General features: G+C 37.8%; 1 protein-coding gene across 1 annotated transcript; it reads left to right on the forward strand.

The window, feature by feature from the left end:
* Positions 1 to 14,178: 14,178 nt before the first annotated feature.
* Positions 14,179 to 55,292, forward strand: LOC119538821 (zinc finger protein 596-like). The gene is made up of 8 exons (XM_037842018.1): positions 14,179 to 14,274; positions 20,202 to 20,266; positions 39,634 to 39,727; positions 42,660 to 42,745; positions 44,374 to 44,500; positions 52,846 to 52,941; positions 53,459 to 53,541; positions 53,984 to 55,292. The coding sequence occupies exons 4-8, from the start codon at positions 42,734 to 42,736 to the stop codon at positions 55,175 to 55,177; spliced, it is 1,512 nt and encodes a 503-aa protein (XP_037697946.1). The 5' UTR covers positions 14,179 to 14,274; positions 20,202 to 20,266; positions 39,634 to 39,727; positions 42,660 to 42,733; the 3' UTR covers positions 55,178 to 55,292.
* Positions 55,293 to 72,089: the final 16,797 nt, after the last annotated feature.

Below are 72,089 nucleotides of genomic sequence, written 5' to 3' on the forward strand. Positions count from 1 at the left end.
TCATGCTGAGATATGTGTTTAAAGATCTACAGAGTGGAAAATAAATTGCAAGGGGACCCAAGTGGAAGCTATTGAAGTAGAGCAGAGGAGAGATGGTGTGCCTGTCACTGGGGTGGTGGCTGTGGAAATATAGAGAAAGAGAAGTGGACAGATGCACAATACATTTTGGGGGAAGAATCAGTTGGGCTTGGTGAAGGTTTGGTGCAGGAGATGTGGAAGTTATCAGCCAACTTCTCATTGTCTATAGCAGAAATCAGGTTTCTGACAAAAGTGACTGGGGAGGATGAGGGTGGTATTTACAGAGAAGGGGAAAATTGCGAAAGGATCAGGTTTTGTTGTCAAAAAGTCAGTGTTATGGGTTGAACTGTGTCCCCTAAAATGACATGTTGATAGCTAACTCCCCATACTTGTGAATGTGACCTTATTGGGAATATAAAGTCTTTGAAGATGGAATCAAGTTAAGATGAGGGTGGGCCTTCATCCACTATGACTTGTGTCCTTATAAGAAGAAATGAAGGGACACAGAAAAGAACACCATGTGGAGAGGGAGGCAGAGAATGGAGTGATGCAGCCTCAAGTTGAGAAGTGCCTGGGGCCACCAGAAACTGGAAGAAGGAAGGAAGGAATCTCCCCAACAGCTTTCAAATGGAGCATCATCCTGCCAATACCTTTTTTTCAGACTCCTGGCTTCTAAAATTGTGAGGGAATAAATTCTTGTTTCTCCAAGTCACCCAATTTGTGATAACTTGTTATGGCAGTCAAAGGAAATGAATACAGTCAGTATGAGCTAAATTGAGTATGAGACCTCAAAGTTTACCCAGTTATGCCATCACAATGACAAGAGAGGCATGAGCTAAGGGGCCTCTCCCTTATTAGGTGTTCCTTTGAGTGTTTACATCCACCAAAAATGGCAATAAAATAAATATGTATTCGGCAATGTGAAAGGTACAGAGAATATAGCAGAAAACAAGATGGAAAGCAGTAGGAAAGAGTGATGGGTGTTTGACCCCAGGAATCTGTCTGCCTGGGGTAAGATTTTTTGCTTGATCTGGGGCTGCACTTCTCCATCTGTAAAATGGGAATCGTCATGAGGATTACAGAACAGTGTCAATAATGCACCTCATTGTAGCACCTGGCACATAAGTGTTAAATAGATGTTAATTTTTGAACAAATATTTCATAAAAATTGTTGCCATCTAATGGGGAGGATAGACATAGAACTGGAAATGTAAGGAGTGTTGAGTTTTATCCCTCAGTCTTTTCAGAGTTTCTCTTACAATCATAATGGGACTCCTCCACAGACATTCTGCACTCTGGTTACTGACAGTCTGTTGAGCACTGATCAGGCATAATGGCTGTCACTTGCAGAGGACACGACTGATTTCTCCATTCTGCTCCAAGGTCACTTTAATGCAAAACCCAATAGTCTGAAAAACAAGAAGTTACTCTAACTGGGGCCAGGCACTCATATCCATGGCTTAAAAGCTCAAAGTGTTCCATCAGATTTGGCACCAACCTCTCCCTGCAGCAAACATTTGGTGTTCTGTGGCAGTGGTTTTCAAGTCTGTCAGCTGAATCTTTTAGTTTATATTGCTACTTCATGATTTTTTTTTTTGCCATTTTAGACATTAGCTGTTGGATTCCCACTGTAGAAGTGGAGGACTTAGCTCACTCCCAGCTCTGATTTCCACACATACACAATTTTCTACAATTTCATCATCCCAATATATTTATATCATAATTTTGTTGGTTCTACATTCAGTGCTTATATTAGTATGGCTGTGTAGACACTGCTAAGCTGGGTAGTTTACTATAATAACCTTTCCATGGAATTTACAGTTGTCATATTTTTTCTACTTTGCTTTCTATGTCCTTTTTGCTTATTCATCTTCAAACTCTTTCCTAGTTGTGTGAAATTCTTATAAATACAATCAAACACATAGGATATTCCACCAAATTTTGCCTTGAAAAAATTCTATCCTTGAGATTTTTTTTACCAGCTCAAACCTTGACTTCTGGCCCTTGGGCCTGCTGTGCAGCTCTGATCCTGGGATCTTTCTTCACTGTCAAACTGGGAATTTCCTGAGGTTTGCTGGATCACCTGAATTCCTTTTGCCCACTGTACTCTCCTGTTTTGGATGATTTTAGGGTCTTTACTTTGCCCCCAGTGTTCTGAAGTTTCACCATCATGGGTCTTGGTGTGGTCAATTTCCATCCATTACATTGGGTTTCCCAAATGCTTTTTCAATCTGGACTCTCATGCTTTCCAGTTCTAAGATATTTTCTGGTAGTATTTCTTTGTTGATGTTTCTTCACTCTGTTTTCTTTTCCAGAACATGACATGTTCGTATATTAGATTTCTTGATGTATTAGTTCTATTTTTATACCTTTCTCCTTCAATTTACCTTTTCTTTTTTATTTTTCCTCTACTTTCAGGAAGATATTCTTAACTTCATGATTAAACTATTCTATAGTTTTTTTTACTTTATTCTCATTTTTTTTTTTTTTCCTAAGAGTTCTTTGCCTATTTTCTTTTTTCATAGGATCCTGTTGTTGTTTCATGTGTGCAGTATGTTCTTGTATTTCTTGGGGGCTATTCATGTCACATGAAATTTTATTCTCCCTTATCTTCTCTTTCTTCCAAGATGCTTTTTTTCTCTGTCATAACTGTGGCATTTTTCAAAGGCAGTGAATCTTTGCTCTCTGTTTCTATTTAAGTGGGGTAACAAAAGGAGGCAATAAACTCTGGGTAAGTTGAGGATGGGAGGAAGTTATTGGCTTTAAGTTTTATTATACAGTGATCTGGTAAATCCCTGTTAGTATCTTCATGTATTTTTTCTGGGACTGGTAAAAGCCCAGGGAAGGCTTTTCCCTTTTGTTGCCTTCAGTTATAAGTTGGTTGTTGGATCGGAGAGCTTCAATCCCACTTTTAGAAGTACCCGATATGGTTTCTTGGCTTTCCTCACTTCTGCCTTAAGTTTTTACCTTTTATTTTTTTTTTGAGTCCTCTAAATTATTAGCCCTTGTTCATCTTTCTCCCAGCTTCCAAACATTTGTTGCTATTTTTGCTTCTCCTGTTCTCTTCATCCTTGTGGATATATGGGTTTTGGAGGCTAGAAGTACAAAATCAAGGTACAGAGCAAGGCCACGCTTTCTGCATGGAGTCTGTAGCATTCTGGTGCTGGCTTGCTGCAATTGGGGTTCCTTGCTGGTATCTCTGGCTTCCATCACATGACCATCATCCTTCTCCTTTATCCTAGGACTTTTAAACTTTTAATTTTATTTTAAAATTGTTGAAACATCATGTTTATAGTCAAATAAATAATGAAACTGGATAATTCATTCCTTTGAATGCCTAATATATGAACTTGTAGGAATTTAGTCTTTAATAAATCATGTAAGTCTGAATTGAAGAGAGCTGTGTTTTTCTTACTAGGTAGTAAAATATGTGCATAGCTGATGCATAAAAAATAGCTTTCCATTAAATATGTATTGGCAGTCTATTGTACTTGTACACAGCAACATTGGTGCCCCCAACCTGAGAGAATGTTAGTCATTTTATAGGTTTTCAGCAGGACTGATCCTCTTTCTGAAAGTTCTTTACAGTACTGCCCCCCAAAACCAGAACCACAAAACAGTGAGTCCTCTGGGCAAAGGCGAAGTTTGCTTTTGGATATTTTACAAGAATTACAAAATGAAAAGATATCTATTTTCATTGTCTGTATGTATAGAATTAACATAATTAGTGTGAAAAACTTTCTTTAGTCATACTTTGATTAGAGTTTTCTTCATTGGCTTTCAAGGTAAACAGGGTTTATCCTTTCACACATGGCTGATGAAGTTATTAACAACATAAACAGGCATATCAAAACTGATTTTTCTAGAACAATAAAGAAGCATTGAACTCTGGAATGTGGTGGTAGTGTCCTCAGTAATGACCAGTGTCACCTGAATTTTCCATCTCTTTGAGTTCAGGTTCATAACGGAGAGAATTTCCCCAGGAGAGATGGATCTCATTTATTTGTACCTTGGACACTTTATGGCCTTAAGACTGTAACTGTGTAACCAAATAAACCCCCTTTTATAAAAGCTAATCCATCTCTGGTGTTTTGCATTCCGGCAGCACTAGCAAACTAGAACACCTAGGGTGTGCAATGATTGTAATAAAATGTACAAATATGTTTTTACATGAGGTAGAACAAATGAATGGCGACATTGCAGGGTGTTAAAAATAGGGTAGGGTTGGGGGAAAATACAGTCAATGTAAACCAGAGACTGTAATTAACAGAAACATTTTATTATGCTTCCTTTAATATAACAAAGGTAATATACCAAAGCTAAATGCATATGTGGGGTGGGGAATAGGAGATGGGTATGGGACTCCTGACATTGTGATGTTGTCTGACTATTCTACTTTAGGTTAATGCTATCTTTACATTTGTTGCTTTCTAGCTGTCATGTTTTTTTCTCTCTGTCTTTCTTTTTTCTTTTCTTTTTTCCCTCTACCTCCTTTGACTTTTCCTCCTTCTTTGTGGAAAAAATGGAGATGTCCTTATATAGTTAGTGGTGATAATGCTGAATACATAAATATGTGACTATACAGGGAGCCAATGATTGTTTACTTAGGATGGAATGTACGGTGTGTGAACAAAATTCTCTTTAAAAAATGGGTTGAGGAAGAAACCTTGAGGGCACTATATTGAGTGAAATAAAACAGACTTAGAGGGCCAAATATTGCAGAATCTCACTGATAGGAACTAATTATAATATGTAAACTCATAGACTTGTAATATAAGTTACTGGGATATAGAATGAGGCGAAAGAATGGGGAGCTGTTGCTTTTTATGAGTGGAATATTCAACTAGGGTGAACTAAATATTTGGAAATGGACAGAGGTGATGGTAGCACATTGTGAAAATAACTAACAGTGTGTACAGGTGGTTGAAAGGGGAAGCTTAGAGTCACATATGTGACCAGAAGGAAAGTTGGAGGTTAAAAGATAGGAATGAATAAAACAGTGAATATGTGGTGGACAATGTCCATGATTAACTGTACAAATACTAGAAATCTCTCTCATGAACTAGAACAAAATGTATGACACTATAACTAGAAGTTTTAATAATAAAGGGGCATATAGGAAAAAATATATACCTATTCAAAACTACATACTACAGTTAGTAGTACTTTTAACATTCTTTCATCAACAGTAACAAATGTACTATACCAAAACTATGACTCAATAATGGAGGGGGGTGGTTAGGGGTATGGGAGGATTTGAGTTTCCTTTTTTTGTTTTTATTTCTTTTCTGGAGTAATGAAAATGTTCCAAAAATTGAAGAAAAATTTAATCATGGTGATGGATGCACAGCTATATGATGGCACCATGGGCAACTGATTGTACACTTTGGATTTTTGGATAATTGTATGGTTTGTGAACAATCTCAGTTTAAAAAAATAGGCAGTGAGACAACAATGGTAAGGGCAATAATTGGTCCCTTAGTAGTAAGGATTGTTCTCAATGGGAAGGGAGTGAGGGGCTCACAGGAGATGGGTACTTCATTTATTTGTAAAGTTGTGAACTATGATCTTCTGTCAAGATTGCTTTGAGAATTAACGATCATAGTAACAGTATAACATTTAAATGGAATGTTCCAGGACCTTTTCTAGGCATTTTACAATATTAATCTTCTTATGATCTCTCTGATTTGGACACTGTTACTCTCAATTCCACTTTCTAAAGAGCGAATGGAGGGACAGAGATGAGAAACAAATTGCTCAAAGTGGCTCATCTAGGAAGGGACAGATCTGGCTTTCTCCAGGAGGACCCTTCAGAGAACACTCCAGGCATGACTTGGGTGGTCCAGCTATCTTCAGTTCCATTTAGAGGCTGAAAATTTCAAATTCCTCCTTTACATCCATAGAAATGGTTTTTTATATACTCCTCATCTTAAAGAGGTAAACACTCCTGTTATAAAAATTATTCACTCCCTTTGGTTCCAAAATACATAAATATATCATTATTTATATACATTTCTACAAATAAATACACATATTCATTCACTCATTCACTCATTGGTTTGATTGATTTATATACAGATTATGCACATTCATATATGCAAATACATACATATAATATATAGCAATTTTTTTGACTTCCCACACAGTTGTTCAGTGGCAGCTCTACCCAATGCTTTGTTAAATGAGCTATGAAGTTTAACAATCATATCCTGTTATGAGACTTCATAACAAGAGGAAGAGCACAAAGCTGGTCTTTGAGTTAGAGTGCACAGTGCTTCACCTCATGGTTAGCCAGCTCCCAAGTCACTCAGCTCTGAGAGCAGCAGTGGCATCTTGAAAATGCATTCATGTTGTACATTTAATGTATTCTCTACATTATGGTGCATGCAGCTGCTCCTGTTTTGGAAAATGGAAATATCTTCAGAATAATCTGTCCTTCTTTCTTTTTCTTCTGTTCTTAAAAATGTGACATTTGTATAAGTGAAATCATAGCTGGCATCCTATTTTCTCTTACCTCTTACTCAGGGACCTGCAGAGACCATAGTTTTGTAGCCCCCTCTCTGGCTTCTCTCTAGAGCCTTGCAGGGTCCCAGGTTCCAGATCATGGTTTCTCCACATTTTCCTTATCCTTTCAACTCCCCAACTCCCACCTCAGCCTCCCCAACACTTCTCTCAGAGTCAGTGTAAAGATCCATAATAGAAGTATACAGGAAGGCTTTCCCAGAATAAGTTGTTAAAAACAGAAAGGGATATGAAAACATTCAACAGTCAGGGAAATCCATCCTTGCATGCCTGGAATGAACCCCACTTGGTAATGGTGTGTGATTTTTTTAATGTGTCTTTGGATTTGATTTGCAAGTATTTTGTTGAGAATTTTTGCATCCATCTTCATTAGGGAGATTGGCCTGTAGTTTTCCTTTCTTATAGCGTCTTTACGTTGTTTTGGTATTAGAGTGATGTTAGCTTCATAAAATGAGTTAGGTAGTGTTCCATTTTCCTCAGTGTTTTGAAAGAGTTTAAGTAACACTGACCTCAGTTCTTTTTGGAAAGTTTGGCAGAATTCCCCTGTGAAGACATCTGGCCCTGGGCATTTATTTGTGGGAAGTTTTTTTGATAACTGATTGGATCTCCTTGCTAGTGATTGGTTGGTTGAGGTCTTCTATTTCTTCTCTGGTCAGTCTGGGTTGTTCATGTGTTTCCAGGAAATTGTCCATTTTCTCTACATTATCTAGTTTGTTGGCATACAGCTGTTCATAGTATCCTCATAAGTTTTATTAATTTCTTTGGGATCTCCAGTAATGTCACCTCTCTCATTCATTATTTTGTTTATTTGGATCTTCTCTCTTTGATTTTGTCAGTCTAGCTAGGGGCTTGTCAATCTTGTTGATCTTCTCAAAGAACCAACTTTTGGTGTTATTTCTTCTTCTTTTTTGTTTTTTTGCTCTCCATGACATTTATTTCTGCTTTAACCCTTGTTTCTTTTCTTCTACTTCATTTAGGATTAGTTTGCTATTCATTTTCTAGCTTCTTCAGTTGATCCATTAGTTCTTCAATTTTAGTTGTTTCTTCCTTTTTAATGTATGCGTTTAGAGCTATAAAAGTCCCCCTCAGTACTGCTTTTGCTACGTCCCATAGGTTTTGATATGCTGCATTCTCATTTTCATTCTCTATATACTTAGCAATTTCTCTTCTATTTCTTCTTTAACCCACTGATTGTTTAGGAGTATGTTGTTTAACCTCTGGGTATTTTTGAATTTTCTAAGTAGCTGATGGTTATTGACTTCTAATTGTGTTCCATTGTGATCAGAGAATGTTCTTTGAATAAATTCATTCTTTTAAAATTTGTTGAGGCTTGTTTTATGGCCTAGAATATAATCTATTCTGGGGAAAGTTCCATGAGCACTAGAGAAGAATGTGTATCCTGGTGATTTGGGATGTAATGTTCTACATATATTTGTTAATTCAAATTCATTTATCAGATTGGTTAGGGTTTCAGTTCCTTATTGGTCTTCTGTCTGGTTTATTTATCTATAGGAGAGAGTGATGTGTTGAAGTCCCCCAGAATTATTGTGGAAACATCTATTGCTTCCTTTAGTTTTGCCAATGTTTGTCTCATGTATTTTGGGGCACCTTGAATGGGTGCATAAACATTCATGATTGATATTTATTCTTGTTGAATTGCCACTTCTATTAGTACGTAGTGGCCTTCTTTGTCTCTCATAACATCCTTGCATTAGAGGTCTATTTTATCTGAGATTAATATTGCTACTCCTGTTTTCTTTTGGCTGTAGCTTGCATGAAATATTTTTTTATCCTTTCACTTTCAATTTCCTTGTGTCCCTGTGACAAAAGTGAGTCTCTTGTGTACAACATATTGATGGTTCATATTTTTTAAATCCACTCTGCCAATCTGTATTTTTTAATTGGGGAGTTTAATCAATTTACATTCAATGTTATTACTGTGAAGGCATTTCTTGAATCAGCCATCCTATCCTTTGGCTTATGTTTGTCAGATATATTTTCCCCCTCTCTCCTAATGTCCTTTAATGTATCCATACTGAATGTCTTTAATGCTGAACCTTTCTCCATATCTCTCTCTCTCCTTTCTTTGATTCTCTGTCAGAAGGGCTCCCTTTAGTATCTCAAGTAGGGCAGGTCTCTTGTTAGCAAATTCTCTCAGCATTTGTTTGTCTGTGAAAAATTAAACTCTCCCTCAAATTTGAAGTTGAGCTTTGCTGGACAAATAATTCTTGGTGGCAGTTTTTCTCTTTCAGAATTTTAAATATGTCATGCCACTGCTGTCTCACCTCCATGGTGGCCATTGAGTAGTCACTGCTTAGTCTTATGCTTTTTCCCTTGTAAGCGGTGGATTGCTTCTCTCTTGCTGCTTTTATAAGTTGCTCCTTCTCTTCAGCATTTGAGAATCTGATCAGAATATGTCTCAGAGTGGGTTGATTTGGATTTATTCTGTTTGGAGTTCACTGGGCATCCATGATTAGTGTATTTATGTTGTTTAGAAGGTTTGGGAAGTTTTCCCCAACAATTTCTTTGAATACTCTTTCTAGACCTTTACTCTTCTCTTCCCCTTCTGGAACACCAGTGATTCTTATATTTGCATGTTTTACATTGTCCATCATATCCCTAGATCCATTTTGATTTTTTTTTTATTTTTCCCCATTCTTTTTTTGTTCTTTCTCTCTCTGTTTTGTTTTCCTCAAGCTTGCTGATTTGCTGTTCAGCTGACTCCAATCTAGTACTGTAAGTATCCAGGATCTTTTTTAATTTGATCGACAGTTTATTTTATTTCCATAAGATCATCTATTTTTTTATTTACTCTTGTAAATTCTTCTTTATGCCCTTCTAGGCTTTCCTTCATGTCCTTCATATCCTGTGCCATGATCTGGTTGTCTGCCATTAGTTCTTTGATTAATTGCTCTAAGTACTGTGTGTCCTCTGATCTTTTGATTTGGGTGTTTGTGTTTGGGTTTTCTGTATCTTCTGGTTTCTTCATATGCTTTAAAATTTTCTGTTTTTGGCCTCTTGGCGTTTGCTTATCTTGATAGGGTTCTTTTAGGATATGTACGCTTCTTTGAACAAATATCTCTAATTTGTCAGAGCAACAGCTTGGTTAGTGACTTTCTCTGACTAACCAGCAGGTAGCATCTGCAAATCACCTATTCCCATCACCCAGTTCTCCCCAAATTTGCCTTTGTGGTGGGTGGAGGTCTGTATCATGTGGGACTCCAATTTTCCACAGGTGCTGCTCACCATGAATGTGGGGCTGTGTCTGAGTGGCTAGGAAGGGAGGGCAGCTTTAATAATCAAATCTCCCAGGTGTTCCTTGGGACTTTGATCTGTTGTAGGAGTCCAAACTTTCAGTTCAATCTCCCCAGTCTCTCTCTTCCATGGACCCACAAGTCTCTGGTATTAGTGTATGGTCCCTGTAACTGCCATGCAGTCCTGCCTCCAAGGGCCTCTGGGGGGGGGGGGAACAGCACAACATCACAGGTGAGCACAGTCTGAAAGGGAAGTGCTGGGCCACTCCATTGCTCTGGGATGTTACCAGACCACTGAAAAAATGGCTTTATGGGGCATGGTTATTTTCCCTTTTTCGCAGACCTCCACCTTCCTAGCTCTGGGACAATTAGCTGCAGATGTGCAAAAGTCTGTCATCCACACCAGCTACTGAGGCATGTGCACATTTTTTTGGAAGGACTGGGTTGTGCAGCTCTCACTGCTGGCTCTGCAGTCTCTTTTGTGTTTTCAAACTAATTCCTCTCCAAATGCCAACCCCCAGTTTCTCCAGATAGTGGTATGGCTTCTGGTTCCCCAGCAGGTTCACTCATTCATTTCAGAATGCAGATTCTTGGATTTACCAAGTGCACAGTCTCTGTGAATTTAACACTTTGACCAGCCAGCCAGTGCGTTGCTGGAACTTGTATTCTGGAGCACTTTCTGTCCTTTTATCTAGTATTTTTCACGGAGACTTTTTTTTTTTTTTGCCCTGTCTCTCCTAGTCTGCCATATTCCTCCTCCTGTCCCTCATATTTGAAGGACATTTTTGCTGGATATAAAATTATTGGTTGGTGTATTTTCTCTTTCAGTATGTTAAATACATCACACCACTTCCTTCTTGCCCTCATGGTTTCTACTGATCAACCCACACATAGTCTTATCAATCTTCCCTTGTATGTGACAGATCACTTTTCTCTTGCTGCTTTCATGATTCTCTCTTTGTCTTTGATGTTTGATAATCTGATTAGTCAGTGTCATGGTGTAGATCTATTCAGATCTATTCTGCTTGGGGTATGCTGTGCTTCTTGGATCTGTAATTTTATGTCTTTCATAAGAGATAGGAAATTTTCTGTGATTATTTCCTCCATTATTGCTTCTGCACCTTTTCCCTTCTCTTTCTGGGTCACTAATGACACATACATTCATGTGCTTCATGTGGTCATTAAATTCCCTAAGACATTGCTCATATATTCCCATTCTTTTCCCTATCTGTTCTTTTGTGTGTAGGATTTCAGGTGTCTTGTTCTCCAGTTCCTGAATATTTTCTTCTGCTTCTTGAAATCTGCTTTTGTATGTCTCCATTGTGTTTTTCATCTCTTGTGTTGTGCCTTCCTTTCCATAGGTTTTGCCAGTTATTTTTTCAAAATTTTGAGTTCTTCCTTATGTTTGCCCAATGTTTTTATATCCTTCATATCTTTTGCCATATATTCCCTCAACTCATTGAATTGGTTCTTGAATTAATTTGGTATATTTATTTGAAGTCCTTTAATTAGTTTTTTCAATTCCTATATCTCAGGTAAAGTGTAAGTTTGTTCCTTTGACTGGGCTATATCTTTGTTTTTCCGAGTGTGATTTGTAGTTTTCTGTTGTGTAGGCATCTGGTTTCCATTACCCCAATCCGATTTTCCCAGACCAGAATGGGCTCAGGTCTCAGGAGAGGACTATGTTCAGTATCAGGTTTCCCTGAGGGTGTGTCCTAGAAGGTTGACAGACTTTCCTGTGAGGCCTCTAGATGCTGTGCTTTTCCTAACCTGCCCAGCAGGTGGTACCTCTCAGCCTGTCACTCCCCTCTGGTGTAAAAAGGTGTGGTCCCTTTAATTCTCAGCTTAAGTTGTTTTGGTTTGATTGCTATTTCTCCTCAGGCCCTGGGGTATGAGTTCTGGAGGAAGGGCAGCCATTTGAGCTGGGCCACACTTCCTGCCTCTTAGGGAAGATACACCCCCTAGTGAGTTAACTTCTGCACTTGAATTACTTCCTTGTCTCCCTGACTCTGTTATCTTCACCCCTGCCTGGGTCAGCACTGAGAACTGAAAATGCCTGAGGCTTTCTCCATTGAGCTACTCAGACTGAGAGAGAAAAAAAGGGGAAAGAAAGCCCTTTTCATAGCCAGTCCCCAGCTCCCCTGTTTTGCCTGTCAGCCATATAGTACCTGGTCCTCTGTTTTCCTTTTCTTGGGACATAGCCATTTTCCAGTATTCTAAGCTCAGCCATCTCCAAAAGCCTCTACATTTTTTTTCCATCAGTCCCACCTCCCTTCCACTGGGAGCGACCTCGGGGTACTTTGCTGCTTGTTAGGGGTTTTACTGTGTTTGCAGCTTATTTTCAGCAGTCCATATTTGTTAATTAAAACCCAGTTGGAGCTTGGTTGAGCTATATTCACTTGCTCCTTGCAGGGACTCTTCTTTCTTCCACAGCAAAGTTTTGTAGCTTAACCAGCTGTGGTAGAGGGGGCTCCCAGTGCAGTTCCACAGCTTTTACTTACAGCTTTTAGGCTGTGTTCTCCCATTCCACCCATTGTAGGCTGGTGTATGATGTGTGGACAGTTATGGTCATCCCCCAGCAGTTGTTCCAGACTATTTACTAGTTGTTCCTGGCTATTTACTAGTTGCTCTAGAAGACTAACTAAATTTTACACCTCTCTATGCCACCATCTTGCTCTGCCTCCCACTCACAGGGTTTTTACAATTCAGAATAGACCATAAAACCTTAAAGGCGAGTGTTTCAGTTTGTTAATGCTGCTGTTTTGCAAAACACCAGAAATGGATTGGCTTTTATAAAAGGAGTTTATTGGGTTATGCAGTTACAGTCTTAAGGCCATAAAGTGCCCAAGGTAAGACATAAACAATCAGGTACCTTCACTGGAGGATGGCCAATGGCATCCTAAAAACTTCTGTTAGCTGGGAAGGCATGTGGCTGGCATCCGCTTGTTCCCAGGTTGTGCTTCAAAATTGCATTCTCCAAATGTTGCTCTTGGGACATTTTGTCCTCTCTTAGCTGCATCTCTTCTGAAATGTCACTCTCAGTTTCTCTGAGGTCCCTCTGTTTGTGAGCTCTTTTTATAGGTCTCCAGTGAACTAATCAAGACCCATCATGAATGGGTGTGGCCACATTTCCATGGAAACATTCAATCAAGAGGTCACACCCCAATCAAAGTTGTCACTCATAGTTGGGTGGATCACATCTCCATGGAAACACTCAATCAGAAGGCTCCTACCTAACCAACACTAATATGTCTGCCCCCTTGCATTAAAGAATATGGCTTTTTCTGGGGACATAATATATACAAGCCAGCACAGGGAGTAGGTACTGTTCTGAGCTCTTTAATTTGTTCCCACAGAAACTTCCCTGTAGCCCTCTGAGTCAGGTTCTGTTTTCCTTCTCTCTATATATGGATGGTGGCAGAGATGCAGAGAGAGCTCAAGACACACTCCAGACACAGTGACAGGAAACCAATATTCAGGAACTGCAGCAACTACGACACTTGATTTCACCTTGTAGGGTGTGGACATTATGGACTCCAAGGAGCTTGGGTTGGATCATTTACTATGATATAAAGTCTTTCAGGAACATCATTTATTTTCTCAGTGTAAAATAAGCTTTGCAATTCTAATTAGCTTAATTGTTTACTTCCTGGGGACAATGTTTACATGCCATAAGAGCAGCAAACTAAGAAATTCACAAGAATGAAAAACAAGATGGGTTTCTATACTTATACCATGGAACCCCTCCAACTTCCAGGCCAGTCAGCACCTGGCAGGGATTCATTCCTTGGTGCAAGTTTCAAGGAGCAGGCAGTGGAGTAGGGGCATCAACCACCTATGTGATTAAGCATATGCCTACTTGGCTTCTTTGACCCATGCAGCTCTGTGCACCCTGGGCTGGGAACACTGGTTTGGGCATGCCATACTTCCAGGTGGCAAAGAGATCAAGGACAGGCCATCTTCTTTGAGTCCCAATGAATTCACCAACAAATTGTATACTTCCCAATCAGACAGGGTAGAGGGTTTGTGCAATGGAGGCAGGGAGGACTCTGGCTAAGCAGACCTCCATTGATAGGGGAGTCTGGATGGGGTGGAGGCTCCCCAGCTCCTTCTGCATGTCTTTCTTTCTGAGATTGCAGTAGTGACAGTGCCGAGGAGTCCACTTCACCCAGGCTTAGCCTACTGGCATTGAACTTTCTGAACGCAATCTCGGAGACTGGGCTGCATTTTCACCTCCAAGTAGAGACGGAAACTTCCTGCGATATGGACCTCCTACCGGCAGAGGGCACGCAAAACCACCTTCTCTGACTAAACCGCGCCGGAAACGCCTTTCTGTTCATCCCCTAACCCGGCACCGCCTCTGCCGGAAGGATAAGCACCTCATCCCCGGAGGAGGGAACCACGGCGGAGGCACCCAAGGAGAAGGCACCCACGGAGGAGGCGCCCACAGCTCTGAGAGTATTCGGGCAGCATCCATGTGGTAAATAGCTTCCTGTTCCCGCCTGAGGCTGAGCAGGGACCTTTGTCGCGGTTCGCAGAGGTGTTTTTATTCCTGAATAGCCAGTACAGAACTGTCATTTTCTGCACTGTTACCATGTAGTAGATTATCTGCATTCTCAGGTGATACTTTAGCAAGAGGTAATGACCTACATATCCGCTCTTTGAGGGCTTTGCCAGCTCGAAATCTGGCATGCTGTGGAACTTTTTACGGAATCAGTACTTTGTTGGAGACAGTCCTGATAGAGAGTCTGAGAGAGGGGGAAATTATCTGCAGTACTTAAAGGGATTTGCAAAATATTTCAGCCTTTCAGTGAGTCATTTGGGGGAGCAGGCAGGTCCTGGTTGAGCTATATCAGAGCCCGAGGTGAAAGGGAAAATGGTGCTCCTAGGTAAACGCCTTTATTATTTATTTTATTGGTTAATTTTTCCTGGACCGCTTACATAGTTGAAAACAGTGTTGAAAAGTTTCAACTACGGGTAATACAACTCCCAACATTAATTTTAAATATCATTTACCCAAAATACCAACATTTATGATAATTTTACCTTCCTGGCTTTAATAAAAGCAAACTTGAGTGAAGTTTTTGACATATACTTTTTAATTTTTTCTGGTTTTCAAATGAAAAAATCGCCACATTGTACAATTTCTCCTGACCAAGTGATGATCTTAAATTACATTTAAGTTTAGCTTGCTGAAATATCTTTTGTTTTAGTGTGACTGTTACTGTACTATTTATATAGATAGTTCGATAGATAGAGGTGATAGTTGCCTAGCCTGAGAATATCCTAAATGCTCCTGAATTGTACATTTTAAATTGGCTTTTTGTTTGTTACGTGAACTCTACAATATAGGCAACCTCCAAATTTGTATGTTTGCACCAAGTAAAATTCATGCAGGAACAGAAATCAATTTTTTTTTTTTACAACCAATTTGGAAAGTTTTATTGAAAATTCAGTCATACCACTACCAAGAGAAATAACTTAAAATCACAAAAAGGGAGGTTATAGCAGATTTAGTAGTAATAACCCCAAACTGACAATGGCCAACATGTCAGTCAAAAAATAATGTATGACTATACAAAAATATATCTATAGAATGGCACAGAATCAAGTAATAAAAATGAGCAAATTTATGCATATAGTATATAGGGATAAAGTTGAGTGAAAGAAGCAAGAAAAGCAAAATTAACTTTCTGTTCCAGTGAAATTTTAGGATCACCTGGATTAAAGCATGTTGATAAAAATTATACCAGTAGTTGCACATGACCTTGGATGTTTCACTGGAGTAGAGCATGAAGATTATATCTGGGGGAACAGACATTTTGTCTTTTGATGGTAGATGTGTGTTACATGAATGAATGTACTTCTCAAGACTCGTTAACAGTATGTTTCTGATGTGAGCATTTTAATAAGGGTAAATTATTAATCATATAAAATAAGTCACAGTCCTCAAAATTGCTTGATTACTTAGTTAATTTTTTGAAGAAATATTTACTGGGATATATGTTGTTGAACATTTTACAAAGTGAGTGTGAGATACAGATGTGAATTCTTCCACAATTTGATTTGATGATGACATTTTAGCAAATGAGACTAAAGAATAGAGATTGCTACACATTTCCAAAAAGATAGATAAGTGATATATAGATATAAATATGTACAAGATTATACATTCACTCTGGGAAATCACACACAATCAATTTGGATAGCCTTGGAAATTTGGACAAATCCATCTTACTCTTGAGTTAAGGCAATACACTGATGCATACACTTCCATCGGTCTTCCTTGAACTCTGTTCCTCAGGCTAGATAAGGGGTTCAAAGCTTGAGTGATGATAGTATAAAAAGCTTACACAATCTTATCATGGTTAGCTGGCCTGGAGGATTTGGGTCTCATGTAAATAAAAATAGTAGCTCCATAAAAGAGTTCCACCACAGCCAAATGTGATGAGCAGGTGGCAAAAGCCTTCTTGCAGGCATCTGTGGCTTACATGTGGAGAACAGCACCTAGGATGAGACTATAGGAAGGAGATTGGGACCAGAAATAATAACACATAGCAGATGTACATGACACACTCAAAGACATGTCAGCACAAGCCAAGTGCCATAGTGTGGGTGGTTCACAGAAGAAATGCTCAATCTCATGTGATTTGCAAATTGGGAAGCTTAGGGTAGTGGTAGACTGCATAAGTCAATCAGCTGCAAATGACCCTGTGGTCATTTGCAGGCATAATTGCCAGCTTATGAGGATGGAATATTGCAGAGGGTGACATATGACCACATAGTAGTCATCGGACATGGCTGCCAGAAGGAAGGACTCTCCACCATCCAGCATGAGGAAGAGGATGATCTGTAACCCACAGCCAACAGCAGAGATGAACTTATTTCCAGTCAAGTAGTCAGCAGACATTTTTGCACAGTGGTGAAAACCAGCATCATGTCCATGAGGGAGAGTTGGCTCAGTAATAAGTACATAGGCATATGCAGGCAGTGGTTCTGATGGATCAGAATTGTGGGGGCATTCCCTGGCAGGGAGTTGAAGACAATTGTCAGCGTCATTGCAAAGAGGACAAGGTGGGTTCTTGTGTTGTTAAAGAGTCCTAGAAGAATGAAATCTGATGTGTGGTTTCCGTTTTCCATGATTTAACAGGAGTGACACTTCACTGGAGAAAGGCCATTGGCATCCGGAAAACCTCTGTTAGCTGGGAAGGCACATGGTTGGCATCTGCTTGCTCCCAGGTTGGGTTTCAAAATGGCGTTCTCCAAAATGTCAGTGTCAGCTTCCAACAGCTGTCTTCAAAAGGTGCCTCTCAGCTGTAGCAGTGAGCTCCTTATGTCTGAGCTTATATAAGTCTCTGGTAAACTAATGAAGGCCAATGCTGAATGGGCATGACACCTCCATGGAAATTATCTTATCAGACCTATCACCTACAGTTGGGTGGGTCACGTCTCCATGGAAACACTGAACCGCTAGGTTCCAACCTAATCCACACTAATATATCTGCCCACCCAAGATTGGATCAAAGAATGTGGAGTTTTGGGGGACATAATACATCCAAACCAGCACGATCCTGCAAGGACATTTTTCTTTCCAAAGAGAGGACTTTCTCAGATTTAAGACCTGGGTGTACCATGCATGCATATGGAAATAAAACTTAGTTTGGAAATATTTGTAAGTTTAGTTTGATTTCAGTTATACACCAAGAAAAAAGTGACTTTCTTAGATTCCTTTTCCCCTTTTCCCCCAAACAATGAGTGCAATATTAATCGCACACTTTCATTAAGTGTAAAAATGTACTTTGCTGTGAGACTGTTTCCCCTCACAGTCACACAAATATACATATGTGTGTGTGTGTGTATACACATATATATATATATTTCAGTAGGTAAAGTTGAAGGAAAAAACACAAATATATTAACTCTTTATTGAAATGCATGCCATTTCTTTGCACATAAACATGTTGAGATAATGAATCAGGAATAAGAATAGTTCACTCAATCCCCAAAACTAAAAAAAAAAAAAAAAAAAAAAAATTAAAGCTATTAAAATAGCTAAAAACTCTCTATATGTGATAGATGGTAGAGAAAGTATATGAAAAGTGCAGTTTTAGTGCTTAAAATTACTCATTTCATCTTCGTCTTCTGTTTCCTCATGTCTCCTGGCTTTGCCATATTGTGTTGTTTTCTCTTCTCACAACTGATGACAGTCTACTCCCCACATTCTATCACATAAGTCATTTCTGAGAAATAAGTTCTTGATGTTCAAAACAGGATTGTGATTTTCAGTATCTAGTATTGCAGACTGCTTAAATCTATTTAAGATGAAATTTGTGCAAGACTGAAATTATCAGTTTATTGAAGAGCTGTTTTAGAGGCTTTTTTTTGGTAAATCAGGTGTATTTATTGAAAGTAAATTTCTCCTCTGGAAAATTCAAACTCTAACTGCACTTAATTTAATTTTGTTTATGTCTACAATCTCATCATTGCATATAAGCATGTTTCCTGTAATAATCAGTATTTCAAATGGTGATGAACCGTTTTCAATTTCTTTACTTTTCTCTTTCTCTACATTCAAATTTGAAAATGTATTCCTATGTCTAGTAAAATTTTATACTAATGAAATATGGTGAAGCAGGGGAGAGGCCTAATAACCATCCACTTTTATATATTGTGAGGATTTTTTGTTGAGAGTTATTAACTAATGCTCTTGGTTCAATATATCATCTCACATTCATAAGTCACATAAATATTTGCAATCTATTTTCAATAAGAAGTTGAATTCAACATAGTATATTTCTTCTTTATACTATCTATACATTAGATATATCTAATATATAAACATTCAATAAATGTTAAGTTGTGCATGTAGTGCCCTTTTTACATTTGCTCCCTTCATAGCTTGTACATAAAGATAAGTTCTAGAATTTCGTAACCCCCTGCAGTTCTTCACTTTGCAAATCCCTGCTGTGATCAAGTCATTACCTCATTCCCCCATTGTCACTAATATTTCCCAAAAGACTCCTGAAGGGGAATGAGAAAAAGAAATGATCCCCTGAAACACACATGCACAGACAAGAAAGCCAAGTAGAGAAAATCTGAACTAAGGTCTGAGCCACCTCTTGAAGCCATAGTGAGCACAAGAAATTCTGGAATAGTATGCCACTGGCTTAGAGAAGCGAGTTATATAATACAGGTCCTTCTCCATGGGTTTCAACCTGGGGGTAAAGGGTAGTCAGTCTCCCGAAATGACACATTTTCTCCTTAACAACATCCAGTCTCTTAAAAGGTCAATTGCTTTCAAAATTTTGAATTGCATTTAGGTAGATTTGGCCTCTGAATACTTCAGTGGCATGATAGTGACATGGGCATTTTTTTAAAATTCAGTTTTATTGAGAAATAATCACATACCATACAGTCATCCGTGGTGTACAACTGTTCACAGTACCATCTTATAGTTGTGCATTCATCACCCTAATCTATTTTTGAACATTTTCCTTATACCAGAAAGAATCAGAATCAAAATAAAAAATAAAAATAAAAAAATAAAAAATAAAAAAATACCCATTTTTAAAAGTAATTTATTTTGAAGTAATGTGAAACATATAAAAAATTGCAAGAGGGGGTACAAAGAACTGATGCCTTCACTAAGATTCTCCAGTTGTATATTTTTACCACATTTGACCACTAACAAAATTTTCATTAAAGTACTCCAGTGTATTTAGCTACAAAAAAAGAACACTCCTGGAAAACTCCAAATCAGCAAATCAACTTTGTTTCAATGTTGTAATCCCACTCACAGACCCCTTCAACTTTTACCAACTGTTCCACTTCCCAAACTGTTTCAACAATATCTGTTTTTCCAGTCAACTTCAATATGGAGCTCCTCCTAAGAGGTTCTTTCATTTTCACATCTTTGACAAATTTAAGGAGCATGAATGACCCCAACCTTGGCTTGCCCAGTGTTTACTTTTGAGATTTAGGCCCTACATTCCCAGTAGAAACCCAGCTTGGCTATGCTTTCCTCAGATGCAGCCCATCAGGAGAGGTAGGAGATCCACTTGCTTCACTGGTAATGTGAACTTGATAACCTGATGAAATTTCTTTCAGGTTCCTCCAAATGCAAAAACATGCTTTCACTTTGTAATGAATGGCATTTTATGGGGACATATTCTGAGATTATATCAATAATGTTGTCCCCATCCAGCCTCCACCCTCTAGCCCCTCAACCCAATAAACCACCACTCTAATGGTTCTCATTTTTTTTCCATTTCCAGCACTGCTTCTATATTTTGTTTGGTTTTCTGCCTTACAAAGGGCTTGCTTGCTCCCTATTTATTTGTTACAGCACTAAAGATTATTGTATTTTGTTTTGTTCAGTGTGTTCTCATCTGTTATTTTTTATTTTAGTGTTCAACATTGTTCCAGATGGCATTAGTGGGATCCCCTGCAAGAAGATTGAAGTGAAGCTCCAAGTAAGTCACCTGTACTTGATCTAAGTGGGATTCAAGGCAAGAGGATTAAATTATTCTTGACTTCATTTTCCAAATTACATGCTAAGTCACAGCTCTCATTTTGTTCATCATGTCTTGTGGGCAACCATCTTTGAATATTTAAAATTCACCAATACCCTTCTAAATTTCTCTTGTACCTCTCTCATCCTTACGTCAAAGCATCCTAAATCTAAAAGGTTCTCTTGGACCCAGATATCTTATCATGTCATTCTCCTTTAACTTTGTTGATGGGCTCCCACTGTCCTTGGAACACAGACCATAGTGCTTACAATGACCTTCCAATCCTGAATGCTTCTTTCTGCTGCCCTGTGGAGTCCAGTTGAACCCAATTGCCTGCTGCCCATTCCACTCTCAATTTCTGCAAAGAGTACTCTGTTGTTGCTGGAATTTTGTACTTTTTCCCATTAAACCAGTATGTATCCCAAGCAAATTTTCTAAGACTGAATCCTTAAAGTTTCAGCAAACACACCTGTTCTTTCCAAGAGGATTGTCTAACCTCAACAGTTGAAGCCCTTCAATACTATGTACACAAGTTAAAATTGTCATTTTTACCTTAAATTATATCTTGTAAACTAAAACACTACCAGCAGATGAATGTTTGTTTTATTTACCTGTATATTTCCATTGACTGACACAGCCTTGACTCAAAGAGATTATAACTTCCCTTAAGAATGTTGCATAATGGCCAGGATAGAAAGACAAGGGGTAACATAAAAATGTGAGTAACATAAAAAAATAGAATACATGATTACCTAAAATACCTGCTTTTAAAAAAGCACTAATTTTTTTTTCAAAAGAGTGAATAGCATAAAAAAATAGAATACATGATTACCTAAAATACCTGCTTTTAAAAAAGCACTAATTTTTTTTTCAAAACAGTGAATTTTTGAGAGTAAATATAAGGAAAACAAGGTGTTTTTCTAGGAATTGGTCCATGTTGCCAAAGATATCTAGTTTGTTGGGGCACAATTGCTTATCATGTTCTCTTAAAACCCATTTTATTTCTGTAAGGTTGTTAGAAATGTCACCACTTTCATTATTAATATTAGTAAATTGATTCTTCTCTCCTTTATTCTTAGGCAGTCTAGCTATAGGATTTTCAATTTTGTTGAGCTTTTCAGCCAGCTTTTAGTTGTGTTGATTCTATTTTTTTTCTGTTCTCTAATTCGTCTCTGTTCTAATCTTCATTTCCATCCTTCTACCAGCATTTGATTTAGTTTGTTCTTCTTTCTATATTTTGTTAAGATGTAAAATTCTGTTATTGATTTGATTGTTATTCTTTTTTAATATAGTTGTTTATGGCTATAAATTTCTCTGTTAGCAATGTTTCCAGTGCATCCTATAAGTTATGTTATGTGTTCATTTCTGTATATATCAGTGTTTTCTAATTTCCCTCATCATTTAATCTGTGACCCATTGGTTGATTGAGTGTAGTTCAATTTCCACGTTTGTGAAACTTTCCAATTTCCCTTCTATTACTGATTTCTAGTTTCATTTCACTTTGGACAAAAAAGATACTTATGAGTTCAGCGTTTTTATGTATGTTGTGGGATAACATATGGTCTATTCTGGGAATGTTCTACATGCACTTTGGAAGAATATATATTCTGCTGGAACTAGTTTGTCTATAGTGTTGTTCAAGTCCTCTGTTTCCTTATTGATCATGTGTTTAGTTTTTCTATTCATTTGTGAAAGTGGGAAATTGAACTCTTCATCTGTTATGGTAGAAATATCTATTTCTTCCTTCAAATCTGTCATTTTTTTTCCTCCGTATATTTTGTTGCTTTGTTTTTCCATGCATGTAAATTTATAATTTTTATATGTTCTTGACTGACACTTTTAATAGCTATATAATATAGTTCTTTGGCTTTTGTAACTATGTTTGTTTTAATTTTGTCTATTACTCTAGCAATCCTAACTTATATTTTGGTTATTTGCATGCAGTATCTCAGTATTGTTTTCCATTGTTTCACTTTCAGCCTCTCAGGGCCTTTGGATTTAATGTGGGTATGCTACAGGCAATAAATGGTTGCATCATCTTTTGTCCATTATGTGACGCTCTGCACTAATTAAGTAATTACTTTAAATGAAAAGTATTAATGTAAATAATTAGACCAGAGCTTGGCATAATGGAAAAAATTACTTACAGTGAAAGACTTAAAACTTCCATTTTATTTGTTTTCTGTATGTATTTTTGGTTATTTAATTCCTCCATTAATGCTTTGATATTTTGTAGTATACCCTTTTAATTCCCTTCTCATTTCTCTTTTTTCTTTAACAGTATTGAAATAATTGCTAAAATGCAGGACAATTGCAGAAATAAAAACTACCAACATACACCCCTGCCTCTCATATCCTGATCCATTTTTTACATTTTTCCACATTTGCCATTACTTCTTTCTTACTTTAATTCTTCCTCTTTCCCTGCCTCCTAAACTTTTGAGAGTAGGTTGGATACAGCATGCTCCTTGAACACAATACTTCCATGTATATGTCCAAAGAACTAGAATATTCACTAATGTAACTGTCTTATGTATAGCTAACAAGTTAAACACATTTAATATTGTGTATTCCAATGTTTTCACATGTCCCAACAAGGTCAGTATTTATTTTGTTTTGTTTTGTTTTTTTAATAGTAACTGTTCTGATGAGTGTGAGGTGCTATATATCTTTGTGTTTTTTAAAACTCATTCTTGTGGTACCATGTATACTACTCAGAATTTCCCATTTAATCTTTTTCAAGTGGACATTTCAATAGGATCAAATACATTCATGATATTGTGCTACTATCATCAATATCCATTATCCCAACTTCTTCATCACCTCAAACAGAAACACTGCAACCATTAAACAATAACTCTTATTCCCTCTCCTCCCCTCCAGCCTTTGGAAATTAAGTTAATTTCTTATAAACAGGTTTATACAATATTTCTCATTTTGTGTCTGACTTATTTTACACAACATGTCACCTTCACAGCCCATCCATGTTGTAGTATGCATCAGAACTTCATTCACTGTTATGGCTGAATACTGTTCCATTGTGTGTATACCACTTTTTGTTTACTTGTTCATCTGTTCGTGGACGCTTAGGTTGCTTCCACCTTTTGTCTACTTGAACAATGCAGCTGTAAACATTGGTGTACAATATCTATCTGAATCCCTGCCTTCAGTTCTTTTGACTGTATACTAAGAAGTGCAATTGCTGGGTCTTAACGGAAATTCTGTTTTCAGCGTTCTGTGGAACTGCCAAACTGGTTTCCACAATGTCTGCATTTTACAATTCTGCTAGCAGTATCGGGATTCCTATTTCTCTGTATCTTCACCAACATTTACTATTTTTTTGCTTGGTTAGTAATAGCCATCTAGTGGATGCAAAGTGGTATCTCATTGTGCTTTTGATTTGCATGTGTCTAATAACCAGTTATGTTGAATATCTTTTTATGTGCTTTTGCCTATTTGTATCTTCTTTGGAGAAATTCTATTTAAATCATTAGTGAAACCATATTGTCCTAGACTTTGCTGCATTGGGAGGTTTTTGATAACTGATATAATACTTAATTTTTTTTGGTCTTTTGAGATTGCCTATTTCTTCTTGAGTCAGTTACTCAATTTCTGTGTTTCTGGGAATTTGTCCATTTCATCTAAGTTATCTAATCTGTTAGCATATAGTCGTTCTTTTTTTTTTTTTTTTTTTTTGGCTTTTGTGTCCGACTACTTTTACTAAGCATAATGGTTTTGTTTTTTTTTTTAATTTTATTTTGTAATAAATTCAAAGTTATAGGAACAGTTGCAAAAACAATACAAACCCCGTACACAGAACTCCAGCATACCCTGACCCCCCTCCACCAATACCCCAATCCACCAACTTTAACATGCTGTCACACCGCTACTTCTTTCCCTCCCTCTTTATCTATCATCCATCATCTATTGCTCTGTCTTCTGAACATATGAGAGCTAGCTGCACACATCCTTGAACAAACACTATAATTCACATATACAATTCCCATGAACAAGAACATTCTTTTATGTAATCCCATTAATCGCAGCTAAGAAGTACAAGAGATTCAACATTGATACAAAGCTTACATTCTATATTTCCTTTTTTTTTTTTTTCCTTATGTCTCAACTGTGTCCCTTTGAGCCTCCTGTCCTCCATCCTCAGATCCCATCCAGGGTCATCCTTGGCATTCAATTGTCGTCTATTTAGACTGTCTTTTTTTTCCTCAGTTGTGGAAACATATACACAGCCTAAATCCTCCCATTCCACCCCCTCCTTAGCATTCCATTAGTGGGATTAATCATATTTAGAATGTTGTAATGCTATCTCCTTCCCACCATCCATTACTAGAAATTTCCCTTCACCTCAAACAGCAACCCGACACTCATTTCTTAACTCCCCATTGCACCTTCCCCCATTTCTCTTAACCCATACTCTGCTTTTCATCTCTGTGGTCATATTCTCTGATAATTTCTTTGTGTTTACTGTGGGGCTTAAAATTAACCTGTTAAATCCATAACAATCTTGGTTTTTTTGATACCAACTTCACTTTAATAGGAGACATAAACTATGTTCTTATACTCCTCCATTCCCCCACCTTTATATAGTTCTTGTCAAAAATTACGTATTTTACATTGAGTTCAAAACCACTGATTTGTCATTAGAGTTTGTGTATTTTATATCATGTAGGAAGTAAATAGTGGAGTTGCAATTCAAAAATTATTGACTTCTATTTGTATTCCATTGTGGTTGGAGAATGTGCTTTAAATATATTCATTTTTTTTTTTTTTTTAATTTGTTGAGGCTTGTTTTATGTCCCAGCATATGGTCCATTCTGGAGAAAAATCTGATCACTAGAGAAAAATGAGTGTCCTGGTGATTTGGGGTGTAAGGTTCTATATATGTCTGTTAAAATTCTCCACATCTCTTTCTCCTTTTTTTGTTTCCCCTGTCGGTAGGGCTCCCTTTAGTATCTGAAGTAGGGCAGGTCTTTTATTGGCAAAGTCTCTCAGCATTTGTTTGTCTGTGAAAAATTTACGCTCTCCCTCAGATTTGAAGGAGAGCTTTGCTGGATAAAGTATTCTTGGCTGGAAATTTTTCTCTCTCAGAATTTTAAATATGTCATGCCACTGCCTTCTCACCTTCATGGTAGCTGCTGAGTAGTCACAACTTAGTCTTTTGTTTCCTTTGTACATGGTGAATTGCTTTTCTCTTGCTGCTTTCAGAACTTGCTCCTTCTCTTCACTATTTGAGAGTCTGATCAGAATATGTCTTGGAGTGGGTTGATTTGGATTTATTCTATTTGCAGTTCGCTGGGTGTTTATGCTTTGTGTATTTATATTGTGTAGAAGGTTTGGGATGTTTTCCCCAACAATTTCTTTGAATACTCTTTCTAGACCTTTACCCTTCTCTTCCCCTTCTGGGACATCAATGAGTCTTCAGTTTGGATGTTTTATTTTATCTATTGTGTCCCTGAGATCCATTTCAATTTTTTTCTCCATTCTTTCTTTTGTTCTTTCATTTTCTGTTTTGTGGCCCTCTAGGACACTGAGTTGTTGTTCAACTTCTTCTAATCTTGTATTATGAGTATCCAGAGTCTTTTTAATTTGGCCTACAGTTTCTTTTATTTCCATAAGATCTTCTGTTTTTTTATTTACTTTCATAATTTCTTCTTTATGCTCTTCTAGGTTCTTCTTTATGTCACTTATATCCTGTGCCATGGTCTTCTTCATGTCCTTTATATTCTTTGCCATGTTTTCATTCCTCGATTGTAGTTGTTTGATTAATTGTGCCAAGTACTGTGTCTCTTCTGATATTTTGATTTGGGTGCTTGGGATTGGGTTCTCCATATCATCTGGTTTTATCATGTGCATTAAGATTTTCTGTTTTTTTTTTTTTTGGTCTCTTGGCATTTGCTTTCTTCATAGGGTTCTTTCAAGTTGTAAAGAAATTACCAATCTAATTTTTCAGAAATACAAGTTGGTGGCATACGCTTTCTCTAACTAACCAGCACATGGCATCTGCAAGTCACCTATACCCCTCAAGTCAGTTCTCCTCAACTTTGTCTTTGTGGTGTGTGGGGAAATGATTCTTGTGGGGTTCAGTTGGTGAACTCAGTTTGGGTGTGTTGTTGGAGATGTCCACCCTGAATGTGGGGCGTGTGTCTGGGTAGGTAGGGAGGCAGGGCTGCTTTAATGTTCAATCCTCCCAGGTGTTCCCAGAGATTCAAGGCTGTTGCAAGAGTCTAAGCCTTCATTTCAGTTTTGCCCCAGCTTTTCTCTGTCACTGACCCACAAACCACCGGCATTGACGTAGCATCCCTGGGTATTCTGAGTGGGCCCCCCTTCTCAGCTGTGATCCTCCAGGACCTCTGCTGAGGGAAGGCTGTGCTACGTCACAAGTGCGCACCGTCCCTCAAGGGAAGCCCTGGGCTGCCAGGCCGTGCAGGGGCGCTCTCAGCCTGATGCAAAGATGAATGAATGGGGCATCTTAACCCTGCCCCCCTTTTCACACAGTTCCTCCTTCCCAGCTCTAGGACAACTGGTGCGGCTCTGGGCTGTGGGCATGACCCCAGGCAGGAGTGTCTCCAGCCCGCCGGGTAGGCAGCTGCAAGCAGCGGGGTTTCTTTCTCCTTTTGGCTCTCCCCTCTGCTCCCTGGCCCTGAGGGAATCTGCAGCAGGCTATCCTCCATGCCAGACACTGAGAGGTTGGCTCAACCCGCTCCTGCCGTGCTTCACTGCACGGTTCCCACCGTCACAACTGCAGCCGCTCCTGGGTTTTTCCCTTTTTTTTTTTTTAAAGAACCAGTCCGTCTCCAAACGTCAACCCCTGGCTTCCCCACACTGCAGCACGGCTGTGGGACTTTCAGCTGGCTTACTCACTCGTTTCAGAATGCAGACTACCAGTTTCACAAAGTGCACGGCCCCTGTGGTTCTAACAGACCTTGTCCAGCTGGTGCATTGCTGAAACCGGTATTCTGGGTCACCTTCTGGTTTTTATCTAGTGTTCTTCACTGAGGTGTTTTTTTGCCCTGTCTCACCTAGTCGCCATCTTAGGTTCTTCTAAAGTACAGTGGTTCTTACTATCCTCTTGCAATCCCTTTTATTTCTGTAAAGGCAGCAGTAATATTCCCCCTTTTAGTGCAAATGGTTTTTCTTATTTATATCCTCCCTTTTTGTTTCTTTGTCACTCTTTATTATATTTGTCACATAAGTTTGGGAGTTTTGTGTTTTCATTTTCATTCATCTCAAGATATTTCCAAATTTCCCGGTTTTTCCTTCTCTGACCCATTGGTTCCTTAAGAGTGTATTATTTAATTTCCAGATACTTGTGAATTTAAAAGTTTGGTTACTGAGTTTAAGTTTCATTTCATTGTGGTCAGATAAAATACTTTATATTATTTCAGTCTTTAAATTATTAAGACTTGTTTAGTGACATATAGTCTATCCTGGGGAATGATCCTTGTGTACTTGAGAAGAATATTTACTCTGTTGTTTTCAAACAGATTTGTGTTATATATTTCTCATACTCTCTCTCTCTCTCTTTATATGTTATATACATCTATGTATGTCTGCTGTATCTAGTTGGTACATAGTATTATTCAAGTCCTCTGTTTTCTTATTGGCCTTCAGTGTGAATGTGCTGGCCATTTTTGAAAGTGATACATTGAAGTCTTCTATTAATATAGAACCACCTATTTCTCCCATCAAATCTGTTAATGTTTGCTTCATAATTATGTACGTGTTTTTTGAATCTGCAAATTTTATTGACATATATTGGCATACCATATATTCCATCCAAAGTATACATCAGTATCTCATATCATCATCACCTAGTTTTATAGTCGTCATCACATTTAATTTTAGACTATGTTCATTGTTCCAAAGAGAAAAATATCAGATAGGCATAAAAAAAGAAAACACAAAACACCCATGAACCTTATCCGTTCCTCCATTATTGATTCCTAGTATTGGTGCAGTACAGCTGTCACTGTTGATGAAAGAATAGTAATATATTACTGTTAACTATAGTCTGTAGCTTGCAATAGGTAATTTTCCTCATATAGCACTCTATTAACTCTTTGTGCAAGTGTCATACATTTGTATTAGTTCATGCAAGAACTTATGTTTCTAGTGTTAATTGGTGACTTAAATGACTCTAAACAACCCCTATCAACCAAATTCATCTCCAATACAGCACTATTACTTAAAATCCCAATAACAAGCTACCCTCACCTCTATCCATTTCCAAACATTTAAGTTCAACCTTGTTAAAAATTCTGTACACATTAGGTAACTGCTTCCCGTTCTATAGCTTCTATCTCTAGGTACCCTATATTCTAAGTTTTAGAACTCAAGTTTACATTTTCTAGTTTTTATAATTGATCCTTTTATCAATCAGGGTCTTTCCTTGTTCCTTCTTAGGGTATTTGACTTAAAGTCTGTATTGTCTGGTGATAATTTAACCATCCTCACTCTGTTTTGGTTACTATATTCATGGAATATTTTTTCATCCTTTCCCTTTTAACCTACTTCTGTCTTTGAATTTAACATGTGTCTCTTTAAGCCAAATACAGTTAGCCTTTCCACATTGCATAGGTTAGGGGTGTGGTGCCCCCACGATCTGGAAAATCCATGTAAAATTTTTTGCCCCTCTCTTCATATCAGAGAAGAAGTCTGATTTTTTTTTCCTTTTATGTTTACAGTAACTTATTGGTATTGAAAGATAAATATTGATATGATAAATATATATACTGTACATATATTTTATGCATATCTTAGTTTCTAAACATTTTCTGTGTTGTCGAGTGGCCTTTGCCTGTTGTCTGTGGCTTCTGGAAAACACCCCAAATAATTTTGTATGCTGACCTGTGATATATCAAAGCCATGATGGGGAAAGTCACGATGTGGAAGGGATAACTATATAGTTGGGTCATGTTTTTTTATACATTCTGCCAATTTCTGTTGTTCGGGAAACTTAAGATATTCACTGTTTTTAAATGCAGTTTTATTGAAATGTATTCACACACCATATAATCCATCCAAAGTATATGATTGGTGGCTCACAATGTTGTATAGCTGTGCATTCATTGCCACAATCAATTTTAGAACATTGTCATTTCTCCAAAATAAAGAGAAAAATGGAAAAGAACACCCCAAACATCATATATCCCTTTCCCCCCCATTACTTATGTATAGTTTTGTCTTTATTTTGTTACTCATCTGCCTATACACTGGATAAAGAGTGTCAGTCACATGGTTTTCACAATCGCATGGCCACATGATAAAAAAGCTATGTAGTTATATAGTCATCATCAGGAATTGAGTCTACTGGATTGCAGTTCAGCAGACTGAGGTATTTCCTTCTAGCTATTCTGGTACACTAGAAACTAAAAAGGAATATCTGTATAGTGCATCAAAATGACCTCTTGACTCTATTTGAAATCCCTTAGCCACTGAAACTGTATTTTGTTTCATTTTTCTCCCACTTTTGGTCAAGAAGACATTCTCAATCCCAAGATGCCAGATCATCCCTGGGAGTCATGTCCCACATGTGGGGTGGAGGTGGGTGAATAGTGAGTTTATGTTCAGAGTTGTCTTGAGAGAGAGAGGCCACATCTGAGCAAGAAAAGAGGTTTTCTCAGGGTGACTCATAGGCATAAATATGTAGGCTTAGTTTCTCTTTTGCAGGAATAGGTTTCATAAGGGCAAACCCCAAGATCAAGAACTTGACTTACTAAATCAGGAGTACTAATGCTTGAGAAAGTATCAGGAATTCTCCAGGTGGGGAAGTTTAATATTTCTACATTTTTCCCCAGCCCCACGAGTGGATCTTGCGTACATTTAAAAATTTCTGCCCAAAATACTCTAAGAAAGACATTTACTTTTAAAATAGCTCCTGATAATGCATGATTTCCGCCGTTTTGCTGTTTGGTTTTTGTAAGTCTTATACCATTTTTATACTTCAATTGTTTCATTACTACCTACTTTTGTATTAGTTGATCTTTTTAATGAACCAGTTAGAATTGCTTCTCATTTTTTTTTTTTTCTTTTTACATAGTTTTCTGATATTTTCTTTGTGGTTACCATGGAATTTATTTACTGAATATAATGTAATCCTGAATCTAATAATTTCTTTAGATTTGATACAAACTTAACTTTAATATCATCTACAAACTTTATTTCTGTACTTCTCCATTCTCCCCTCTTTATGAAGTTCTTGTCACAAATTATGTGTTTATACTTTTTGAGTCCCAGACCATACATTTTATCATTACTTTAATGCATTTATATGATATATTCTGTATGTGGAGTTATGTATCAAAAATACAATAAAATAGTACTGGCATTTATAGTTACCAAGGTAATTAATTACCTTATTGGAGATCTTTATCTTTTTATGCTGCTTTGATCATCTGTCTGGTGTCTTTTCCTTTCAGACTTAAGTTCTCCCTTTAGTTTTGCTTGTAGGGCAGATGAGGTGGTGAAGAACACTCAGCTTCTATTTATCTGAGAACATCTTAATCTCTCCCTCAGATTTGAAAGAGAGCTTCTCTGGATACAAAAGTCTTGGTTAGTAATTATTTTCTTTTAGTACTTTATAAATATTTCTTCCCACTGCCTTATTGCCTCCAAGGATTTTTTCTTTTATTTTTAAAGCAGTTTTATTGAAATATATTCATGTATCATATTGATTTATAGTCACACACCATACAATTCATCCAAAGTAGACTATCAGTGGCCTGTAGCATAATCACAAGAGTTGTGTATTCATCATGCAATGAAGTTTAGAACATTTTCATTACTCCAGAAAGAAAAACCTTGTACATCTTACAACCCTTTATTATTGAAACTTCACATTGGTGTGGTACCTTTCTTACAGTTGATGAAAGAATATTAAATATTGTTAACTGTAGTCCATAGTTTGTCTTAGGTATATTTTTTCCTAATTACCACCCTATTTTTAACACCTTATAATAATGACATACATTTGTTCCAGTTCATTAAAGAATGTTTTTGTTTGTAGTATTAACCACAGTCATTTTCTGCAAAAGGGTTCCCTGTGTTACACAGTCCCATGTTTTATCTAGCTTTCCTTCTAGTGTGCCTTCTAGTGACACACATGACTCTAAACTTTCCCTTTTAACCACAATCACATAATTCAGCAGTGTTAATCACTCACAATAATGTGGTACCATCACCTCTTATCCATTTCTAAATATTTCAATCAACCTAATTAAAAATTCTGCAAAAAAATATGCATCAGCTTCCCATTCTCTACCCTCCTATCTCCTGGTAACTTAATTCTAGATGATTACTGAGTTTGCTTATTTTTAGTATTAGTGAGATCATACAATAGCTGTCCTTTTGTGTCTGACTTATTTCACTGAGGATTATGTCCTCAGGGTTCATCCATGTTGTCACATGCATCAGGACTTCATTCCTGCTTATAGCTGAATAATATTCCATTGTGTATGTATGTATGTGTATGTATATGTGTGTGTGTGTGTGTGTGTGTATATATATATATGTATACACACCACATTTCGCTTATCCTTCATTTATTGATGTATACTTGGGTTGTTTCTGTCTTTTGGCAGTTGAGAATAGTACTGCTATGAACATTGTTGTGCAAATGTCTGTTCACATCTCTGCGTTCAGTTCTTCTGTGTATATACCTAGTAGTGGGATTGCCTAATCCTATGGAAATTCTATACTTAGCTTCCTCAGGAATAGCCAAACTGTCTTCCACAGCCACTGCACTATTTTACGTTCCCATCGGTAGTGAATGAGTGTTCCTGTTTCTTCATATCCTCTCCAACACTTGTAATTGTCTAGTTTTTTTTTTTTTGTTTTTTTTTTTTTTAATATTGGTCATTCTAGTAGGTGTGAAATGATATCTCATGATTTTGATTTGCAGTGCCCTGGATCTAGTGATGATGAACATCCCTTCATGTGCTTTTCATCAATTAGTTATTTCCTCTTTGGAAAAAATGTCTATTCAAGTCTTTTGCCCATTTTTTAATTGGGTTGTTTGTATTTTTATCATTGAGTTGTAGGATTTCTTTGTATATTCTGGATATTAAACTCTTATTGGATATGTGGTTCCCAAATATTTTCTCCTGTTGAGTAGCCTGCCTTTTCACATGCTTGGCAAAATCCTTTGAAACACAAAAGTATTCAGATTTGACAAGGTTCCATTTATCTCTTTTTTCATTGCTTGTGCTTTGAGTTTAAAGTCTAATAAACCTTTGCATATCACAAGTTTGTGAAGATGCCTCCCTACATTTTCTTCCAGGAGTTTTATGGTCTTGTCTTTTATATTTAGGTCTTTGAACCATTTTGAGATAGTTTTTGTATAAGGTGTGAGATAGGGGTCCTCTTTCTTTCTTTGGATGTGGATATCCAGTTCTTCCAGCACCATTTGTTGAACAGACTATTCTGTCCCAGTAGAGTGGACTTGGCAGCCTTGTCAAAAATCAGTTGACCGTAAATGTGCAGGTCTGTTTCTGAACTCTAAATTGTTTCCATTGATCAATATGTCTTATCTTTATGTCAGTTCCAGGCTTTTGTGACCAATGTAGCTTTGTAATGTGCTTTAAAGTCAGGAAATGTGAATCCTCCAACTTCTTCTTTCTCAAGATGTTTTTGACTATTCGGTACCTCTTTACCCTTCCAGATAAATTTGATAATTTCCTTTTCCATTTCTTCAAAGTAGGCTGTTGGTATTTTTATTGGAATTGCATTGAATGTGTAAATCAATTTGGGTAGAATTGACATCTTAACAACATTCAGTCTTTGAATCCATGAACATGGAATGTCCTTCAGTTTATTTAGATCTTTGATTTATTTTAGCAATGTATTATAGTTTTCTGAATACAAGTCCTTTTTTTCCATGGTTAAATTTATTCCTAGATATTTGATTCTTTTAGTTGCCATGAAAAATGGAATTTTTTTCTTGATTTCCCCCTCAGATTGCTCACTACTAGTGCATAGAAATACTATTGATTTTTTGTGGTGATCTTGTATCCCACCACTTTGCTGAACTCGTTTATTAGCTCTAGTAGCTTTGTTGTTGATTTTATGGAAATTTCTACATATAGGATCATGTCATCTGCGAGTAGTGAAAGTTTTACTTCTCCCTTTCCGATTTCATGGCTTTTATTTCCTAATTCCTCAAGGTAGAAATTCTAGCATGATGTTGAATAACAGTGGTGAATGTGGGCATCCTTGTCTTGTTCCAAATCTTAGAGGGAAAGCTTTCAGTCTTTCAGTATTGGCTATGATGTGACCTGTGGGTTTAGCATATATGCCTGTTATCACATTGAGGAAGTTTCTTTTTATTCCTGTCTTTGGAAATGTGTTTCTTAAGAAAGGTTGCTGGATTTTGTCATGCTTTTTCTGTGTCAATCAATATGACTGTGTATATTTTTCCCTTCAGTATGTTAACATGTATTACATTAATTGATTTTCTTGTGTTGAACTGCCCTTTCATACCTTGGATAAAATCCACTTGGTCATGGTGTGTAATTCTTTTAATGTGCCATTGGATTTGATTTGCAAGAATTTTGTTGACGATTTTTGCGTCTATATTCATTAGAGAAATTGGTCTTTAATTTTCTTTTCTTGTAGCATCGTTATCTGGCTTTGGTGTTAGGGTGATGGTGTCATCATACAATCTTTTTTCTTTTCAATCTCTTTTCTTGTACTTTGTCTGTTGGCTGGCAATTTTTCTCTTTCAGGGTGTTAAATATATCATACCACTGCCTTCTTCCCTCCTTGGTGTCAGATAAGAAGTTAGCACTTAGCCGTATGTGGCTTCCCTTGTATTTGGTGAATCACTTTTCCTCTTGCTGCTTTCAGGATTCTGTCCTTCAGTTTGGCATTTGGCAGTCTGGATAGTATGCATCTTGGAGTGGTTCTATTTGGATTTATTTGGAGTACTTTGGGATTCTTTGATTTGCATATTTTTGTCTTTTATAATGATTTGGAAATTTTCAATCATCTTTCCTCAAATACTCTTCCTGGCCCTTTTCCCTTCTCTTTTACTTCTGGGACACCTGTGATGTATATATTTGTGCACTTTGTTCTGTCAATCATTTCCTGAGACCCAGCTCAAATTTTTCCACTTTTTTTCTTCATTTGTTCTTTTTTTGTGTTCTAATTTGGTTGCTCTGTCTCTAGTTCATTGATCCTTTCTTCTGCCTCTTCAGATCTGCTGTTGTGTGTCTCTAGTATATTTTTAATTTCATCCACAATATCTTTCATTTCCATAAGATCTACTTTTTTCCTATGTATTCTTTCAAATTCTTCTCTTTGCTTTCCTAGTGTTGTCTTAATATTCTTAGCCATCTCGTTGAAATTATTTAGAAGACTTGTTTGAACGTCTTTGATTAGTTCCAAATTCTGTATCTCTTTCACTTTTTAATTTGATCTTTTGGCTTGGCCATATCTTCTTGTTTTGTAGTATGCCCTGAAACTTTTTGCAGATATCTGAGCTTCTGTTTATCTTGATAAGAGTACTTTGAGAGTTGGTTTCCCTCTTGTCTAAGATTTTGTTGTTGATTGAGTTCTTTTAAAGGTCTTCTTTGGCACTTTGGTACTCAGTAATCCCCATCCAAAACTGGGCCAGGATCCCATGTAAGGATTGGTGACCCATCCCAAAGGCCCAGAGAGAGACTCAGGAAAGCAGTTTTCCAGTACTGCACTTTCCCAGCTTTCCCAGCAGATGGTATATCTTCAGCCATCTTTTCTCCATAACCCTATAAAGCTAAGTTATTTTTAATCTCTCTCACTCCTCTGTTTCTGAGGTTGGTGGGAATAATGGCTCTGTGGTGCTGTGAGCACCTGCCCAGAAAGGACCAAGGCTGTGGGACCCAATAGTGCAATTTCACCTGTCAACTGTTGGATCAGAACTGTGCCATGTTCCCCTCTGTTCCTGGGTGGGTGGGCTTAGCTGACTCTCCCAGATGGCAGCAGCCAGCTGAGAAGGGTCCAGGCCATCCTGAAGCTGCAGGCCTTGATGGGTGGTGGGTGGACTGAGACACTAATGCAGTCGCTTGCTGCAGGTTCTCTCTGGGGAGATACTGGAGCCATGAGAGCTCTTGGCTCCTGCCTGGAAATGTTCAAGGCCTCATGATCCAGAGGGTCACCGTTGCCTACCAATAGTTGGATCAGGACTGTTCCATGTCCCTCTCTTTTCCCAATGGGAGGGCCTCCCTGTCTCTCCAAGACTACAGTAGCCAGCCGGACGAAACCAGGCATGCCCAAAGCCCCTGGCTTTTGGGGTGGGAGATGGACTCCAGGAGCTGTGGTGGAGATGAGTCACCACTGTGTTTCTGTGGAAATAATGGAGCTGTTTGCACCCCAGGCTCCTGTGTGGAAAGGCTCAAGGCTGCAGGTTACAGGGGGTTAACGTTGATGATCAGTAGCTGGATCTGGACTCTACTGTGTCTCACCAGCAGGCGAGAATGTGGCTGATGCACAGCTATTGGCCATGGGGGTAGAGGGTGCGTTCTGGGAGCTGCAGTTGAGTTGACTCACCACAATTTTTTGCAGGTAGTTTCTCTTTTCTTCATCCAGCTCTTCCTTGTATGCTGCAGTTGTCTTTCCCTGGTCTCCCAAGCCCCAGAACTACTGCTTTGAGCAGATTCTGCCTGTTCTGTAGGTGTTTTTGGTAGAGGAATGAGTTTTGCCTCTCTTTATTCCATTACCTCCTGGAAGTTCTCTCCTTGAGTTAATCTTTGTGAGGTAGGGGTCCAAATTTATTCTTTGCCTGTGGATATCCAGTTTTTCCAGAATGATTTATTCAGGAGTGTCTTTTTCCATTCCATGTACTTACTAACATTTTCAGAAATCCTGTATCAGGTGTGTTTGGCTCAGCATTTGTACACCACAGGTGGCATATGGAAATGCTCAAAAACTGTATTGATAGCATGACAGATGCTCTGATTTAGGCATTTGGTCTTTATTAAAGCTCATGTTCTGGGATTAATGTTGAAGGAAACCACTAGTAAGGGAAGTGTTTGAGGAACACTCAGGAACTCAGTGGCCAGTCAAGAAATGCTGGGAATTAGCTGGGCAGTGATGGGAGTTTCCTGAGTCAGTTTCAAAGGTGATTAAATAAAAGCCATCATTATTCACTGGCTCAGATTCTTTCAGTGAACACCTGAGCTGATAATAGCCAAGAATGTGACAAAAAAAGAGACGACTGCTTGATCCCAGCTGTTTTGAGGACTTAGTCTCTTTGTTTTCAGGTTGAAAAGGTTTTAAGACATAATTTAAGCCATAGCAATAACAGTGAATTTTCATTAATAAATTATTATACAAAGATATTTTTGCCTTACCTCTTTCTGGACCATTATATGATTTCAATGATTTCCCTTTTATTAAAATTATTTCCAGGTTTCATATCTAAATTAATGAAAAATGTATGTTGGATTACTTAGTTTAAATTATGGCATCTATTTTGAGTGTCCTTTTTAGCTGTTTGAATAACCAATTCAGATTTTTCAATATTGTAAATGAATATTTATCAGTATAATATTGTTATTTTCTTAATTCATCCTATGAGGTTTTGGATATTGTTAGAATTATTCCTTCAAGGAATATGTCATTGACTTGGAGACCTTTTGATACTATTTAAAATTTTTGAAAACTTATAACAATTTCCCCTTTTCTCTTTAAAGATTGATCTATTTATTATCTATGGTTGGTGTATTTTAATCAGAATTTGCACATTTATACATAATTCGGTTCAACCTGAATACAGTGTTTTCTAATTTGATATGATGCGTTAGATTCAAACTTCATATTTCTGTTAAAGAGGGCCTGACTGTTCACTCCCTTGCCTCAGAAAAGACTCCTGGGCCTGAGACCTTAATAATATATTGTTGTTATTCTTATTATAAATAACTATATTAGTTGAATACTCTCTGTTGAGCTTATTTCATAGCAGTCTACATGTAACTATCATTCAGAATAAAAAGTTGGTTAAAATACCACCTACACTTTACAGATTAAGTAAATAACCTTTCCTGGAACAAACAGATGATATTTAATGATGCTTGAATTCATCCTGGGGCTCTACAAACGTGAGGAGTTTTTGGCAACAAGGATCATTGTATTCAATCCTGGCTCCCAGGCACCCTGTCTTAAAATCCCTTTGGTGTTCAGCTACCTGTTGTCGAGGATTCCTAAGTGGCATATTGAAGGTTTCGAAGCTGCAGCTGTCCACGTTAAGGCCCTGCAGAAACAGTGTTAACTACAGAGAAAAGCCCTTCCAGATTATAATTCCTGGTTCCCAGGAGGAAACACTTTATCAAGGTACATGGTTAGTATTCCTTTGGATTTGAGGCTATGACACTGGGCTGTCTGGGGTAGTTCTCAAAATTCCAGACAATCCTATTAGGTCTTGCAGGTCAATTCCATTTCCCTTGCTTAATAAATACTCTCTTAACTTCTTCCCATGACCTTTGAATCTCCACAGTCTTACATTTCTACTCACATTCAGTGGCTCATTTGAAATCTGTTTCAAAAGTGAAATAGGTAGAATTGGAAGTAGGTATTTTGGGCCATTAAACTTGAAAGTATTCCTCTACTGGCATCTGTCCCATAGCAGATGAGGCATTATCTTTTACCCAGCTGATTTCTTTACCTCTAACTTTGTATTTGAGTCCCATTCCTTACTACAGTATCATGATTTATATCATTGTTTATAAATCATGCATCGTATCTTAATCTACTCCCTCTCAATGTGATCCATCATCTTAGAATTTAAACATGTTCTAAAATCTGCCATTCTGAATTTGAAAAAAAGATAAAACACTTCTGAACTTTTATTTCAAGCTGCTGACCTCTCATCTCCTTTTCAGTACAAGTTGAGAGCAGAATCCATTCATTGGCTTTTCTCCTCATCTCACCCCATTCTCCCTCTCTCCAATCTGGGTTTTTATCCCCATTAATTCATGGAAGTTAGTCTTTGTGACAACAATATTTTCATCAATATAACAGTCTCATGAGATTTTGTCAGCCCTCATCTCATTTCATCCCAGAAGAATTTGTTTAACTCCTGCTTATGAAACCCTGTTTTTCCTAGACAGTTTTGACAAACAGGTTAGTTTCCAAGAATGTGATATGAAGGATATTTTATTTGGAAGTACTCTTGGGATCAACATGGTGGAAGGAGAGAAAGCAATGCTGGGCAGAGGGAAAATTGAAGCTGTGATGCAGCCTTATAGCTACAGGGAGCCCTGGAACTATCATGGTCCATTATATCTGTATTACACGGAACCAGAATGGCTAGCACTACGTACCCAGGTTCCATTAATCACCTTGGGGATGCATGACCTTGCGGCATGTGGTTCTCTGCAGGTGAGGCAATCCCCAAATGTCTACCCAACTAAAGGACATTGTCAGAGTGTTGATAATACTCAGAAGCTTGGCAAGAAGCTCTTCTCTTAAGGGGGGTCTAGGTGGAGTATCTCTGTGTCCATCCACTCTACCCTTTTTCTCACTTAGGTCTCTATATGTTCAGGGAGCTGCTGCCCCAGGATTCCAGTTGGCCTGTCTTACTGAAGGAATCCTGTAAGAGGAAGATTATTGACACCATAAAGCCACCACCGCTGCAGGTGGTCTTGGGGCCACAGCTGATGCTCATTATCCTACTACCTTGTCCATTATAGATTTCCCTCCCCCTCACCTGGCACCTCAGCTAGTCTCAGCCGCTTACCAGGTGCCTCTGATGGGTCTGAACTCCTGGTCACAATGCCCTTCTCAGGCAGGATTTGCTTCTCTTGTCCATTTATCAACAAAGTGTGGCAGGAGAATATCAAGAGGTGCTGAAGTAAATCACGTGGGTGCCAAGCATATTCTTCCTTGCCTCTGTTATATAACAGCATACCTTCTTCCCTCCAGTAGGCCGGATCAATCACTCCTGTCAAGACAGAGGCCCCTATTCCCTATCAGGCCCTTAGCATAAGGAGCAAGAAGTGCCCAGTTGGTGATCAGAGCAAAGAGTTCAATGGCAGTATTCTTGGGCCTTTGTCTTTTAAATAAATTTTAGAATTAGTCTGCCAATGTTGTCAGGATATTTGGTGAGAATTTTGGGTGGAATTTCATATTAATTTGATAAGTGACATTAACATTATATTGAATCATACTCTTCATGTTTGTAGAACTATATAAATTTCTGATTTTATTGCTCCTTTTTCAGATTGAAGGAAAACTGTGAATGACTCCCCTCTACCCCATTCTGTAGGATGGTGAAAACTGGGAAAGGTAAAGCACAAAAAGTAGATGAAGATTAAACTTTCTGTTCTTCATTATTACAGGGCATGTGGAGGACAAGGTTTGGATGTACCTCATTTCACAGCGGACATCTTGAAAAGAAAAATTTGGATACAGTGGACTGTGAGATAAGTTTGTGTATGTGTAATGGAGTCACAGCCATAGCATTAAGATTATTTTGGAAATTTTTGATCATAAATTTTGATTCAATTATAATGAAGCTAATGATAAAATAATACAAGAAAGAAAATTATATAAATAAGAAATTTGCACATAGCCAAAATTAGAAATAGATATTTGCAAAATAATGCAAAAACAAATTAAATTAACTAAAATTATGATGTAGTTATTTTGAAATTATTGGAATTGGCAAATATACTGTGGGGGTGCCACAAAGAATTCAATCTATTGAGCATTATGAAAGGTAAAATTAAAAATGAATGCATGTAGTGTAAACTTGGGAATAGTCACAAGAAGAGTTAAAATATTTGAAAGTGTTACGTTTGGGAAGTGTGTGTGCACATGTGGAGAAATAGCCCTAATTCCTCTTTGTCATTCTAAGCTTGGCTTATTATTCAGTATTTATATGAAGAATATTTTGTTTTTAGCCTATACCAAAAGCAAGGGAAAAGCTTTGGGAATCTAGGGGACTTGGCACCAAGATCAGGGTACATGAGTTGTTACTACAGTGTAAGCAAAGTCCCTGAAACTTTCTTGACCATGTCTTCTTTGGATATGAACTGAATGAGGCAGTGACAGAATCTTCATTGTGCCATGCAGGATTTAAGCGTGGTGAAATGAGTAATTGGAATGAATTCTGAAACAGTGCTGCTTTTTCTTCACGTACATATGAATCCCCTGGGATCTTGTTAAAATGCAGATCCTGAGTAGGAAAATCTAGTGTGAGGCGCTTGATGCTGGTAGAGTCTTTCTGACATGCTCATGCTGCAGATCCACTTAACTACACGCTCTTGAATTGTCAGGCCCTGTTTGGGTCTCAGCACCTTAGAGAAGTGGTTCTGCAAAATTGCATGTATTTTTAATAAAAAGATAATGATTTCCATATATGTTAGCCTAGGCTTATATTTCTCATGGTTTTCTAGTGACATTTGCAACCATATTCAGACCAAAAATATCTACTAATAATAGTTGATAAAGGTGAAACGCTTGAATTCCACTCAAATATAAATTTCAGTTCTTACTGAGAAGGCACCTTAAGTTATATAGTTCATTGTGGTGGGTACTTAAAATTTAACTCTTACCCATTTTTTCTTGATAAATGTATGTAAACTGTCTTCACATAAGTCCACTACCCTTGAGAGTCTAGCTTTCTCCATCTCAGTGAATCCACTGAATGTCGCTTCATCCTATAAGATTTCGCAACAAATACCCTAAGTCCCTTCTTTTAGAATCTATCTCTGTCCTGGTTTCTGAGCTCACAATATTCACGTGGATTTCCTCGGCTCCACTTTCTAGGTGTTTGTGAGTTCTTTCTGAAACCTTAATTATTAGAATTCTGCAGGCCTTGGTCTAGGCCTTCGTTTCCTTCTTGCTCTCTAGCTAGGCAATATGTTCCATTCCTTTGATCTCAGTTATCATCTTTATGTTTATAGAACTTAAACTTTCCAGTCTGACTCTTATATCTGATTCCCAGACCTGAACACTTATTTCCCTAGTGAGATATTTCAGTTTCCTCTTCAGTTATGTAGATGGACTCACCACATTTTGAAAGCTTGGTCATCCTTAATAATTCAAATTTTAGTAAGGGACCCAGTGCCTGGAGTAAAGAAAACTTGGAGCAATTCTTCTTACAAAATACCTGCATTTCTAGGGGAGTTTTCCATCCCACAAAATGAAATAGTTCTAGATTGTGTATTCAAAGCATGCTTGGATTTTTTTCCTTTAAATGGTCTCTTCTAATATGGCTCTTAAACTCCACATTCCATGCTCTGTTATATTTGCTAGTATACCTTTATGTCCTTGGACAGTCCTAGCTCAGAGTCAGTCTGCAACATCAGTATATTCGCATTTCTGACAAAAATAAAAGGTCATCACTTGCCTCAAGAATGTTGTAGTATAACTAGGCTGAAATCTCCTATGACTGTAAAAGAAATCCATGGAAATGGAGTCATTGACTACCAAAATACATGCTAATAAAATAATGCAGAATACAAGAGAGTCATATTCCACATTGCCAGGGAGAGTCATTCCTCTGGGTGTCAGATCCCACATATGAGGGAGGGCAGTGATTTCACCTGCCAAGTTGGCTTAGCTAGAGAGAGAGGGCCACATCTGAGCAACAAAGAGATATTTGGGAGGAGGCTCTTAGGCAAAATTGTAGGGCGGCCTAGCATCTCCTTTGCAGCAACAGTATTCCCAAGTGCAAGTCCCTTGGTACAGGGCTCAGCCCATCAAACCACCAGTGCCCTATGTCTGTGAGCACATCAGCAAACATCAAGGTGGGGAAGCCCAACACCCCTGCATTCTCCACCAGCTCCTCAAAGGGGCTCTGCATATTTTTTTCATTGTTTCTTTTTTATTAATTAACTTTTTTTTAATTAACTATATTAAAAAAAATTTAAAAACATACAATAAAAAAAATTTCAAAAAAACCATAACAAGGGAGTAAGAAAAAGACAACTAACCTAAAATAACTGCTTCCAATATGTTCCTACTCTGCCCCAAGAAAATAACCCAATATAGCAACATTTCTGTGAACTTGTTCCTACCATCCCCACCAGAAATTAACAAACCATAGTCATTCCAGGGCATTCCCAGAACATCATAAACTGTCTATATCTGAGAAATTCCAGAGTGGTCTAAGGATTTGGAGACCCAATGTTTTGGAATCAGGAAGGAAATTGAAAAATCTGAACACCATGGGCTAACGAGTATATAAAACTCAATGATTTTCATGTTTTAATCTGTACGATGAAGGTATTCTCTTGGAGAATACTTCATGATCCTGTTGATTGGGCTAGGGACGGCATGAAGGGTTCAGAGTCATGGCAGTTGGGTCTGGAAATCGGAGACGAGACCAGAATCTCATAGCTTCTTTCTCCGTTCTCAGGTTTGCTCACCTAGTGCTTATCTGGTTGTGAGTGAAAACCCAGAGGAAGACAGTTGTCAGCTGAGTTTTTGACAATGCAGCCACTGGTGAGTAAGGAATTATTCTTTCTATGAAATTACCCATGTGTTGACAGCAGATGAGCATGTATATTCTAAGATCATTTAGGGGGTAGTCAAGCATCTGAGTTCCAGTTAACTTTTATCCAGTCCTTTGGGATGGTGTTGGTTCATCAATAAGTAATCTTTCCTACACTAATTTGTTCCAGACTTCTTAAGGCTCTGTATTCACTGGAGAGCGGAGAGGTTTTTTTCTCATCCATCCCATGGCCTCATTAGAGAAATAATGTACTCATTGATCCTTGTAATGCTTGCAAATGGCTTATGCATGCAGTGAACTTACGTGATAGAGGTGAGTAAGAGCAGAAGATTAACAGTCAGTAGGGAGGCTGATGTTTAGCAGGTGAGTTCAAACAATACAGTGTTACAGGTGCTAGGGTGGAGGGCTGTGCATTGTTGAGAGGGACAAAAGTGAGGATTAGGTAATAGAAGAAAGAGGAATCATTTATTTTCCCAAACTCCTGATTTCTTAAAATATTGATATTGTATATCTGTACATTTTAAAAACTAAAAAAAAAAAAACAAACTGAAAATTCTTCCTTTTGTCCTGATTGCCCATTTTCCCTTTTTGTTATAATCTTTATTCAAATTTTATAAATGGAAGCAATGAAAAGAAGTGTTTCTTTAATGTTAGTGTACATTCAGGAGAAGGAGTGTAATGGGTAAAGTAAAATGTATGTGCCTGTGAAAATTTTTGAAGAATTCAATAGATCACAATGGATCAAGAGGCTTCTTTTACTCTTGAACATACAGAGGAGGTGAAGATATAAGAGAGGCAATAAACATAGGTGTTGAAGGTCCTAAGGAAAGTTGAGGGTGGAAGATCTCATATCCCTGGAATGGCCAGCTAGGAACATCCTTCGGTACAGCTATCTCAGGGGTCTGTTGTTGTGTACTGCTGAACTGTCTATACTTGTATGTTATGATGATAGCTGAGTTATGGAGAATTGAGTGAGGCAGCACCTATTGATCCAAGTTATCCATGATATCTATTTAGTTCTGCAGAATACTGTACTTTGCTACAAGTATCCTGCCATTCTAATTAATATACTTATTTATTATGTTCAGATATAAAGTGCTTTACACATAAGCTCTTTGGCTCTTTCAAAATTGGTAACAGGTTGTGAAATAATTTCATAGATGAGAGAAACTAAGGTCATCTGAGGCAATAATCTAACTATAGTTATGATATAAAAGTGGCAAATCATGAGTATTCCTTGCCCTGTGATGAGTCTGTAAATTTACTTGAAATTGGTGGAAAAGGGTGTTTTAATTATGAATGCTCAATTGCAAATTTTACGTCACCATCTAGAAGTCATAATGGACCAGTTTATCAAGAAGTGTCCAGATTGTATTATACCACATGGTTTTTGAGATTCTTTTATAATGGAGTTTTAAATAATGTGTGGATATGTATGCATCTGTGTGTGTGAAACGCAGATGACTGTTAAGCACTGAGAATCATCTGGCATGAAACTCAAATGCAGTTTGGGCTTTCTGTCAACAGTCACCACTTCCACAGTGCTATTTCCCAAGCATCCTGCTCTAGACATTGGCAGATGGCCCTTTCTGAACCCCAATGTCTCTGATGTTTTTAGGAGTTAGTGAACTTGAAAGATGTAGTTATAGACTTCACCCAGGAAGAGTGGGCCCTGCTGGACACTTCCCAGAGAAAGCTGTTCAGAGATGTGATGCTGGAGAATATCAGTCATCTGCTCTCAGTCGGTGAGTCTCTCAAACTTACCTATTTAATCCTCAAGAAGTGTCTAGAACAGCTTGTCTCTATTTTACATTTTATTTTTATACTTTATATACATATTTTATGATTTTTTTTTTTTTTTTTGGATTTAAAATATATCTATATTAGTCAGGGTTTTCTAGGGAAACAGAACCAACAGGAGATCTCTCTCAATATTATGAAATTTTATAAAATGTCTCATACAACTTTGGGATGCATGAGTCCAAATTCTGTGGGGCAGGCTGCAAGCTGGGAACTCCAATGAAGTTTTTTGATGAATTCCCTAAGAGAAGTTTAAGTTTGCTCACTGAAGTAGAGATGGAAACTCTCTCTTCTGACTCCTGAAATCATCACTTCTCCTATTTCTTTCTTTTTACATTTTTATTGTGAAATATATATACAGAAAAGTGATAACTTTAAAAGTATTATTTAACAAGTAGTTAGCAAGTTCCAAAGAATGTTATGAGTTACAGTTTGCCAATTTCAGTTATTTCCTTATTGTGAAGTATAACATATATGTACACAGAATGGTGATAACTTTCAAAGTATGAATCTACAAGTAGTCATAGAGCAGATTTCCAAGAATATTATGGGTTGCAGTTCCATAATTTCAGTTATTTTCTTATTGTGAAATATAAGATATATACTGAAATGTGATAACTTTCAAAGTACAATTTAATAAGTAGCTATAGAGCAAATTTCAAAACATGCTGTGTGTTACAGTTGCTCTAGGGATTTGGTGTGGATTCAGACTATAGTAATAAAAACAACAGGCATATCCTTTTCCACATAAACTTAAGACTGTTCTGAGGGAGCTTAATGTTATTGGATTCTTTTTGAGAATAATGAGCTATTTATGGAAACCTAGAATTTTTCCTTGTCCTAAAATACAGAGGGTTCTGAAGTCTATCTTTGAACTTGGGCATTAGCAACCAGAGGTTCTCACTTTTTATGGTGAAACATTGTCAATATTCTTTGCTCCAGGTACTTTTCCCTTGGCTGACCTTCAATATGAACCTTATTCTTTGGTCACTACACAGGTTTGAAACTGTATGTACCACAGAAAAGACATATTCTTAAATCTGATCCAGTCTGTGCATGTGAACCCATTGTATGTAGTATCCTTTGATGAGATTACCTCAGTTAAGGTGTGTCCTTCACCTCAGGATGGTCTTCATACTATTACTGGAGTCCTTTATGAGAGAATAAAATTCAGAAAGAGAGAAAGCCCTAGGAAAAAAAGAAGCTGAAATCAATGAAAGTTGGAAGAGAAGAAAGAGACCAGGAGAAACCATGATGTGCCTTGCCACATGACAGGCTAAGGACCAAGTGTTGCCAGCTGTGAGCCCCAGAATGCCACAGTCATGGGGAGAAAGTGTTGCCTTGATGATACCTGGATTTGGACCTTTTCCCAGCCTCAAAACCATGAGCTAATAAATTTCCATTGTTTTAGCCAACCCATTTCATGCTGTTTGGTTAAAGAGCCTAGGGTAATAAAACAAATTTGGAACCAGTTAAGTGGGGTGCTTCTGGTGCATATAACAAAAATGTGGAAATGACTTTGGAATGGGGTAGCTGGTTGAGGCTGGAAGAATTGTGAGGTGCTTTATAGGAAAGGCCTAGATTCCTTTGAAGAGAACTTTGGTAGAAATATGGATGTTAAAGATACTTCCAGTGAGGCTTTGGAAAGAAATGATGATATGTTATTGGAAACAGGAGGAAAGTTGATCCTTGTTTTACAAATGGGAGAGAACTTAGCAAATTTGAGTTCTGATGTTGGATGGAAGGCAGAACTTCAGTGATGAACTTCAATATTTAACTGAGGCAATTTCCAAGATAAGTGTGTAAAGTACAGACTAGTTTCTCCTTGCAGCTTATAGTAAAATGCTAGAGGAATGTGATAAGCTGAGAACTGAAGTCCTGGGCATTAAGAAATCAGAAACTGATGGTTTGGAAAATACTCAGCCTCTGGCAAGTGAGTCTCCAGAGAATAGGGCTCCATGTGACAGTTTAAATTAAACAAGGAACCAGTAAGTAATTTCTATTCAAGTCAGTATTGGAGGTGCAGTTATCCAGGAAGGATCTGTGGAATGTCTTTCTGTCTGATGGTTTGAAACTCTGTGTACTACATACACAACTGACAAGTTTTTTTTGCAAGATATGCATGAATGGAAGCCCTGCCACCCTGGATTAAAAGGGACAGATTGTAAGAAAAATCACTTCAAGTGCAGAACCATGGAAGCTGAGGCCTGGACTGAAGACATCTAATCAGCCAAGATGGTGGGCCCACGCATGAATTTGGGAAGGTTGTGTCTGCTCTGGTGCTTGGAGTGGGTTGGACTCCTACCACATTGTTGAGGAACAGTGCTGCTACCAGTTTTCAGAGGTTGAAATCTGTACCCATAGGATTGCACAGACTCTGGCTGACACCCCACTCTTCTGAGAGAGCTGAGCCTATTCCCCAGGGATTTGGAGAGTGTAGCCATCACCCCAGTGTTCTGAGAGGAGGGTAGAAGTTTCACTCCAATGTTTACAGAGTGCATGGCTACTGTGCAAACACTTGGAAAGGGTGGGGTTGCCACTTTATCAGTCTCGGAGGACAAAATATAATTCTATATGTGACTCTCAGACCTTGAAGTGTAATGATTGTAGGATCTCTATATATTATGATATTAAATTAGCTGATATGTGATTATTTTATCTCCCGTTGTGTATGCTGCCTTTTTAATTTTCTGATAATGTCCTTTGATGTGCACAAGTATTCAATTATAGGATATCTCATTTATCTTTAATTGCTTGTGCTTTGAGTGTAAGGTCTGGGAACCACATCTTATCACAAGATCTTTAAGATATCTCTCTACATTTTCTTCTTAAAGTTTTATGGTCTTAGCTCTAATGTTCAGATCTTTGATCCATTTTGAGTTATTTTTGTATAAGGTGTGAGGTAGGGATCCTCTTTCATTCTTTTGGATATGTATAGCCAGTTCTCCAAGCATTATTTTTTGAAGCAGCTGCTCTGTCCTGGTTGAGTCAACTTGATTGCCTTCTCAAAGATAACTGTCCGTAGATGAGAGGTTCTATTTCTGAACACTCATTTTAATTCCATTGGTCAGTTTATCTATATTTACATCATTACCATGCTGTTTTGACCACTGTAGCTTTGTAATATGATTTAGTCAGGTAGTGTGAGACCTCTCATTTCATTTTGATTACTAAAGATATTTTTAGCTATTCAGGCACACTCCCCTTCCAAATAAATTTGATTATTGGTTTTTCTATTTCTGCAAAGTAAGTTGTTGGGATTTTAATTGGTATTGCATTGAATCTATAAATCAGTTTGGGCATAATTGACATCTTAACCATATTTAGTCTTCCAATCCATGAACATGGTATGTCCTTTCATTTATTTAGGTCTTCCTTGATGTTTTTTATCAGTGTTTTGTAATTTTCTGTGTTCAGGTCTTTTATGTCCCTTGTTAAATTTATTCCTAAATATTTGATTCTTTTATTTACTATTGTAAATGGAATATTTTTCTTGATTTCCACCTCAGATTGCTCCCTACTAGTGTAAAGAAACACTGCTGATTTTGCATGTTGATCTTGTACCCTGCCATTTTTCTGTACTTGCTTATTAGCTCTAGTAGCTTTGCTGTGGATTTCTGGGGGATATTCTGCATATAGGATCATGTCATCTGCAAAAAGTGAAAGTTTTACTTTTCCAATTTGGATGCATTTTATTTCTTTTTCTTGCCTAATTGCTGTAGCTAGAACTTCCAGCACAATGTAGAGTAACAGTGGTGTCACTGGGCATCCTTGTCTTGTTCCTGATCTTAGAGGGAAAGCTTTCAATCTTTCTCCATTGAATATGATGTTAGTTGTGGGTTTTTCACGAACTTCCTTTATCATGTTAAGGAAATTTCCTTCTATTCCTATCCTTTGAAGTGTTTTCATCAAGAAAGGATGTGAAGTTTTAACAAATGCCTTTTGTGCATCAATCAAGATGATCATGTGCTTTCTTCTCCTTTGATTTATTGATTTGGTGTTGATTTTCTTGTGTTGAACCACTCTTGCATACCTGGAATAAAAGCCACTTGGTCATGGTGTATAATTCTTTTAATGTGCTGCTGGATTTGATTTGCAAGTATTTTGTTGAGAACTTTTCCATCTATGTTCATTAAAGAGATAGGCCTATAGTTTTTATGTAGTATCTTTGTCTGGCTTTGGTAATAGCGTGATGTTGGCTTCATAGAATTTGAGTTATGTAGCTTTCCGTCTTCAATTCTTTGAAGAGTTTGAGCAGCATTGGAACTAATACTTTCCTGAATGCTTAGTGGAATTCTCATGTGAAGCCATCTGGTCCTGGACTTTTCTTTTTGGGAACATTTTTGATGATTGATACAATCTCTTTAATGTGATTGGTTTGTTGAGGTCTTCTATTTTTTCCTCAAGTCTCTTGGTTTTTCTTGCTTTTCTAGGAAGTTGTCTATATTGTCTATTTTGTTTAGTTTGTTAGCATATAGTTGCTCATAGTATCCTTTCACTATCTCCTTTATTTCTGTGGGGTCAGTTATGTCCCCCTTTCATATTTCTGATTTAATTTATTGCCTCCTCTTTTTTTCTTTGTCAGCCTAGCTAAGGGTCTGTTGATTTTATTTATTTTCTCAAAGAGCCAACTTCTGTTTTTTTTGAGTACAGAATGTTCAACAGGAGTGATGGTAGAGATTCATAAATGGATAGCACAATATTGTAAGTATGATGAACAAAGCTGAGTGTGAAGACAATTGTAAGACGAAGGCTAAGGTCATGCATGACACCAGAAGGAAAGATAGATGATAAAACCTAGGATGGTATAACTAAGCAAATCCTAGGGTGGACAATGATATGGTGATTAAATGTACAAATATAAGAAAGTTTCTACATGAGGGAGAAAAAATATCACAATCACAAAATGGGATGATATATGGAAAAAATACAATAATGCAAAGCAGGGTCTATAGTTAAAGTGAACATTGTAATATTCTTCCATTAATTATAACAAAGGTGATATACCAAAGCTAAATGTCAATAAAAGGAGGATATAAGGGATGGGTATGGGATTCTTAATGTTGTTTCTCATGTTTAGTTTTATTCTTCATTTTTATTTTTTCCCATTTCTTTCTTTGTTAGAAAGGGAAATGTAGATTGTGGTGGTGACTGCCTAACTATGTGATTATTCCAGGAGCTTTGGATTGTTCACTTAGGATGGATCTTATGGTGTGTGAATAAATCTGTTTAAAAAATAAACAGAATGATACAGGTGCTGGGGAGGATGTGGAGAAAGAGATATACCTATTCACTTTTGGCATGGACACAATTAGGCATTTGTACATTGGAGTTTACGGCAGCACTATTCACAACTTACAATGAATGTAGGTGGCCTGAGGGTACATCAGTGGGTGAATGGAAGAGCAAACTAGTGTATACATATGACAGAATATTGAGTAGCTGCAGGAAGGAATGAAGTCATGAGGCATACAACTAGGTAAATGAACCTTGAGGACACTGACTCACTAAAGTGAACTAAGTATAATGAGAAAATTCTGAGAATTGTATCATGTTATCATGTATCTGAGAGCATGGGTTGTTAGGTGATTGAAAGTGGGCAGGTTTTGAGCAATTGATGATTAAGGTGTACTAAATGTTCAATAAGGCACATTTTAAAAGTTCCTAGATTGTGAACTCTTACAGCCTTCACATTCCTGTGTTTTAACTATTATTTCTAAATTATAATTCTAGAATAGGAAATGAGATCTTGTTATAACCTGGTAGTTCCCTAGAACTTTGGATAACTGTGTGACACCTGAGTCTCAGAGTTGGAGTTCTGCAGCTTTGAGAGTCAGCATTAATCCATACAGCAACTATTAAAGAAGCTGAAAAAGAGATCAGAATTCAATTAGAAATATGAATGAAATGGACCTGGTTAGGACTAAGAAGATCAGAATACAAGGTAAAGGGTGATATTGTCTTTATTTTAAAACTTCAACCTCTTTGTGAGGCAAAAGAAAGAGATGTTTACTTGGTTCAAAATTTAAATTTTCTGTAGCACACTAATTTAATCTGCCTGGTCAGTTTATTTAAACAACATAATTATATGGATCCTAGAATAGATGAGCTCTTGTTATTCTGTATGGGTTAATGTAATACCCCAAAACATTTCAGAGTATTTTGGGCAGAAAATTAAAAAAGTATTTGCAAAGTCCACTTGAGGGGATGGGAAAAAATGTGGAACTGTTAAACTTCCCCACCTAGGGAATTCCTGATATTCTCTCAAGCATTAGGGACTCCCAATTTAATAAGCCAAGCCCTTGATCTTGAGGCTTGCCCTTATGAAACTTATTTCTGAAAGACAAAGCTAAGACTACTTATAATTATGCCTAAGAGTCACCCCAGAGAACCTCTTCTGTTGCTCAGACATCGCCTCTATCGCTAAGCCAACTCTGCAAATAAACTCACTACCATCCCCCCTACATGGTACATGACTCCCAGGAATGTAAGTCTCCCTGGCAATGTGGGATATGACTCCCAGGGATGAGCCTGACTGTGGCATTGGGAAATACAGAATGCTTTCTTGACCAAAAGAGGGAAAACAGATGAAACAAAAAGTTTCAGTGGCTAAAAGATTTCAGATAGAATAGAGAGGTCATTCTTGGGGTTATTCTTAAGCATACATCAGCCAGATAATTGCAGATTGCCACAGTATGTCAAACCTCCACCAACAGTATTCCTGAAAACCCTAGAGAACACCCTGGTCTCTATCTAAAACTCTATGAAAGTTCTTATTAGTATGTTTATTTTTTTCAGAAACTTAAGGCCTCCAGATTGTCCCTATGCCAGATTAGCCCTGAAACCCTGAGGTACCAGTCTCTCCAAGAACATCTACCAATTTCCTTCCTCTACCCTCAAATGTCAATACCCCTTTCCAGCATGAAAAAGTTAAAATGGTCATTGCCCAAATATCCCTGAAGATTGAGATTGACCAAATTTGAGGGAGGAGGTGTAACTGAGAAATCAGGTTCTATCAAATGATTATGACCACTGACTCATATTGACATTTATTTTTATTTTCTAGTGTATTAGAATAGCTAGAAGGAAATACCTGCAATTATTTAATCCAGTAGCCTTGGTCTTTGATAATGATTGTATAACTATTTAGCTTTTATTGTGTCCATGTGATTGTAAAAGCCTTGTAACTGACCCTACTTTATTCATTGTATAGGTAGATGAGTAATAAAGACAAAAAAGATAATAGTTGGGGTTAATGTGTATGAGATGTTTTGGGTGTCCTTTATTTTATTTCTTTTTTGGAGTAATGAAAATGTTCTAAAATTGATTGTGATGATAAGTGCCCAAGTATATGATGATAATATGAGCCATTGATTGTATATGTTGGGTGCTTTATATGGTGTGTGAATATATCTCAATAAAATAACACTAAAAAAGAAATGGAGTATGCCTTGCAGGGTTTTGGAACCATGAACCATGTTTTCAATTTTTCACTGTGGGAATGGAAATGTTTATTCCATGCCTATTCCTCCATTGTACATTGGAAGCAGATAATTTGTTCTCTAGATTTCACAGGTTCAGAGACAGGGGAATTGTGCTCCAGGACAGAGCACACCCGTAAGCAAATTTTGATTAGACTTTGTACTGTGCATTATTTCTGAAATGACTTAAGGCTTTTGACATATTGTAATGGAATGAATGTGTTTTGTCTATAGAAAGAACATGTTTCATGTAGTCCAGAGCAGGGAGTGTAGTGGTTTGAAGCTTTGTGTACCTCAGAAAAAACATTTTCTTAATTCTAATCCATTCCTATGCTTGTATATCCATTGTAAGGATGACCTTTTGATGAGGTTCCTTTAGTTAAGATGTCTCACCTCTATCAGAACTCATTTTAATCCATTTAATGGCATCCCTTTATAAGAGAATAAAATTAAGATACTGAGAAAGCCATCTGAAGAAGCTGAAATCAGCAAAATCCAGAAGAGAAGCAAGAGACCAGGAGATGCTGCCATGTGCCTTTCCATGTGACAGACTAAGGACCCAATGTTGCCAACTGCCAACCCCAGAATGACACACTCCTGGGGAGAAAGCATTGCCTTGAATATGCCTTGATTTGGACATTTTCCTGGCCGAAAAACCATAAGCTAATAAATTCCCATTGTTTAAGCCAGTCCCTTACATGTTATTTGTTTAAACAACATAGAAAACTAAAATGGTCACCTTCTCTGGACTGTTAAGTGCACAGAACCCAAAATTCCATTTTTTTTTTTTTTTTTTTTCTTACAACCAGGACATCAGGTCTGCAAATCAGATGTATCTTCTCAGTTGGATCAAGGAGAGGAACTGTGGAAAGACAGAATTGTATTTTTCCAAAGCCAGGATTCAGGTGAGCTCTAGGAACCGGTGCTTCATGACAAGAAGGACCTTTGTCATTGTGTGAGTAGGTTTCTTGAAAATATCACCTGCAGATATCCTTAAGTAAGTTACATTTTCTGAAATGTGGGTGTCAATATTGGAGAAATTTTCCTCAGGTGTGGCCATTATTTCAGTTGCTTATGAACCTGTATTCAACTGTCTATAGCTTTGTGGAAATGTATATTTATGTTCTGTTGAATTTAAACTTTGATCTAATGGCTCTTTTCCTGGACCTCCTCTTGAATGGTTTACCCTCTCTTTACCTCCCCAACATACTATTTTTAAAATAATTTTCCTTATACTTCAATCTTGAAAATCTTTCCTAATTATCATAGGAAGTTTTCTACTGTTTAAAGTAATCCTTAATTTTGTAATACTTCCCAGATGAGTGTCCTACTTGAAATAATTATAGGGCCATGTGGTTCTTTTCAACATTTTCATTTCTCTAATGCTAATCTAGCAACTAATTGTTTTTTCACTTGTTTTAGGCAAAGAAACTGGTCTTAAAAAATACAACATGCTATCTATGCAACATATCTGCAGGAAGGACACATCTAACATCATGTCATTGGTAAGCATCATGGCTGTGAACCCTGGTCTTCCACATAGATACCTTGGAGTGGAACAAATTAGGAATTCAGTATAATCACTTAACTGTAAGTTGGTTTAAGTGCTAATCCAGAAAAAATCTGTGGTAATTTGAATTTAGGGAAAATTTATTTCAAGCACATAAGTATAAGCTGGGTTTTTATAAAAAGATAATTGTTTAAACATGACTTATATACCAAATGTTTGAAATACTATAAAGTCTTCAAAACTGATGAGGTAGTTCTGCAGTTGATAGTCTATAAAAAAGAAAAGAAAATCCCTCTGCATGCAGAATGACATGGTGTGTAACCGATATGGGAAAGATTTTAATTGGATACTGTCAGTGAATAATTAGTCTAGAATTCATATGTATATGAATGGATTTTTATGGACAAACCTTTTATAGTCTCTCATCTACTTCCCAGAAGCAGAATTCTCAAAAGAATGTTATTGTATGTAGTGAATTGCCAGAAGATTTTACTCACAATTCCAGAGTGACTCATCATGTGTTAACTTATAAGGGAAAGAAACCCTACTTCAGCAGTCTATTTGGAAAAGCCCTCTGTGACCAGTCATCTTTTAATCAACGAAAGCATTTTCACACTAGAAGTAAGTCATATGAATGGCATCTAATTAGTAAATCCTTTATTCAAAGCTCTGACCTTACACATTCCAATGGAACTCACACTGGAGAGAAACCCTATGAATATCATCTAGGTGAGAAAGCCTTTACTCAATATTCTGCCCTCAGAGAACATGAAAGAACTCACACTGGGGAAAAACCTTATGAATGTCATCTTTGTGGGAAAGCCTTCACTCGATGTTCTGCCCTCAGAGAACATGAAAGAACTCACACTGGAGAGAAACCTTATGAATGTCATCTGTGTGGGAAAGCCTTCATTCGATGTTCTGCCCTTAAAGAACATGAGAGAACTCACACCGGAGAGAAACCTTATCAATGTCATCTATGTGGGAAGGTCTTCACCAATTATTCTAACCTTAGAAGACATGAGAAGACTCACACTGCAGAGAAACCCTTAAAATGTCTTTTGTGTGGGAAAGCTTTCACTCAGTGTGTTCACCTGAGACAACTTGAGAGAACTCATATTGGAGAGAAACCTTATAAATGTCATCTATGTGGGAAAGCCTTCACTCTTTGTTCTTATCTTAAAATACATGAGAGAGTTCATGCTGGAGAGAAACCTTATCAATGTCATCTATGTGGGAAGGTCTTTACCCATTATTTTAACCTTAGAAGACATGAGAGGACCCACACTGGAGAGAAACCCTATGAATGTCTTTTGTGTGGGAAAGCTTTCATTCAGTGTGTTCACTTGAGACAACATGAGAGAACTCACACTGGAGAGAAACCTTATGAATGTCATCTATGTGGGAAAGCCTTCACTAGATGTTCTGACCTGAGAGAACATGAGAGAACTCATACTGGAGAGAAACCTTATCCATGTCATCTATGCGGGAAAGCCTTCAACCATTATTCTAACCTTAGAAGACATGAGATGATTCACAGTGGAGAGAAACCTTATGAATGTCATCTATGTGGGAAAGCCTTCAATAGAGTTTCTAACCTTAGTGCACATGAGAGAATTCACAATGTTTAGAAACCCTATTAATGTCTTTTATGTGGGAAAGCATTCACCCATTATTCTAGCCTTTGACAACATGAGAGAACTCACACTGGAGAGAAACCTTATAAATTTATCTATGTGGAAAAGCCTTCAGCCATTGTTCTGGCTTTATAAACATGAGAAAACTCATGGGAGAGATACCATAAAAGTATCATCTATGTGTGGAAACCTTAGTTTATTTTTGCAATGTTAGGCAGTATGGAGAACTTAAACTGGAGTGAGACCCTACTGATGCCGTATATATGAAAGGCTTCAGTGTTCAGACATTAGATTACATAACAGAACTCATACACTATAAATGTCTTGAATATGGAAGAGATTTCAGCTGTTGATTTATCTTTTAAACATACTAGAGAACTTGCATATTGAAGAAACACCATATGTTATCAATCTGGTAGAGCTTTAGTCATCTTGACTCATAATGAAGAGAATCCATGTCAATATCACCTTTGTAGTAAAGCTTTTGATAAGATCTGATGATACACAACATGAGAAAATTCATGATATACATTTAATGAAGGTGGAGGAGTTTTCATCTATTATTCCAAATGATGCAGAGACAGGTCTTTACCAGAGGCTGAGGTTCCTTGAGGAAGTGCCAGAGAATTCATTCTGGAGAGGATATTGATGAAAATCACACAGTCATTTGTTAATACAGCAACACTTCTAAGGCAAGTGAAAATTCACAGTGTATAAAACTCTTTTATCAGTGTCATGAATGGAGGCATGTCTTCAGTGGTCACTCATTCCTTTAGCATTAGTGTTCTAATGCTGAAGAAACAAGAACCCTAAAGTCATTTTAGAAATGCCTGCAGTTTGGTTTCACATCAGAAAATTCATAACGCAAAATGAAATTCTGTATGTGGACCCTTTAGTGTGAAGTTTAACAGTCAAGATTTTTTTAATTAAATTTTATTTTATTGAGATATATTCACATACCATACAATCATCCATGGTGTGTAGTCAGCTGTTCATGGTACCATCATGTAGTTATGCATTCATCACCCCAGTCTATTTTTGAACATTTTCTTTACATCTGAAAGAATAAGAGTAAAAAATAAAAGTAAAAGAGAACACCCAAATCACCCTACCATCCCACCCTATTTTTCATTTACTTTTTGCCCCCATTTTTTTACTGATCCATCCGTATACTGGATAAAGGGAGTGCAATCCACAAGGTTTTCACAATCACACTGTCACCCATTGTAAGCTACATTGTTATACAGTTGTCTTCAAGAGTCAAGGCCACTGGGTTGCAGTTTGGTAGCTTCAGGTATTTACTTCTAGCTATACCAATACATTAAAATCTAAAAAGTGTTATCTATATAGTGCATAAGGATGTCCACCAGGGTGACCACTCAACTCCATTTGAAATCTCCCAGCCAGTGAAACCTTGTTTTGTTTCATTTCACATCTGCCTTTTGGTCAAGATGTTCTCAATCCCATAATGCCAGGTCCAGATTCATCCCCAGGAGTAATATCCTGTGTTGCCCAGAAGATTTACACCCCTGGGAGTCAGGCCCCACGTGGGGGGTAGGTTGTGAGTTCACCTGCTGGGTTGGCTTAGCTAGAAGAGAGAGGGCCACATCTGAGCAACAGAGAGGTGGAGTCAAGATTTTTAACAAGGCTTACTATAGAAATTATGTAGTATAACAGCATAGAAGTGTGAAGTGACACAGGCATACTGAATGATGAATTTTGTAAGAAGTAATATGAAGTGAGATTAATTCAATAGATCAGTACTTACATATACATAAGCACTAATGTTGCTTAAAATGTAGTAAGTTGGCCACATTCTAGTATTATTTTCATACAGTTCTAAACACAAAGATTTGAAGCTATTTGAAAATAAGTTTGAGTGTTATCAAAAGCATCTAGAACTCAAAATTACGATCCTTAAATATTATCTCAATATAATATGCATGTTCATGGCAGGTATGGACAGAACCATGGATAAGTAAAAACACTTTAGAAGTAGGTTTTTATGATGTGTTAATACTCCTTAAAAATACCATTTAATATTTTCACCAAAATTTAGAAAGAAATTAAAAATGGAACTATTTAAATAACACAAAACACATTGTGATGTTTTGAATCTGTTATATACCTCAGAAAAGAACATGTTCTTTTAATCCATTCTGTTTGGGGCAAATCTCTTGTGGGTGGGACATTTTGGTTAGGCTATTTCAATTGAGATGTGACCTAGGCCATTCAAGGTGTGTCTTAATCTTTCACTGGAGTCCTTTGTGAAGAGGCTAAAAGAGTAAAAGCCCAGAGAGTTTAGAGAAATGCCCAGGAAGAAATAAGTAAGGATCAACAGGAACTGAGAGAGAAAGCAATTGAAACCAGAACCCAGGAGAGAGGGACCAGCAGATGTCACCATGTGCCTTGCATGTGACAGAGGAACCCTGGATGCCAGCAACCTTTCATGAGAGAAGGTGTCTTCCTTTTGGTGCCTTAGTTAGAACATTTTCATGGCCTTAGAACTGTAAATTTGTAACCTAATCACCATTGGAAAATCCAGCCCATTTCTGATATATTGCATTCTGGAAGCTTTGGCAAACTGAAATAGATTTTGGTACCAAAATAGTGGGATACTGTGATTTGCAAATACCACAAATGCTGCAATGGCTTTATAGTTAAGGGGAATATTCTGGAAGAATTGTGAGGTGCTTCATAGAAAATGCCTAGATTGCTTTGAGGAGACGTAATAGAAATACAGATGCTAAAGGTAATTCCAATGAGGTTTTAGAAATGATGAATGGATCTTTGCCAAGTGGAAGAAAGGTGATCCTTGTTTTAAAGTGGCAGAGAATTTGGCAAAATTGAGTCCTAGTGTAGGATGGAAGGTAGGGTTTGAAAATGATGTGCCTGGATATCGAGCAGAGGAAATTTCCAAACTAAATGTGGAAAATCTGGCCTGGCTTTTCCTTGCAGCTTATAGTAAAATGTTAGAGGAAAGGAATAAACTGAGAACTGAACTCCTGAGTACAAAGAAACTAGAATATGATAGGTTGGGAAATTCTGAGCTTTTGTAAAATGAGTCCCCAGAAGATTGTGCTCCATTTGAGGAACTTGGAAACAGCCATTTCAGGACAAGTGAGGGTTGGAGGTATAGTTATCCAGGAATGAATTGTGGAAAATTCTACTTTCTGATGGTTGGGACCCCTGTGGACTGCATGCAAAACCAACAAGTTTTGTGTGTGTGTGTGTGAGATCTGTATGAAAGGCACCACTGCCATCCTGAACTAAAAGTAACAGAAACGGAACAGATTGAAGGAAAAATGACTTCAAAGGTAGAACCATGGAAGCCAAGGTCAGGGTCTAAGACTGGGCCAGGAGAGTAAACCCACCCAAGCACAAGGAAAGGGTGAGTTTACCCTGGAGTTGGCAGAGGGCAGCCCTCCGACCCATTGTTCAGGAGGAATGCTGCTGCCTCAGGGCTCTCAGATGCATGGGCAGTTGAAGACAGCTTGGCCCCTCTGTTGTTCCAGAAGAATGCTGTCAGGCCTCAGAGAGGATGGAACTTATTCCTTGGTGACTGGGGAAAGCCTGAGCATGACACCACTATTTGGGAAGGGGTGAGCCTGTGCCTTGGAGATGGCAGAGTGTCTGGCTGCCACCCAGATGCTTGAAGAGGGTGGAGTAGAGAAATTGGTGGTCTCCCCAAAGCCTGGAAACATTGGAACCTTCACCCCAGTGTTTGGAGAGAGCAGGGCCTCAGTGTAAGGAAGCCCTTGGAGAAGGTGAGACTGCCAGTCTTTCAAGCCCTGAGAATAAAATGTCTTTCTGTTGATGACTCTCAGGCTTTTAAATCTAATGGAGTTTTCCCTGCAGGTTTTCAGGACTATTTGTTTCCAGTGACCCCTGTTTTACTTTCAGTTTCTCTATGTGGCAATGAGAATGTTTATCCTATTCCTCTCCTTTGCGTATTGGAAACAGGTAACTTGTTCAAAGTTTCACAAGTCCACAGCCAGAGAGGAATTTTGCTTTAGGACAAACCAAAGCTGCAACTGATTTTGATGAAACTTTGTACTTAATATGGTTACTGAAATGGTTTACGCTTTTTGTCATATTGTGACGGAATACATTCTTTCCTACTACTGCTAGCTCCAAGAGGCCCATGATGGTCAGGGAAGGGCTGGGTGCCTGGGTAGGGAGTTCACACACACTCTGGCTTCCTGGAGATTCTCATCTGAACTCCTGCTCCATTTCCCCAGCTTTGACAGAAATGGCTTATGGAACAAACTCAGTGCTATGCTACTGCTCCAGCAGTGTCCCTTGGGATTCAGGGAGATTAAGCAATTGTGTGTATGTGTCTGTGTGTATAAAAGATTTTATGTGTATGTGTGTGCACATATTTTGCATCTCATTTATTAAGTACATTATTCTAGGCATGATCTTGGGTCTTTTTACACAGCTTACCTTTGTAATGATTATCAGTACATATTTCTGTGTAGACCTAGTGGACCTGAGCCCATTCATCCTGGCTGCCTCTGTCTTGTCCCTCACCTACATGGAGAAGTTGTAGTGAAGCTCCCAGGAAGAGGATGCCCAGAGCAGCCACTTCAGGAAGATCACATTGCTGAGACACTAAAATGAAAATCTGTTAACCTTATACATAGGAACAGGGGCAGAGAGCTGGGGAGCAGATACAGATACGGTATCAACTTTTTATTTGGGATTAATGCAGAGGGTCCCACATCTCTCCCTGCCTCCTTCCCTGGACTTCACTTCCAGTTAAACATCACTTGGAGCAACCAAACCAGGGCCCTAAATCCTGAGTGCTCTTCCTTCCACTGTGTACTGCTCCTGCAACCCTGATCTGGGCGTATGTGGTGAGCAGCAAACTGCGTTGGAGGCTGGTTCTAAAACTTCTCCATCATTTTATGTTCACTTCATGATCATCTACTGGATTTCTAAGTTATAATCCCTGGCTCAAGAAGTTCCTTTCAGAGAAAGCTCCTCTGATGTGGATTTGAGTTGTGGTGGGTGGGAATTCCAATTCACAAGGAAGGCTGGCCTTTGGTTCAGCCTAGAAGGCCAGGAGAAGGATTTAATAGAGTTCCATGGAGAACAGAATGACTAGAGCACAGGGAAAGTGCTTGGAAGAAGTGGAGATGATGCTGGAAACGGGAGGTTAGTCCAAGCAGTGACTGTTTTAGAATTAGATTGGAGTCTATAGGCCTTGAAAGATGCTCGAGCCTGGGAGGAGCAAAGGCAGAGGTGGGCGTGAAAAGGAGGTTTTAGTGGCAGACTTAGTATTTAGAGTGGACTGAAGGCTGAGATTTGGGGTAAAGAAGCTAACCCATCTCCATGGTGTTCCATGAGGAAAGGGCTCAGGAGTCACTCTTCTTGGAGATCCAGCACTTGTCAGAGCACTGGCAAATACTTTTGATAATATATGAGGTTGGAAACATAAAAAGAAGATCCAGTTGCTACCAAGGGGTGAATTAGCAGAGACTGTGGCTCTGTCCCATAAAATCTGTACCTGAAAATAACTGCAGAGAAAAACTTGATACCCATGAACAGACAAATAACACAATCATAAGAAACCTCTGAAAGGAGGGAAGACAGCTTTGGCCTGGGATGTATGTGTGTGTAGAGATGAATATACAAGGGGAGGATGAAAAATGTTTTCAGTTCTGCAGTGGACTCTCCTCACTTCTTTCCTTGTGAAAAACTTTGCCTACCTCTTGTCGAAACATGAGGAATCAGTGGCAAAGTCCAGGTCTTTAATGTAGTTGTCTATGGGGGTAAAGTCAGAACCTCACAAAATCCCTGCTGTGTAGGGAATTGGGACAACAGGTGGGGAGTGATATGCCCAGGAAGTCACACCCACCTTCCCTTCTCCAAGCCCCCAGGACCAGTGGATTCCAATCAAACCCCAGTGCTGTCTGTTGAGGGCTTAAGCATGAAGTCCCAACTTGAAGAGTTCCTTGGAGCTTAAGACTTTACATGTGACTGACCACACAGGGTCTTGGCTGCTACAGGCTCTGCCTGAAGGCTGCCTTCTGCCCTCCCCTTTCTTGAACTCAATGTCTGACCCTTCCCAATTTTCTAATACACATATATAAATGATACACCTTGGAGAGCAGATGATGAGCTCAGAGGTCAGGATACGGGGCAACTGAGCAAGACAGCTATCTTACAAAGAAACAATGACTAGACAATATATGACATGAGAAGCAGAATCTAAGAATGGATGAATCAAAATTTTAAAACGGTAATCTATAATGATAAATTTAGCAAAATTAAAAGACATAGTAACCATGTGAAACATGAAAAAAACTTGAAAAGATGAAAGTTGAAATATTAGGTAAATATGATCATTAATAACTTGTGATTTATTTCTTATAGATCATTGAAATCAATAATGAATTTCTTTTTGTATTTGGCTCACTGTACATTTTCATGTCTGTATTTATGTATCCTTTTTATCTGTTTTCAAGTCTACATGTGTCTCTAACTCTGTCTCTACTTCCAGCAGATTAAAAATTAATAACAGCAGTTGTGGAAAAAAAATTAGAAAAACTTAAGAATTGAGGCTCTTTTCTGTTTTCTTTTATGGATGAATGTGTAAGGGGTGAGGGGAAGTTTTCCTCAGTAGTGTTGCAGATACAAATCAGCATCTTTAATCAAACCTACTTTGCATGATTACATTATGTATTATTTCTGTTAAATTATAGCTGAATTATCCATGCAAAGAGTATAAAAGTAATTTCTCATTTTTGTTGTGACAAACAGCAATATTCCTTCTCTAGACTCAGCCCCCATTCCTCCTTCCACAGAATTTTCTACTCCCAAAACTGTATTGGCTAATTATTCTGGGTATATTTTTCTCTTTTTAAGCACATGCATTTCTCTCTTTATCATCCATTCAGCACCCACCACATATGAGAAAACCTCATCTACCAAAATCTTCCAAAAATAATTATTTTTAGGCTCCTTTTCTGAGACCAAGCAAATATTTCCATTTTGTTGTATTCTTGAATTGGTCTCTACCTTTCATAGATCTCCTCAGATGTGTGGTAGTCCTTGGTTTTCTTTTCATGTTGAAGGGTGGGAACTTAGAGGAATCTGGAAGCTTTAAATATGTGCAGCCTTCAGTGTGGACCTTGCTCTGGTCTGCTTTGTGTGGGCTTGTCGAAGATTACCTGATACCAGTTTAATTAAGTCTAAGTTTACAGAGGCAAAACTACAACATCTTTAAAATTATATGTCCCCTGGTATCTACAGTAACAGCAGCCTCAGATTTAAATAATATTCCATTTTTAAGTGATATCCATAGTAACAGAAGAGTGTGCAAATCACAGGAATTCCATTTAACAAGATTAAGGAAATTAAATGATTAATTCAAAGAACTTCAGACCCCAAAAATGATGTTGAGAAAGTAAGATACTTAAGTTCCCAATTTAAAGATAAGTGGACTTGTGCTCCAGTCCTCCTATTTGTATATTTCTCCTGAAAACCTCTTTTGAATATTCAACCATCACACACATGACAGAGCTTTTTATGAGGAGCAATTAGATAAAATAAATGAGATGCTTCAAGTTAACCCTACCTAACATATGAAAAAACTCCAGTAAACAAATATAAACTGAACATGACACAAATGTTCCTATTTCACAAGGCCATCGTTACACTTCCACCCAGTGGATTCATTTTTAGGAAGCCAGAATTGTATCAAAATTGATGACAGGAAAATTGACTAGAATAAATACAAGGGGAGAGTATTATTTAGTGTTCCCCATCCCAGTGAAAAAAGAGACCAGTGGAAACAAGTGGAAAAGAATTCTAGGTGACACTGAGTATATCACAAAACAAAATTGTTTAATATAAAAGTACAATTATTTGAGAACCTTAAAATAAATTACAAATTGGAGAGTTTGCATTCAGAATAAGAACAACCACAAGGTTATTATTGCATGTATAGCAAGATTCACATATGTAGAAAGAAATTGGAGGACAATTTGAGAATGTAAATACATTTTCTAACTTCTTAAAGTGTATGAGACTATAAGTGTGTCTAATGAAAGGGTTATTTTAAACTCAATGGAGAAGTTAAGTAGAAAATAGCTCACTGTAATTCAGGGTGTGTTAAACTTGAATGCACATCAAAATCGGGTGGAGAACGTGAAAAAATATATGTAGATGCTTGCTGGCCTTATTTGAAAATGTGATAAAGGGCAGCATTATTTTTTAAATGGTAATTTAAAACGTTTTATGTAGGATATTATGGCTTGAAGAACTAGTGAAATCAATCAGGAAATTGTGGAATATGTGGAAAGTCCACCTTTACATAAACTACAAGAAATCTGGAGTACTGATAAATAAATCAGTGGTCAAAATTAAACAGATGTTTGTGGGAGAAGATGCAGGAGGAAGGAGATCTCAGAATGAACTGCAGGAGAAGGAAGACATCCTGAATTCCTGAATTGCATAGCCACAGCCACTTCCTCAAAAGAGTGAGAAGAAGCACCATTTGGAAGTGGAGATTCTTTTGTCTTTATCCTTAAGAAAAAAAAAATTAACAGAAATATAGAACCACACACTCAATCCTTAGAGGATATACATGCAGCAAATTTTATGATGCAGGAAAAAAGGAAAACTCATCATTACTAGGCAGGTGAAAAAGACTAAAACTGTGGGATGTGTTTGCAGGGATATAAAGAGGGCTCTCTTTTACTGTGGTTGATGGTGAGTGTTGCTGCAAACATGTTAGTTCTCTGTTTGTTTTCTAGTAAAGTTGTATGTGGGCATAAAAGACTCAGCACGTTCATTCCTAGGTATGCCCCCTGGTTTGCATGTTGCATGTGTGCCAGAGGATACATAGACCAGTCTAAGAAGCATTGTTTGTAGCACTGTTATATAATCATAATCTCAAATAGAATCTTCCTAAAAGAATGGAGAAAGAACGGCTACATACATCAATGTGAAAGAATCTTACAAATTTAATCTTGAGCAATATAAAGTCCCAGAGGAGATATAAAACAAAGTTATTTATAGGTAGTATATGATACATACAGCATCTACCTGGCCAAGGATTGACCTCATCCCTGTCCCCACCCACACCTCAACCATTTCTCCCCATAACTCCTTGGAAGCCCACCCAGCTTAACTGCTATAACCTTAAATGCTGCCCAACTCAAGCACATCTTGTTTTGAGGAAAAAAAAAAAAAATTCCAGATGTTTTCCCAAAACTTGCACACAGCCTCTGGCATTTAGCCAACTTTGTTCCCCAGTCCTATATAATCTAAAGAGTGATTGTTGTAGGTGCAGACATACTTGAGTGAACTTCTTGTCATCTTACTGTCTGTTGCAAAGTAACTAGCTCTCTGTAAGTTCCCCTAATAAATACTGATCACCCTGGCATTTAGTGCCTTTTTCTTCAGAATCAACAAGTTGAAGTTATCCTAAAAATTCAATATATTGTTTGGAGATTTTTAAATGGGATGGATCTCTAATAAAGAGCAGACAATTGATTATCACAAAAGTAAGGGTATTTATTTCTGGGTGTGAGGGAAGGGTATATGAGTGTGGTGCATGCAGAATGCATCAAAATTGTTGATGTTCAGTTTTTTATGAGTTGGAGAATGAACTACTCTTTGTTTATAATTATTCTGTATATCTTAGATATACATTTTATATATTCCCTTGAAATGTTGCTAGTTGTTGCGGTTTGCTAAAGCTGCCATTATGCAAATTCCAGAAATGGATTGGCTTTTATAATGGGGATTTATTAGGTCACAAATTTACAGTTCCAAGGCCATAAGTGTCCAAACTAAGGCATCAAAAAGAGGATACCTGCTCTGAAGATAGGCCGATGGATTCTGGAACACCTCTGTCAGTTCGGGAGGCACTTGGTTAGCATCTGCTGGTCCTTTGCTCTCAGGTTGTGTTTCAAAATGGCTTTCTCCAGAATGTCTTTGGGCTTTTGTCTTTGCTCCTCTCAGCTCCTATGTGTCCTTGCTTCTTTCTCCCAAGGCATTTCTCTAAGCTTCTGGGGTTTCTCTCTTAGCTTCTCTGGGGCAAATTCTGTGCTTCATCTCTTAGGTTAGCATCTCCAAATGTCCTTGTGTCTGTGTCTCCAAGCATCAACTCCAGTTTCTGTGTGTCACCCTTCCTGGGATCAGGCTCCACTTGGGCTCTATTTCTTGGTTTTCAAGAGCTGCATGATTTTTCCAATTTATACAGAGAAGAAATCGGGACTCTGTGGGGTAGGAGATATTAATGGTGTGGTGTAATGATGGAAAGAACACTGTTCCCATTTGCTAATGCTGCCATTATGCAAAATACCAGAAATTGTTTGGGTTTTATAAAGGGAGTTTATTTGGTTACTAAATTTACAAGTCTGAAGGCCAAGGTATACAGAAGTATACCTTCACCAAAGGAGGGCCAGTGGCATCTGGAAAACCTCTGTTAGCTGTGAAGCCACATGGCTGGCATCTGCTTGCTCCCAGGTTGCATTTCAAAATGGCGTTCTCCAAAATGTCAGCATCAGCTTTCAACAGGTGTGTTCAAAATATGTCTCTCAGCTGCAGCAAGCATCTGGGCCTATGTGGCTCTTTTTCAAGTACTCCAGTAAACTAATCAAGACCAATGCTGAATGGGTAGAGCCACTCCTCCTTGGAAATAATCTAATCAAAGGTATTACCCACAGTTTGGTGGGTCACAACTCCATGGAAAGAACCTAATCCAAAGATTCCAACCTAATCAACACTCGTACGTGTGCCCCCACAAGACTGCATTAAAAAACATGGTGTTTGGGGGACATAATTCATCCAAACCTGAACAAACAGAAAGTTGTATCAGGCTAAATTTCTTGATATGGGCTCACTAAGCAGAGATTCTGAACCTGATATTATAGCTGTTATAAAGGGTTCTACCTCTGGTTGGCTGAAACAGACCCAAATGTGGCCTACACAACTTGAAGTTGAGATGCTAGAACTGCCCTAATATAATGCAGAAGGTGGTATCCAAGCCTTAAGGAGATTGGGCTGTTAGAATGTATTCATCATTTGGGACCTGTTCACCAACCCCAAGAGTGTCCAGAAGACACACCATGATTGTGAGAATTAAATTGTAGAGGGGTGCCCCAACATGCCTGAAGAGTTCTGTGCTTGCTGTTTTCTGTAAATCAGGTATTACTGTGGGAACTTCTGCCACTTAAATGGAAATAATTGGATCTTGGTATGGCAGTGACCAAGTGGTGACAGTTAATCACAAGAGACAAGCAGGGCATGGTTACCATAGTGGACAGCAGAGTCAAAGCAGTAACCAGAACAGTATGACACTCAGAGAACTATGGTGTTGGATAGTAGATTATGGCATCCCTAGTAGATAAATAGTTCGGTGGTCTACAAAATTCTTACTGAATCTCTGTAAATAGAAGTATTCTAGGTCAAGTGAACAAAAGTTCAACTTGTATCCTCCAAAGACAGATTAATGGTGCTTCAGTGAATTCCAAGACTTGAGAATGTTTATAGCTAGAACCCCTTGAATTATGGGAAGATAGGGTCCCCTTCAGTAAGGACACTGCTACACCTCAAAAATTTTGTACTGTTCGTACTTCTTCAAGTCTTCCCCCAAGGGAGGCTGTGGCCTTGTACCAGGGAGACTGTACATTGTTGTAAAAAAAATAATTAGAATTTTCAGATATTGAACAGAAGCTCTGAACTGACAGTCATTCTAGGAGACCCAAATCATCCCTATCAGGATAGGGCTATATGAAAGTCAGGTGATCAATGGAGGTTTAACTCAGGTCTGACTCATAGTGAGTCCAGTGGGTCCCTTAACCCAGCCTGTGGTTAGTCCTCTGTTCCAGAATGCATAATTGGAATAGACCTACTCAACAACAGGCAGAATTCCCTGACATGTGGAATGAGAGTTATAATCCAGAAGGCCAAGTGGAAACCAGCCAAACTACCTCTATCTAGGAAAACAGTAAATCAAAATAAATACCATAATCCTTGAGGGTTTACAGAGATTAGTGCCACCATGAAGGATTTGCAAGGTGCAGGGATGGTGACTCCCACCACATCCCCGTTCAGCTCTCCTATTAGGCCTGTGTAGAAAACAGATGGATCAGGGAGGATGACAGGGATTATTGCAACCTTAGCCAGGTGATGACTTCAATTGCCACAGCTGTTACAGAGGTATTATCATTGCTTGTGTAAATTAACACTTTCTCTGGTCCTGTTATGCAAATACTGATCTGGCAAATGCTTTTTCCTTGATGCCTGTTAAGAAACACCAGAAAGTTTGTATTCAGCTGTCAAGGTGAGCAGTGCAGTTGCCATCCTAACTTAAGAGTATATCAAATTTCCAGCCCTATGTAATCTAGAATGTCACTTGACATCCCCCTCCACAAGGCATCATACTTGTTCACTGCATTGATATTATGCTAATTGGACCTAAGAGCAAGAAGTAGCAACTATAGACTTACTGACATTTGTGTTAGAGGGTAGGAAATAAATCTTAAAAAAAAAAAAAAAAAAAAAAAACAGGGGCCTTCCCCATTAGTGAAATTTTCTGGCATGTAATAGTGTGGGGCACATTGATATATCCCTTCTAAGGTGAAGGATAAGCTGTTGCATCTGGCCCTTCCTACAACCAAGAAGGAAGCACAACACCTAGTTAACATCTTTGGTTTCGGAGGCTGTATATGATTCTAAATCGGCATCCAATCTACAGTGTTGTTTCTCCCAAATGCAGGATTCACAGATCTGGGAATCAAGGGGTAGAATTGAGACTAACACTACTCACTAATGATCTCGCTAGAAAAATTTTTGCTTCTTGTCCTGATGACCTTATCCTTTGCTGATTTAGAGGTTTTAGTTCCAAGGGGAGGAGTGCTTCCACCAGGAAACACAAAAATGGGTCTCTTTAACTGGAATTTAAGACTGTTAACTGGCAACTTTGGGCTCCTCATGTTTCTGAATCCAAAGGCAATGAAGGGAGTTAATATACTAGCTGGGGTGATTGATTTCCAAGGCAGACTGGACTGCTACTACTCAGTGGAGGTAAGGAAGAGTTTGCCTGGAATGCAGGTGATTCCTTAGGGTGCCTCTTACTATTACCCTGCCTGTGACTAACGTAAATTGCAAACTACAACAACCCAATCCAGGAAGGACTACTGATGGCCCAGACCATTCAAGAATGAAGGTTTGGGTCACCCCACCATGAAAGAACCATGACCATCTAAGGTGCATGCTGAGTGTAAAGGGGGCATAGAATGGGTGATGGAAGAATATAGTTATAAATGTAAGCTATGACCATGTGACCAGTTGCAGAAATGCAGACAGTAGTGGTTGTATTTCTGCCTTGTTTTATTATGAATGTATTTTTATCTATCTTAGGTTTCTTCCTTCTCTTATTCATATAAGTTGCCTTCATAGTATGTAAGTTACAGGAAATGTAAAATTTAAGAGTGAATATCATCCAAGGACTTTCATCTTCTTCTGGAGAAAAGGTTAATGTGTTTTCAGTTGTATGCAGGACAGATGTATCTTTATTTGGAGACTAAGTATGGTTTAAGATGTTGAATATGGTTGCCAGATTGACAAGGGTTGTACTAGCCAACTTGTTACTGTGAAGGTATTCTGTAAATGGGATTTGTGTCTGCAGTCAGTTGATTGCATCTATCATCAACAAAGAAATTGCTTTCATAAATGTGGGTAATCTCCTCATCCAATCATTTGGAGGTCTTGAAAGCAAGAACTGAAGATTTCAGCAGTCAGAAGAATATCTTCTTATACATCAACATTGACTTCTGCTGGAACTTCCAGCCAGCCACCTTCCCATGGGGAATTGGTAATAAGTGCCATAGTGTCAACTTTATTGGAGTTTGTAGCTTGAGACCTACCCTACAGGGTTCAAATTTGCCAACCCCCGTGGTCACATGAGCCAACTATCTGTCAAAATTTGACCACATAAGAGCTACTCTTATGTCCTGCGACCTCGATAGAGCTAAGTGGCTCAAAAAGTATATACAATGAAGGGATATGGGGGGAAATAAAGTTATTCCCTTTGTTATCTTAGTGAAATAGCTAGAACATTTTTCTATAGTAATTAGCAGCAGCATTAATTCTTTTGATTTTATATATATATATATATATATATATATATATATATATATATATATGAAAATGTAAAATGTAAATCACATCTATAGCATTGTTCTTAACCAAATGTGTTGCATGGACAAATGACAAAGATTTATTTTAAAACAGAAGCAGGATTAAGTTAAATCTTTGACTTCCAGTTAAAGGGAAAGAAATAAATATTGCAGTACACATGAGTCAGTGCTTGGTAATTTATATATATTTGCTTATTTATTCCTCACCATCAACTTGCTTTTTAAGCTTAACTTACCCATTTAACATGTCAGGTGAAAGCAGATTCAGAAAGCTTTAGTAATAAGACAAATTTTCATGGCTAGAATTTGAACCTAGCTGTCTGCCTGTCTTCCAAACACAGATTCCTAAACATGCTCATTGTGAAGGGCACACAACACACCTAGGTTCTACCTGGATATGTCACCTCTAAGGTCAATCATCAGAGGCCACACCCCATTATCCCACTTCCTCTCCTTGAAGCTTACTGAAATTTTATTTCCTATTTCCAGGTTCTCCTGTAATACAGGAACATCTGTTGTATTGACTTTGTGTATATAAGTCCTCACTTCTCATTTTTACTACGTAGTTTAGGTCCCATTTTTTCCTTTCAACATATATTTTTTCTAAGATCAAAATCATGTCTTTTTGATAAGTCCCCATTCCACAATGACTCCTAATACCTGCCTATCCTATGGATTCATATGACACAGCACATCACTAGCTTATTGATCCTGTTTTAAATAGTCACAAATACCCAATGGCTTTTGCATACACCGGAAATCTGACTATGCTTGGTAATTAAACCATTCTTCCATGCTCCATTTACATGTCAAATCTCAATGCCTTTTGAATCTCTTTCTCCCCTATCCCTTCACTTTTAACAGATGAGATTGCTTCCTACTACACAAATTAATTTGCCAAACTACCTCGACATATTGTAATGAAATATCCAAATACTCTTACGTTCATACCCGTTGGTTACTTCTCTTCTGTGAAAATTAAAGTTAAGAATCATCTCTATGTTAGATGCCTAATTTTTCCTAATGGATCCCCTTCTGTTCTATTTTCTAGGTAAATTTGAATTATTGAATATGTACTAAGTTACTTTTACCAGCAATCTCTCCATATATTTTCTGTCCATTCTCTTATGATTGAAACATACTGTCTTTGATCTTGAAACTAAAATTACCTTTAAACTGTATTCTTTCAGCTCGTGGTCCATTATTTTTTCCTCCTCACAAACTCATAGACCCATAAATATTTAGTTATTTTCTTACATCCCCTCACAGTCTGAATTTCTCAGATAACTTAAGATTTTACTATAAATAAATATGGCTAAGGTCACCAGTGATCTCACAGTTCCAGTAAGTGTGTCTGCCTTTTACTTGGAATAAAACTGTAATTGGACCATGACTTCTTTTGGAGGAACTTTGTTCCTCTTAGGATTTTCTGATATCTGAGGCTCTTGAGTGTCTTCAAACTACTCTTGTCACTCTTACTTAGTGTATTGCCAAGAATTTCTGAAGCAAACCTATCGAAACATTTCAAAACCAAATGCTAGCTCCACTTCTCTCCTTTTCCAATACACAATCTTGAAATCTTATGCATTTCTTTAATTGCTTCAGTTTTTGACAAGACTTCTCTGCTGTGACCAAAATTATTGTCTGGATTTTATTTCTAAGTTTTAAACTCTGCTTGTTGGTCTTACAGTCTGCTAAACTGAAATATATCTCAAACTGAAGCAATTTCCCCCATAAAAGTAAACCTTCCTCAAGTCTCCAAGAGCAGCTTCCAGAAATTAATCTTTGATACACCCTCTCAGAACCACACAAACACAAAAGAGAATTGTGTTATGTTGAGCACTATTGTCAACTTTCATTCTTCCTCCAGTCTTTACTTGCACATTTTTTATCCCATACTCATTTTCCTACATTGTCATATTAAATGACTTTCCTTAGAGATCCCTTCTCTGAACATCAGCCTAAGGTAACCTCCCCTTTCCCCTCCTCATTGGCTTAATTATAACTCCTAGTCCTTCAGGCCACTCATTTAATTTGTCAGTGTACATTTCTCAGTTTATGTATGTATTTATTGCCTTTCTACCCCACTAATTGATTTCAGAGAAATAAAACCTCATGATGCTAAGATGAACCAAGAATCCCTTTTACTATTACTAATGGAATATAAACCCAGAAAAAGTCCGTAGCCACAATAACCTGACCTTCTCTCAACAGTTAAATTAAACAAGTACTTTCAGATTAATACACTAATTTACCAAATTAAGGATGTCTGTTTCTTTTGGTGAAGATATTCACCCCACTATAAAGCTAATACATCCACAGCTTTCCTGAGTGTACTGTTACCACACTGAGGGACACAGGACTTTTTCTTTCTTGGGATAAATCACCATTTTGATGGATATCTATGTTTCCATAATCTCCATAACCTCATCAATCGTATAATCCAAAGCACAAACCCTGATTAATTTGGATACAATCCAAAATGCTTATATAACCAAGGTATGCCTCTTAAACCAAAATAATTTCCCCTCTAATTAGGTAAGTCATGTAAATGCAGTCAAGAAAAAAAGATTCTTGCTCAGAAAGTGTCTTATCCGGTGCTGGTCCCAGGGTTAGGGGTGGGGGTAGGGGTAGGCCCTTCCACAGCACAGCTTCACATGCCAACAGCTGGCCTCCTGGGAAAGAGCACCCCACCCACCCCCCACGTAGTCCAGCCAGATCCTTGCCCCCAACAACAACAGGCT

Source organism: Choloepus didactylus, chromosome 6 (genome assembly GCF_015220235.1).
Source record: "Choloepus didactylus isolate mChoDid1 chromosome 6, mChoDid1.pri, whole genome shotgun sequence".
Lineage (NCBI taxonomy): Eukaryota > Metazoa > Chordata > Mammalia > Pilosa > Megalonychidae > Choloepus > Choloepus didactylus.

Coding starts and splice junctions, on each gene's coding strand:
- LOC119538821 (XM_037842018.1), top strand. Junction 44,501..52,845: donor CAGTCATCTGCTCTCAGTCG/GTGAGTCTCTCA, acceptor TCTTACAACCAG/GACATCAGGTCTGCAAATCA. Junction 53,542..53,983: donor CATCTAACATCATGTCATTG/GTAAGCATCATG, acceptor TCTACTTCCCAG/AAGCAGAATTCTCAAAAGAA.